Below are 72089 nucleotides of genomic sequence, written 5' to 3'. Positions count from 1 at the left end.
CACACATTATTCAGTCCGTGCTGACAGTTGTAAACTGAGAGTGAACCACTGCCATAACCATTACGCTACGAATTCATTCATGAACCCTTAAAAATTATATTTACGCACAATTAACATCAAATACTTCCAAAGGTATTAAACATAATATGGCTTTACTAATAGAACTGAATTCATTAGTTTGCTATTAACCTTATTACAGTTAATATGTCAAATGCATCACGAATTAATTTTAACTTAAATTGTACACGAAGCTAATATAATAAATATTCAAATGATGGCGATACCACAGTCTACTATATACAGTCACGAAGCTTGAGTTTTGAGGGTGCTAGAAACAATAGACTGTGACGGTACTATTTTGCATTGCCTGTAATGAGGCGATATTAGCGATCCTAGTGGTGAGCAACTATCTAATGTTTGCATATTTACTACGTATTGAGCTTCGCGACTGTATATACTAGACTGTGGCGATACTACACTCATTCACTATTAATTGTCTTACTTTACGTACTGTAGCCTATATTATATCGCTTCACTACACTACTCCCTTTAATATCCTGTTATTCTTATTCATGCAAGTACGTAATTTTGCCAAATTTTTATTAAAATATGTTTTATTTTACTTACAATGTAAAGTGCGGACATACGTGACATCATATAGGCCTATTACATCATCCAACTTCTTAATCGGGTAAACAGCAACTCTTCCTTGAATTCTACCTTTTAATGTAGGTCTACAGCAGTGGTTGCCAAACGCCACGAAATTGTGACGTAATAGAAATGCATCCCGCACACCACTATCGCAGGGAGAGGGGTGGAGTGGGTATCTCCTCAGGTAATGGAGTGAATAATAGTGCAGAGACGGACTGTGACCAGAAAACAAAAACAATATAATAATCTTCTACTTATTAACTGCACACACTTTCTCCGTGTTAGCTTTTTATCCTCCTAGTCATTATTTTTGTATTGTTAATAAAATAAAACATATTTTCTTATTTACCATAAAAAGAACGTGTACTTTACATCAGCAGATATTTGAAATTAGAAAAACATACTAGGCTGGTCACGAAGTTGTAAATTACACTACATATTTTTAAAAAAGTCGAAGTATTTTACCCCGATTAAGACAAAGAAGCTGATACTTTTTACTGTTCGTTTATTAATGAAATATTCAAATTACACTACATACGTCGAAAAAAGTCGAAGTATTCTACCCCGATTAAGACATAGATGCCGATACTTTTTATTGTTCGTTTATTAATGAAATATTCAAATTGCACTACATACGTCGAAAAAAGTCGAAGTATTTTACCCCGATTAAGACACAGAGGCCGATACTTTTTATTGTTCGTTTATTAATGAAATATTCAATTTACAGGTAAGGGTGTGTGTGGTAGTCGTTGTAACAAGAAGAATATGACAACGTACATTGTTCTTTTATACTTCATTAAAAATTTTACAACAAATTATCTCTTATTTTTGCCATCTGCACAAAAGAAATAGCCTACTTTTTCTCCCATGCTCCTTAAAATTAAGTTTTTAAAAATATTATCTGTTTTCTGTTTTGGAAAAGACATCGAACCATATTATCCTACACACTTGTAACATTACATGTGTACGTCCGCTGATGATAAATGTCTTTACTTATATCGAAGTGATGGCTATAAACAGAGGGTGGAAGTATGATACCATGGTCACGCTTGAGTGGAGGCAGGAGCATGTGTCGCGACACAGCTTTTGGCGATCACTGGTATACAGAAATACATACGAAGTGTTTAAAATCAATTAATTCTGTAAAATGTTGATAGATCTACATATTTAAATTACAGTATGTTTAATACAGGATGAATTTCTATATAAAAATAATAACTCTTCACAACAAGAAGATGTAGGTACTTTACCTAAGCAGGAGATGGACTTCTAAATTCTTCTCGAGTTGAGTTGAATTCGAGTTATTTATCGACACGCGATCAGTTGTACCAACCGATATTAGCGTCCGTATGTCTTACATGGATAATACTTATCCATGTAGAATATCTATATATTTCAGGGAAAAGAATTGTCGTCTAAAAGTCTGTAGTAGTGTATGTCTTATATTTTCATTTTATAACGTATTACGTGTTTCCTTAACTCTTTTGCTATAATCCATTCTTTCGAATGTAGTAGTGCTCGGGTATTCCAAGGACCCATGCCAATTTCGGTATATATTATTTTGAGAAATTTAGTAATCTGAGTTTTATTGCGTGCACAGCCTAAAATTGTACGATCTATGTCACCCTCTTCTCCACACGTACATAGGTTTGTTTGTGCTCTTATTCCATAGAGATACCACGGTGTAAGAGCTTGTTGAAATAAAATATTATGAAAAATAGCAATTTCCATTCCTGTGGCGTTATAATTTTTGGTAAACCATGGTTGGGTAATAGGAGCTTTTTTTTAGCATTATCAAAAGTTGTGTTTGTATATCCCCGTTGTGGTGTTCTTGTTTTCCAAAACTTTACTACATCTTGCAAAGGAACCATGAAGTTGTCCAAATTCTTCTTCTTCTTTCTCTTTCATGGCCTCGGTCACAAAAATCGTGTCAATGTAGCCAGCTCACCATTCTTTTACTATAATCTCTGAAATATCATTTTATCATCTGTGACTGTACAATATCTTCTTTGGTTTCATGAAAAATTAATATCCTTCATACTGTAATTTTACTCACTGCCTGCTGGATCACATATTGCTGCTTACACTGCCTGCCCAGTCAACGCTTATGTGCGAGTAGCCGCTAGGTGGCAGGTAGTGACTTTGCATATAAAAGTCAACGGCGTAAAATCTCTATTGATGGATTTTACTAAACGTTTTCCCAGGATTATAGACCAACTGAGTATTCAAAACCAAATAATACCTATTACCACATCAGTTAAATATCTTGGAGTACTTCTAGACAAACGTTTATCTTACAGGCATCACATTCAAAACATAAGAGACAAAGCATTTCAAAGGTACATGGCACTCTATTCACTTTTGAAAAGTCTGACTTCAAGGAAAGCAAAAGTCCTGCTGTATACATCAGGCATCCGATCGTGCATCCACTACTGCTGTGAGATATGGGGCTAAGCTCATCCTCGCCACCTGAAGAGTCTGGAAGGAATTCAAAGAGCTGCAGAACAATCACTGGTGCACACTACCTCAGAAACAATGTGAAACTCTACAATGAACTTCATATACCCTTCCTGGTTGCTCATATTTAAGATCTACAGACTACATACAGGAATAAGCTATTTCTTCATGCCAACCCTTTACTAAGAGACATAACATAAATTCAAACAAATACCTCAGTATTTGACGGTCTTATTAATCAATTTTCTTTAATATAACCTATTTATTTTTCAATTTGTATAATCATATTTTTGTAAAAGGCAAGGGTCCAAGAGATCTGGTACTTTTAATAAAAAAACATCTTAAAACTCAAACTGATAATGTTAATAGCAGTGGGCACTGCCTGCCACCTTGCGGAAAAATAACTTTGATTGAGCAGGCGGTTTACGCAGCTAAAGGATGCGATCAGGCAGGCAGTGATTTTGCTATGTCTAATGAACTTGATTAAAATGACTTCCAATTTGATAATGACTTTTCGTCTGCTAAATATGAGCCAGTAGTGCCAATGGAAACACGTATATAATACAGGTGAAGTTAACATGTATTTATATATGTATAGGTTTCTACACTTATTCAGTGAAAGTTCTCGCAACTTACGCATTCTCTTTTCTGACACTGAATAAACCATTCTTGGATTTCGATGTCAGAGACACATCGGCAACCAAGGCTCGTTTTCTATTTCGATTTCGAAAAAAAAAGACACACACACCACACTAAACTTTCAGTGGAGGAGATGCTGATGCTCATTTATTGTTTTATTACTGATAGAACCTATCAAACACAATGAATAAGTTTTCATCAGAAATCAGCATCTCTCGCACATCATAATCGCATAGTGGTTTAATGACACTCAGGATGTTTGCATTGTGTTTGAATGCTCGGTGTACAGATCAACGACAGTTGAGAAGACTGGAAAGTATTGCGGAAGTTGATGGGTGAAAGACAGACCAGAGAAAATATCAGTGTTATAAAGATTTTTGCTTCTAACCGTTGACAGTAATAAATTACCCAGTGTTCAATGCAGTATGGTCGCAAATAATTCTAAATCGAAATACATAACTTCAGAAATTACTTTCCAATACTTCACTTACTTATTACCAATCTTAGAGGTTCTCCTTAAATAAGAAACTAGGGCCTTCAAACAAAGAATTGAATTCTCCAATGTTAAAAGGAACTAAGTCAAAATAATGCATTTTTCACTTTCCTCCTGGAAACCGTGTGTGACTTCCACAACATATTATTCAGCACAGTCAGATTCATAATGCAATGTTAAAACGCAGCAAGTCATTGATTTGATTCCCTTTAACAAAGTAAATGTTTTAATATACTTATTATATTCATGATTGAATAATCAAGACTATTATATTAGTAGTCAACATGTATGTATATACCTATTAATTTAAGAAAAATTCGTTCCGGCACCGGGAATCGAACATGGGACCTCTCAGCTCTGCGCGCTGAGCGCTCTTTCCAACTGAGCTATGCCGGGACACTATCCACGGTTCCGGCCTAACTCTCCTCATTATATCGTCAATGGTCTACTACCTGCATTTCAGACGTGTAAGTCATATAATGTAGGAGCGCATATTTAAATGACTTTATGGCTATATTCAACAACAGTTTCTGAATACTGCTTGGGCTGATTATCTGGTTTGGTTTTTTCCGAGGTTTTCTCCAACCGTAATTGGAGATTTATCCTTCGAAGAGGTGGAAAAATTCAAATATCTTGGTGCAACAGTAACAAACTTAAATGACACTCGGGAGAAAATTAAACGCAGAATAAATATGGGAAATGCCTGTTATTATTCGGTTGAGAAGCTTTTATCATCCAGTCTGCTGTCAAAAAATCTGAAAGTTAGAATTTATAAAACAGTTCTGTTCTGGTTGTTCTGTACGGCTGTGGAACTTGGACTCTCACTTTGAGAGAGGAACAGAGATTAAGGTTGTTTGAGAATAAGGTTCTTAGGAAAATATTTGGGGCTAAAAGGGATGAAGTTACAGGAGAATGGAGAAAGTTGCACAACGCAGAACTGCACGCATTGTATTCTTCATCTGACATAATTAGGAACATTAAATCCAGACGTTTGAGGTGGACAGGACATGTAGCACGTATGGGCGAATCCAGAAATGCATATAGAGTGTTAGGTGGGAGGCCGGACGGAAAAAGACCTTTGGGTAGGCCGAGGCGTAGATGGGAAGATAATATTAAAATGGATTTGAGGGAGGTGGGATATGATGGTAGAGACTGGATTAATCTTGTTCAGGATAGGGACCGATGGCGGGCTTATGTGAGGGCGGCAATGAACCTCCGGGTTCCTTAAAAGCCAGTAAGTAAGTAAGTAAGTAAGTAAGTAAGTAAGTAAGTAAGTAAGTAAGTAAGTAAGTAAGTAAATAAGTAAGTTTCTCCAACCGTAAGGTGAATGCCAGGTAATCTATGGCGAATCCTCGGCCTCATCTCGCCAAATACCATCTCATTATCAGCAATTTCATCGACGCTAAATAACCTAGTAGTTGATACAGCGTCGTTAAATAACAAACTTAAAAAACTACATACATACACAGACGCATACATAGCGTACATATACACAAGTACACATATTGCATACGTACACACATTTTTAGACGCGTCTGCTGAACAATGCTCGTATTTGTACATTAAACAGGAATATAACCTTGCAAATGTGGACGACTATTTATTGATGTTATTTGTGTATTGTGCAGAAGGCATAATTGGAAAAATTATTGCTTGCGTTGTAATGAAATGCTAAGAAATTAAAGTACACGTTGGTCAGAGTCTACTTCAACATCACGCACAATTGGAACAGTTGCTTGCGTTGTAAAAAAAACGCTATGAAATAAAATTTCACTTTGGTCAGACAGTCTTCTTGAACATCACGTTACTGCGGTCCTGAATATTACTCTCATTTGTTGTACTACTATCGAACGCCATATTAATTCGCGTGAAAGATTCAGGTTTTTTCCGCAATATGCACCGCAGATGATATCAGGTATGCGGAGACTGGGGATCATTACAGCTATATTGTTGGTGTATGAAGCAGATTCAAACAAGGAACATTATTGTCGTGATTATTGCGAGGATGCGCGTTGTCCAGAAGTTACTCGCTGTCCTCCTGATCACAATATATTACCAACAGAATATCTGTGCAAGTGCTGCTATATATGTCTTCCAAGTTCAGGTAAGGAAACTAGAATTTTTCTACTTATCTGCTAGATAGTTTTACTCTATAGGGTTTTTCAAAAGCAACATGTAATTGCAATTAAAATTGAATGAGGGTATTTTGAGGAAAGTCAAATATGTCAAATTTTGTATTCAGAAATGAAATTGTTTTATGCAAACAAAATATTTTTTCGGCTGTTATTTTCCGAGTTACGACGCCATCGAGAATAATTTTTAAATTGAATCCTATATCAGTTTAATATAATCTGAAAAGTATATTTTTATACAATACTTAATTTGTTTTCTACAGAAGCACTATGATTATGATTACTACGGTAAAACTTTAATTTTATGGTAGAGTATTACTACAATCTAGTATATACAGTCACGAAGCTCAATATATAGGATATATGCATCCATAGATAGTTGCTAACCACGAGGATAGCTACTATCGCCCAATTACAGACAATGCTAAACAGTACCGGCACAGTCCATTGTTCCTAGTATCCTCAACAACTCAAGCTTCGTGACTATATATACTAGACTGTGGTATTACACTTTTACTGCGTCATACTGTTTTAGACCAATAAAACGGTGCGGAAGACGTGTTTCAACCAAACATGGCTGCTTATCCTACAATTTTTATCATCATTTTATCATAGAATTTGATTTTTATCACTCTCTAGCATTTGTTTCTTTGTTGCCAACGTTGTACTTTCAATAATTTTAGCTTTTAAAACTTAATTAATTAAAACTAATCCTTAATTAAAACTTTTCTATCATTTATCTTGTTTATATTATTTAGGTTATGTTATAGCTTCTGCTGTATGAGATTACGGACAGTCACGTATCAGAGATTGTTTAATATAATATTGATACTTGAAGTGGAATGCAACTGTTTTAATAAAAATGAAACTGAATCAGCAAAGCCTTCTTGACTAGTAATTGTCCATACTGTTCAATGAGCATTGTAAGTTGGCACAACTAGTAAGAAGAGAACACTGATCATAACATACTACTGCAATCTAGCGGAATATTTGTAATGATGAGTTGGTACAATAATACATTTTCAAAGACAGTTTTTGTAAGTCAATATTTTATTGTGTTAGAGCAGGCCTACTTTATTTCTTCTAATCTTTTTATACTTTCTTCTAATCGTGTAATAGTCAATTAAATCCCACTCGAGTTTTGATTTTCTCTAGATGAATCAAAACCGCTAGTGAGATTACTGTTGATAAATCTGTTAGTCCCTGTATTATGAAAGCTGTTTTATTGGTGAAAGTAACAAAAATCACGCTGTTCTTAACAGAAAATGAGAGATTTGAGGTCCTGTGATGCTAAGATTTGGTGGAATAGGACTTCCTTTTCTGTGTGTTTATAATAATTTATTATACGATAATAATAATAATAATAATAATAATAATAATAATAATAATAATAATAATACTTACTTACTGACTTTTAAGGAACCCGGAGGTTCATTGCCGCCCTCACATAAGCCCTCCATTGGCCCCTATCCTGAGCAAAATTAATCCATTCTCTATCATCATATCCCACCTCCCTCAAATCCATTTTAATATTACCTTCCTATCTACGTCTCGGCCTCCCTAAAGGTCTTTTTCCCTCCAGCCTCCCAACTAACACTCTATATGCATAATAATAATAATAATAATAATAATAATAATAATAATGCTTTATTTATTCTGGCAGAGTTAAGACCTTGAGGCCTTCTCTTCCAATCAACCAGAGGATAAAAAAGAAATTCATGATAATGAAAAGGAAATACATGATAATAAGCATATTACCAAGTAAATGTCTATTTCAATATTATGTTATCGATTCTTTTAAGTAGGTTAACGATGCTTTATCACCTACTAGGTTATTTAGTGTCATGGAATGTTGATATCGAGGTGGCGTTTGGCGAGATAAGACTGAAGAGATTACTTGACATTCACCTTACAGTTGCGGAAACCTTGGAAAAACCTAAGTAGGTAATCAATCCGAGCGGAATTCAAACTCCCGCATGAATGCTGTTCCGGATCAGCAGAGCAATGCGCTACAAACTTAGCCACGCCGAGTTCTCTGTGCTACCATTATGGATATAGCGGGACAACAAAATTTTCAAATTGCGTGGAAACCAAATAATCCTACCGGTCGGACTGGATTGAGAGATAACTAATTTGTCTTGACTTTATTGAAAAGTAAAGATCTGGTTTTGTAGAGTACCGGTTAGTCTAGATAATGTGGTATAACATTGTCCCACTTCTACTGCGTGCGCATATATGAGAGTAGTCTTAACGTGTAGAATAGCCTACCTCTTTTTCATGCCTCCCGTTGTCAGTGGATGTGAAAGAATGACATAATGCACAACGCAAGAACGAAAGCTCTATTTTGTCTGTTGCCACACTATTATACCCTCCTATCTACATCGCACTCCCTGCATGCCTCCGCTCACTATAATATAGTAGTACTTGGTTTCTGTGTACTTTGAAAAGTATGTTTTCCGGATATAAAAATAATGAAATAAATCTGAGGCGCGATAGCCCATGAAGGACCATGGTCGACCAGGCTGGCCTCACGTCCAGATGCCTCAGTAGAAGTGAACGATCATCCAACCAGAATGGCGGTATCTTGTGTTCAGTACGATGATTCCTCCAGCCGTTATAAATGTTCGCGGAACTGGATTTCGCTACCTATCTAAGATTACATTACCATAGCTACTTATTGGTGTTCTTATTTATAATTCTACCTTGTGGTTCAACAGGTAGCAAAATATCTCATCTCTGAATTCGCTGGTGGTTCACGGTATAAAAAAATGTCAAAATGGCAACCTTTCGAGATTTTATAGCGAGGTCTGATTCGGAATCGATACACATTTACCTCGACTACAAAAAATCAGCCGTTCTGCTGAGATGAACTTGTCGTAAATCTTAGAAGAAAATCTAACCCACTTCCTTGACGAAAACTTTACTATTGCACTGTACAGTTCGGTATAAGGTAGGCGAACAGTGCTGTAGGCCTGGCATTCACTGACATTTACTCGAATACAGTATGATTTTTATTATTGGCAAGACACGGGGAAATTTTAAGAGATGACAACATTAAATTAGCCACCGGCGTAGTTGAGTCGGCTGAGGTATTTGCCTGCCGATTCGGAGTTGCACAAAGGTGTGGGTTCGATTCCCGCTTGGGTTGATCATCTGGTTGCATTTTCCGAGGTTTTCCCCAAACGTAAGGCAAATGACAGGAAATACATGGCGATTCCTCGGCCTCATATTGTCAAATACCATTTCACTATCTCCAATACCATCGACGCTAAATAACCGAGTAGTTGATGCAGCATCGTTAAATAGCCAACTAAAGATTAAACTAAAAAGAATTAATATTGACTTTTATTTATTATCATATTTAATTAATGATCATTCCAAAAATGTTTACCATAGCATTTCTCAATATTGTAAAAAAAAAAAAAATAAATTATCAATAATATTACAAATAAAATTGAAATGACTTAATAATAAACTGGTTACTGTCTCGTTATAATTTTCAACAATATGATATCTATTATTGTCAAGATAAGAGAAAATTTTGTTATAACATAAAATAATTTAATAGTGAAGGAAAGCAATAAATTATTAATAAGAATACAAATAACTTGAAATTACTAATATTATATAGAAATTAATTAAAAATTTCCATAAATGGTATTAACTATAAGAGAAGAAATTAAAAACAGCTAGCTGTAAATCAAAGAATGAACTATTTCTTGTGAGAGATTCAACACACGGTTCCATTACGTGAATAACTTCTTCATCACCAATAACAGTCTTGGATTAGGCCTCCTGGTCTGTTCCGCTTTCAGAAGAAAGTTGGTCTTTCCATCTCTTCCTTGGTCTTCCGATGTCTCGTTTTCCATGAGGTGTATAGTCCAATAGTCTCTTGGTTAACCTATCGTAATACATGTTCATACCAGTTGTTGCGGTAAGATTCTATAGTAAATAACGTCTTCATGTTTTTGTTAAAATTGGTTATTTGAGTGAAATAAAACGAATATTCGAACATAATTTTTTCTGTTCTTTTCTATTCTATTTTAACTTATTTGTATTTACAAGATGTCCTTGTATATTTATACCCATTCATAAATCAAATCATTCATATCACAAAGTAATCTGATACATTTTACTGACTTGTAGATTCATATTGGATTGTGATGATGCTAAGGATTGGTCTATGATCGCCAAGTGCAGACCGATTATTTAGTCCTGAAAGCTCAGAGACACGAAAGAGGGGAAGTAATAGCAGGAGTGGGGAGAGTTCCGGAATAGAGATAGGGCGAGCGATAATCGTACTGTACGTAAGGTACGTTTGTGTAAGTGAGCCACCGGAGCAACCCGGCCATATCCTCATAAAATGTTTAATGTCAACACGAGCAAGTTTATTTCCTCGCATTTGAAAACACTTATCCATTACGGTGTGAAACAACAAACATATTATTTCCCTATTTGCGGTTGTTTAATGGCGGGAAACTATATCTGGCTACTCTTCTGATATCTCTCACTTGTAACTCTGCTAAATAAAGAAACAATAATTTTAAAATGACGGTGGTTGGAGGGATACGTATGCTAACAAAAACTCTATGGGAGAGTTACCCAGTAAAAAAATAAAAAAAAAGCAAATGCACAGAGAAATACACTGAGATTATGGAAAAAACTTAAAGGCTAACAATTTTGTTGTGATTCGGAATGGGCAAGAGGATAATTTGGAAAAGAAGTGTTCACTTAGGTTATGTAGCCCACACAATTATTAAAGCCATTGCCATTTAAACAAAGTATGAAATTATATTTATACGGTTTGTATTTGGAGTGCAAAACTATGACCATTGACTCCATCCTACTTTAATATTACAGTTTGGACAATTTAACGAATCCACATTGCGTGCAAATACCATAACAATGCATGATTGAGATCTTGTAGTTCTTGAAACTTACATTATCTACAAATTCCGATTTATTTTCTCCTTTCTATATTCTCTCGACATTATTTTGTATCTTTTAAGTCAGACATGGTAACTATGTCACGTAATAACACGTTTATCGTGAGCGTGCAATTGTTTTATTAGTGACTTCAATTTAGTTATTAAACTAAACTGAGGTGCCGTACATTGATTCTGACTGCAGCATTTTTCAAGGTCGTTAATTTTTATGTTTTTTTTTTTTACGCTGTATGTGTAGATGTATTTCTATTTGTTTTTTAGTAATAGGCGTGTAAATTTATAGTGTACCTCTTAGTTTTATCAGCCAAAGTGCATAAAACTTCAGTGAATACAATGAAACAAAGAGCACACTGTGAAAGTCCTTTATTTTGTAAATATAGTATTACGTGTATGTTTTATTGTTGACTCTTACCAGCATTGGGTGATCAGAATTTAAAGTTTTGGTTCTTGTGAAGGCTTCCGCGAGTTTCGTGACAAAAACTGCACTAGAGTTCCGCGAACTTACATGTTATTCACGTCAAAACAGACCATAAATCAAGCATCAGGTGTTCTGATTAAGAATTACTTGAAATAATAACTAATATAGTGATTATGCTCTGTAGTGGTGTGCATGTGACATTATTTTGTTGTTTGTTTGTCAACAGATAACAACATAGCCGATCATTGTTCCGAGCAGTGCCTGATATCGAAGTGTCCAAAATTTAAGCGCTGTCAACCTGATAAGACACTCGTGCATACTGATTACCCCTGTGCCTGCTGCAGCAGGTGTTATTCACCAGTAGGTAATGGTTTACTGCTTATCTCTTACGGAGAGCGATTCTGAACTATTACTAGACAGACAGACAGACAGGCAGGCAGACAGACAGACAGACAGGCATACATACATACATAAATACATACATACATACAGGTAGATAGATAGATAGATAGATAGATAGATAGATAGATAGATAGATAGATAGATAGATAGATAGATAGATAGATAGATAGATAGGTAGGTAGGTAGGTAGGTAGGTAGGTAGGTAGGTAGGTAGGTAGGTAGATAGGTAGATAGGTAGATAGATAGATAGATAGATAGATAGATAGATAGATAGATAGATAGATAGATAGATAGATAGATAGATAGATAGATAGATAGATAGATAGACAGACAGACAGACAGACAGACAGACAGACAGACAGACAGACAGACAGACAGACAGACAGACAGACAGACAGACAGACAGACAGATAGATAGATAGATAGATAGATAGATAGATAGATAGATAGATAGATAGATAGATAGATAGATAGATAGATAGGCAGGCAGGCAGGCAGGCAGGCAGGTAGGTAGGTAGGGAGACAGACGGACCGACAGACAGACAGACAGACAGACAGACAGACAGACAGACAGACAGACAGACAGATAGATAGATAGATAGATAGATAGATAGATAGATAGATAGATAGATAGATAGATAGATAGATAGATAGATAGATAGATAGATAGATAGATAGATAGATAGATAGATAGATAGACGGACGGACGGACAGACAGACAGATAGATAGATTTATTGAGCAATATTATACATACCCCCCTCACCCTTAGACCCAACCATTCTCTAAAAGAACACACAAATTGAAATGAAAATGGCATAAACAAAACAAATTATACAGTATAATATATCCTAACTTGAAACAGGCATAAAAGTGTATAATTGAGTAGTTACCATTATCCCTTCTTCTGTTCGCATCACAAACTTCCACAGTTGAAGTTCTAATCTGTTTCGCCTTCAAGAGGAAGAATCCAGTCTTTTGTTCGCATTCTCTATTCTCCATGAGGTCAAGACATGCAAGCGAACTCGTATTCTGACTTAGCATCGAAGATGGTAAATATTTTCTCCGTGTATGTTCCAATTCGACACTCTGCAATAAAATATGTCTCCAGGAGTCCTTTTCCCCGCACAGTAGACAAAGGCACTCTCCTTCGTTAACAATTTTATTACCCTTCCATGCCTCCAAACTTAGCCACGCTAAATTGTCTTTGTTACAGGAATTTATGTAGTCACACCTCCCCCAGTTAATCCTGAGATCTGATTGTAAATGTTGTGAGCTCAATCAATAATGTTGGAGCTCAATCTCTTGCCTCTCGATATCAATTAAACGCATCTACGTATTACGCCATACATTTCTTCTATTATTATATCCTTTTTCCCCACACCCATCCCATTTCTATATGATGCAATCCTCTCTGCAGTTTATAAATCCACCCTTTTTCTCACCCCTCTCTTTGTTGAACTTTGTAGTAAATCGACCGTAAAAGCTATTGATCCTCAAATATAATTTTTAACCAGTATAATCAATATCATCATATTAATATACTGTATGTAGGCTACATACAGCCATTTGCGAAAGATCATAAACTACACTTCAACCCTTCGAAGTCTGAAATATGCTTCTACACAACAAATAAAAGACTATATGGCATCATACCAGACATATATCTAAATAATGTAAAACTAGAATTCAACAAGCATCCAACATATTTAGGCTTCTTACTAGATCCTGAACTAACATATCACGACCACATAAAGAATATTGCGTACAAAGCTAGAAAAAAGTCTAGATATAATGAAATATAATATATCAGATACAACATGAGGAGCAAATGCTAGAACACTTAAAATTTGTGTTGTCGGATTTAAACGATTAATCTAATCGATTAATCGATCAATTTCTGTTGTAAGATTAATCGATCAAAAATATTTAATCGTATAATCGAGTCGATTAAAATTAATCGGTTGTATTTGATATTAATTATTATTTTGTTAATACAAACTCATACAAAAAAATTCCGATAATATTTCTCTCTTGGAAATTGCTTACTTAAGAGCACAACAGTACTGTTATTTTCTAACTGTAAACCACGTAGCGTAGGAAAAATCTTCGCAAAAACACTTCAGAAAGAGATGGGGATGTGAGGACAGAGACCTAGTCTATCTCTATTGAAAGTTGAAACACAATGCGAAACCCTTATTAAGTTTTATGATTTTCCAAGAAAATTTCCACCTTGTTGTCAGCTCATCTTCCTAGCATACATACCTTTTTGGGATTCGTCCCCCTCATTTCTTATAAAATAGTCATGTTTACACTGTGTATAAGTGAGAGCGTAACTATCGTCTTCTTTTTCTAAAATCTGGTAATTCGGATTACAATAGGGGCTAGTCTTCTGTTTCGACCGCTGTACTTTTGCAGGTGCTTGAAATTTCTGTACTGAGTTTGTATGACGGTTGTGTGTTTAATTTGATAAAGAAAAAAAAAACAGTTTTCTGCGGTCTGTGAAAAGTGTCAACTCCATTATGTCATATAAGAATTTGTGAGGTAAACTCGGTGAAACGTTTGGATTTAAATTGAACGATCGTGGAGAAGTGCTAGATAAAAAAAAAAGTTTTTCTTGTTTAGTGATGCAGGAAACATTGTTTACTAAACGTAGAGCGGCACTTAATTTGGAGTATGTGAATGCACTCACGTTTAAAATCATGGTATCAACTAGGTGAGTCTTCATACTTTTTGTTATTTATGTTTGTCTCAAAATTTCTCGTTGAAATTGACACGATAAATTATAAGTCTCTTAATAAATGTTAGTAAGTAATTGAAATAGTTGTTTTGTAAGATATAACGATACAATATATACATATATATATATATATATAATTTAATACTTATGCTTATCACCGAACACAAGTTAAATTTAACAATAATCGTGTATTACAATATATTATATAAATGCATGCCTGGAACTTATAGATATTCTGAAACAGCTGAAAGTAATTTTAAAAACTGCAAAACTTCACATATTTGTCTAAGAATATAGAAATCTTTCTTGATAACTTATAATCTATAATAGCTGTATGGTAGACTAATTATTTATTTATTTTAATTATACTATAATTGAATCGGTCATTGCAGAAAGGGGATAAGTCATAAAATCTTACTTTTGAGATAATCAATAAAAACTGTTTTCTTCTTCCAATACTGGAGTAATCATTATAAATATTTTTTCTTACTTTGTTTATGAATAGTGAAGTGTAATACATCATGTTAGACATCTGACATCTCAAACACTTTTGTTTAAAGTTGTTTAATCGAACCATGACTTATCCCCTTTCTGCAAGGAATTGTTAAATATAAAAGAAAAAATATATAATTTACAATTTTGGGCTAATGTAATATTTGATATCAAACTAAATGTTAATAATTACGATGATAACGATGTTTTTGTGTGTAATTACTACATTACTGTCACCATTTACATAATTATTTTTGCATTTTAATCATTATTCCTACTACAGAAATGTAGCAATATGTGATTTTATATCACAGTTTTAAATCAAAACTCTACTTTTAAACTAATACTTAAAAACTGCATATAGGACAGCACAATAAGAATACACTAAAGTACTACATTAAATCATTTGTTTCAATTGTTATAGAGTGTATTGTTAGACGTTGGAAGCCACGTCATTTGTAGATTCCTTGTCACAAGGTGGCCAGTTCAGGATCTCTTCGTAAAAGAAAGTGTGTTCCAATGGAATGCATTGCCTCACTTTCGATACGTCTCCAAGTTTTTTTCGTATTAATGGGAATTTTCTATTTGTATGCTTTTGTGTAGGAATTACTATGCGTCCAGAACCTGGTTTTTTCATACAGAATCTGTGTTTCCTCATTTCACTACCAATGAACAAACTAGCAGTCACACATCCTGGACCATCTTTAGAGTAAAAAAATTCACTGAATTGTGCTGAAGAAAACATATTCTTATCTTTCCCTTTCTTCCTCAGTGTGTCTAATGAGCAGGTGGTTTTCTTGTAATGTTCTGGCCACCAGTATTTAAAATTCAAAATATCATCAGTAGTAACTGATTCTACAGAAAATCTGTTGTTTGTGTTTGCCTGGTGGATCAAGGTATTGTATTGGTCTGGCACATATACCCTGTCTGTCTTCCTTAGTTTGCGCTTCACTACACCAAAGTTGCGGTAACAGGGAAGAAATGAATGGCCTAGTTGTGGAAAATAATGAATGATTTTGTTAAATCTCCCCATTTGGGTCAGTGTAAGCGGCAATCAAATTAAGGTATGATTTTTATTTTTCCCTCCACAGTTATCAGAGAAAATATACAATTCCTTGACTGAAGAAGGGACATTATTTTCAATGTAGTTCAGAAGGAACACACTTCATTTGAAGATTTGTGGCCTATACCTTCATGATAGGAATAGAAGTTCGCCGTATGGTCTTTGAAATTGTGAATGTTGAAAATTGATGACCCAAAATTGCGTCTAAACAAACAATGAGTAGTTTCTTACCCACATTGTTCCCCTGTCGTACGGGCTGCTGCAGAGTTCCCAATGGAATTGACGTTCCAATGCCTTCAGATTATTTTCTTATTTACATTTCTGCGGTAGTTAATTTCATTGCGTTTACGTTTACCACTAATAACACAGTTTTCTTCCCCTGGGTCACTTACTACTTCTAGCTTATCTGTCATTTTCCTTATCAGCTGATAGGCGCGTAACTTATTAGATCCGCGGCACTCTGTTGCGTCACGTCGTCAGTCAGTACAGAAAGAAGGTAAGTCGCTGACTTGTCCCCTTTCTGCAATGACTGCGCCGCTTATGGTACTCTGCTTTGCGTTGAGAATGAGCAAATTTGTCCCATTTCTGTATGGAAATGTGTGTCTAGGTCTGGAGAAAGCAATGGCACTCTTAACTCATTTTCGCGTTTTTCATGACTTATCCCCTTTCTGCAATGACCGATTCAATTCTAGATGAGGGACAATACTGCACTCCTTCAGATTACAACGGTACCTGGTTTTACCCACCCTGCATGGAGGGCCTATCGTGCATTTTATATCCCTTGAAGCCAGTACATGGGGAATGTTACAATCTGACAGCTTTGTTTGGCGAGTATGAATGACGTGGAATTAAAATACTCAATACGTAAATTTACAATGAAATCAAGAACTGGATAATTAGTTGGACAACCTGAAGGATTTAACAAAAATTAATTGATACCTACCTATTTAAATATCATAATCTTGTTGAAACTTGTATTTTATGTAAATAATATTATTGTATAGTAAGTTAGAGCACACAATTACTTTATGAAATACATTTTACTATTTAAGTAGACATTGCAATATTTATTATTTAAACTTGATTTCAGATACCGGTGAGCAAACTTATTTGGAGAGATATCCTTTGCCTATCCTATTTTCCCTGCCATCTTCTGTCAATAACTATCACTCTATGACCTGTATTAAAGTAGCAGGAAAGTTGCTGCACCTCTGATTATAAATATAATAGAATGGCCATCCCCATGTTAAAAATGTAACATGTGGAAAAGAACAACTACCAGGATCGCCACTGTTGATTGGTAACGACCGCTAGATGGAAGTACAGTTGCTCCATGCAATTAAAATGTAAGTTATAACGTAACTTGTTCTGGAGTCGTTAGATGGCATCATATTGAAATTGATAAAAGTTGCTGCTTTCAAAGCCCATAAGACTGATTAATCCATTATAATGTGATCTAGGATCATACCAACCTCCGTACGTTAATGAGATTCGTGTGGAAAATATACTACGGAAGAATATAGTCATAAAACTCTCTTCATTATCGTCGACTCTTGTGAGTAAGGCACTATATTGTTCCTAAAATCAATAATAATAATAATAATAATAATAATAATAATAATAATAATAATAATAATAATAATAATAAATCAGACATCGGAAGTTCATGCAAATGCATGTTTCTATTTGAACGTCATATCTGTCTACAATCGAGATGACACCCATTTTAAAGTTAAAGGGTTAAAATTGTAGTAAAATAAATATGCATATTTGCATATTTCACGATAATTTAGTATGTACAGTAGAGCTTCGATTATCCGAAACAATTGGGGAAGGGGGGTGTTCGAATAATTGATTTTTCGGATAACCGATCATATACGAAAACAAATTGTGCCGCTGATAGAAGCAGTATGAAACAAAGAAACACTGATATTAAACACAAAACTGTACATACAGTATACAGTATATTTTGTATCGCACGTTTTATAAAATAACACAGAAAACTGACTAGCTTAGTTTGACAAGTTCAAAACGGCCATTAAAGTAGGCCTACAGTTTAGGAAATGAAGTCCAAACTTTTTTATTTGCTTCATAGCTGAGACTTGTTGTTTTTTTTTTTTTTTTTTTTTTTGCCGCTAAATCTCCCAAACATCGCTAGTGAAACTTCTACATGGCGCGCGCGCAAATTCAAATTTTGCTACTGGAACTCTTTCGGTTAAATGATGTTTCGGTTAATCGGTATTCGGGTAATTGATGCTCTACTGTAATTCATTTCTGCATAATATGCGTGCATGGTTTTGCCTAAATTCTGCATACTTTGGCTTAGACTCTGCATAGAATACAATTTTTGTTTTCAATTACAAATGTACTCGTACCGGTTTCCTCATTGCTTCCCACCCACACGCATTCTGAAAGTCAGGCGAAGCTCACAAATTCTTAGTTACATAAGCGGCCGCGAGTGCATGCGGGTGGCACCTCCGGCGAACTCACCTCAGAGTCCGTGGATATCCAGAATACCGCAAACCTTTGCGCCGAAAATGCCGACATTTCACCCATTGTCATTCCAGCACGCGCTATTTGCCGTACACAGTTGCATAGGAAATAAGTGTAGCCTAAATCAGAGTCAGATATTTTTAAACATTCCTAACACCAGCGTGTTTAATGGAATAAAAATGGCTGCCGACGAGCTGATTGCGCTACTCTAGGTATCCACGGACTCTGACTCACCTCTCATTCTGCTTTGTTTCATTCACCGATAAGGTTAACTTTTGCCATTGTTGAGATGTCGAACAAATAATAGTTTTAATCTTTCAAACTCAAATAGTTTTAATCTTTCAAACTCAAACAGCTGGTGTCCCAGTTAAATAACAAGGTAGGCCTAAGCCAGGCGTCTCAAGGCCAATGCATAAAAGCTGTCACAGAGAGCAAGTGTAGATAATAGTCAGCTGAAGAGATAAGCGCAGTACCCGAAGATAGCCGATCGCTGATTAATGTCACAAGCATGAGCGAGCTAAGTGTAACTGTCGCGGGAGAAATGCCACAGAGCTGCACTTTTGAGTTGTACCGTCACAATAGACGGTTTTCTTAAGTAGTTTGCAGTACCGGTAACAATAATAATAATAATAATAATAATAATAATAATAATAATAATAATAATACATTTATTTTCTAATTATATACTATCAACGAGTAAAAAGAAGACATCTGAAGCATGAAGAACCATACATGTTACGTAATTATTTAAGCACAAGAAACTGGCCACCTTACTCCATTATTTCCTGGCCTAGTTGGCTCATAAGTGGTGCCTTGTTGGTATCATTTGTGAGGTTCAGACCTGTCTTCGGACAGTTGACCAAACAATAACAATATTTCATTTCTAGTAAAGGTTTTTGGTATCGCTCTTTTTCAAGTTTAAACTATATTTAATAAAATAAAATTCAATTAAATAATAATAAAATTACAATTAAACTTGTTGATTGTTAAAGTAAGTATTCTTACGTTACGCTAATATTAATATATTAATTACAATAATAGTTAAATAATATATTTCGTAATGTTTTCAATAATTAAAAATAACCTAAACATCTTAGAAATTCACAAGCAATTATTTTAAATTAGAACTATTCAAATCTTAAATCAGGCCTGGAGTTCTTTTCTCAAGTCCTTCAGTATTTCATTATATTTGTTACACTGGTCTTGATTCAAATCAGGTAACAATTTTAGATTAATAAAGTGGTAACAGTTACCCACTGACACTTGCGTCTCCCACAATTTCGCTTTCCCTATGAAAGCTTTTATTTCTTCATACATTTGCAGTAATAAGAACATTCTTTCCTCGGAGATGGACACAATGACTGACTGTTACATCGTAGCGGTTGCAGATGTCTATTCAAACGTCGCTGTCAATGACGTCATCCGGAGATACAAGAACTGCTCCTGCAACTTGTTCCACTCTTACATTGAATAAGAGAAAGAGGAGGAAGTGCTCTGAGAAGGCCCTATTGAACGTCTGGCCTAAGCATATATAACGAAAATGAATAGTTTTTTTCCTCTCTTAATCAACTGTTCCTAAGTTAAAACTGTTTATAAAATAAATCAATCTTCCTGACACTCACTGGAACATAGACGTCACTTTTAAATATTCATAAGTTTGTTGATGTTAGGTTCATATGTTGATAGGGAAAGACGGAGAAGACAAACAAAATGAAAATTATTTCAATTTATTTTGTAGTTAGTTTTCAATATTTTCAAATGGCTTTAATTTTTCGGGACAAATTTCTTTCGCTGCAACATTGAGATACTTCTTAATAAACTTGCACCTCAGACAACGGTTTCATTTGCTTCATTTCCGAGTTATGGCCTTCACAACATTGAAATTCACCGGAACGTTTTTCTTTCCGCAGGTCGTTGTCATTACAGAAGATGTTCAAAATGTCCACCTTCTGCTTGAATACAGACCTCACATCGATGTCTCATTGACCTGCGAACACGATCCCAAACTCCAGGAGTATTGCGTATGTCCTCACAACATGTCACAATTAGATTCCGAAGGGATTCCAAATCAGGCACCGGAGACGAATAAACCAATGATTTTAAATGGCCCCACAAGTAGAAATCGAGAGGGTTCAGATCAGGTGAGCGTGGAGGCCAAGCAATTGGGCCACCTCTACCTATCCATCGATCAGGAAACCTTCGATCCAAGTACCGGCGAGCCGTACGACTGAAGTTTGCAGGAGCGCCATCATGCAAGAAGTGAATGTGTTGACGATTGATCAGTGGAGTGTCTTCTAAAACATGAGGTATGGTGTTTTCCAGGAAGTTTGTGTACACCTGCCCCGTAAGTCTGTTTACAAGTACATGGGGTCCAACTAATCGATCACCAATGATAGGCTACCGGCCCACATGTTGAGGGAGAACCATACCTGGTGATGAGATGGAACAGTTGCACGTGGGTTTTCGTACGCCCATACATGCTGATTGTGGAAATTTGTTATGCCATCTGGTGTGAACTGTGCTTCATCTGTAAATAATACTAAGGCAGGAAAGTTCGGATTTACACCACACTGCTGCAAGAACCACTGACAGAACCTAACTCGTGCAGGGTAATCTGCTGGTGACAGGGCCTGTACACGTTGCAAATGATAAGGATACAATTGATACTCTTTCAACAGTCTCCAGACAGTCGTATGAGGAACATTGACTTGCAACGCTACCCTTCGTGTGCTGATAGAAGGAGTCATGTTCACAGCCTCCAGAATCTCCTCCTGTACTTCTGGAGTTGTAGATCTTGGTCGTCCCCTTCCCAAACCAGGAGAGTTAAATTTTCCATACTCGTACAGACGGTAATGGAGACGTACAAATGTCTTCCGATCTGGACATTGTCGCTGTGGGTACCTCTCCTGGTACAAACGACGAGCCAGCGCAGCATTGCCGTCCGCCTTACCGTACATGAAGTGTATCTCTGACAGCTCTTGATTTGAATAAATGTCGCACAGTCTAACGCCTACACAACACTGAATGTAACCTTCGCCTCGGAATGAACTGTCAGAGTGCCCTCTTAATGTCTCCTTTGACGGCAACGACCTGCGGAAAGAAAAACGTTCCGGTGAATTTCAATGTTGTGAAGGCCATAACTCGGAAATAAAGCATTTCCGGACACATGTTGTAATGAACTATTTTGATTGTCTACATGTGGGAAATACATACCTGAAATTATGCCCCGTATTTTTTAAACACCCTGTATAATATTCTTATTGAATTTGGTATTCCAAAGAAACTAGTTCGATTAATTAAAATGTGTCTTAGTGAAACTTACAGCAGAGTCCATATAGGCCAGTTTCTATCTGATGCTTTTCCAATTCACTGTGGGCTAAAGTAGGGAGATGCACTATCACCTTTACTTTTTAACTTCGCTCTAGAATATGCCATTAGGAAAGTTCAGGATAACACAGAGGGTTTGGAATTGAACGGGTTACATCAGCTTCTTGTCTATGTGGATGACGTGAATATGTTAGGAGAAAATCCACAAACGATTAGGGAAAACCCGGAAATTCTAGGTGAAGCAAGTAAAGCGATAGGGTTGGACGTAAATCCCGATAAGACTAAGTATATGATTACGTCTCGTGACCAGAATATTGTAGGAAATATAAATATGAAAATTGGAGATTTATCCTTCGAAGAGGTGGAAAAATTCACATATCATAGAGCAACAGTAACAAATATAAATGACACTCGGGAGGAAATTAAACGCAGAATCAATATGGGAAATGCCTGTTATTATTCGGTTGAGAAGCTTTTGTCATCTAGTCTGCAGGGAAAAAATCTGAAAGTTAGAATTTATAAAACAGTTATATTACCGGTTGTTCTGTATGGCTGTGAACCTTGGACTCTCACTTTGAGAGAGGAACAGAGATTAAGGGTGTTTGAGAATAAGGTTCTTAGGAGAATATTTGGGGCTAAGAGGGATGAAGTTACAGGAGAATGGAGAAAGTTACGCAACGCAGAGCTGCACGCATTGTTTTCTTCACCTGACATAATTAGGAACATTAAATCCAGACGTTTGAGATAAGCAGGACATGTAGCACGTATGGGCGAATCCAGAAATGCATATAGAGTGTTAGTTGGGAGGCCGGAGGGAAAAAACCTTTGGGTAGGCCGAGACGTAGATGGGAGGATAATATTAAAATGGATTTGAGGGAGGTGGGATATGATGATAGAGACTCGATTAATCTTGCACAGAATAGGGATCGATGGAGGGCTTATGTGAGGGCGGCAATGAACCTCCGGGTTTTTTAAAAGCCAGTAAGTATTATTATTATTATTATTATTATTATTATCATCATCGTATTATAAGTACATTTATAGCGATTATTAGCACCACAAAGTTATCAGTGTTCGATTTACGAAGTAACATTAACAATAGCAGTAATAAAATAACAGTATTCCGGAGTATACTGATTATTATCGTAGTAAACTGATAGATTACAATATTATTAATAACATTCATAGATAATGCATTACTACGGATAATATGACTACACTTACTAGACAAAAAGTGACTTCCATAATCACGATCATGCAGTCTAAAATTTATTTTAATATTGAAACTGAAGAACGAGTTAATTAATGCCTTACATATTAGGCATCTGAACCCATACACTCCTTCCTGCACACAAAAATATTGCACTTCCCACCTGTTATGGAAATTGTGCCGAGATCGTGTTGCCATGGTGAATGTTTATGATGTTCTACTGTTCGCTACAAACAACTGCACTGGCTGCACTGCGAAGGGGAAGGGGAAAAGGAGGGGTGGTGTTTGTGACTCAATCGAGTCAACAGTGAGCATCCCTGTTATAGACATTTACATATTCAGAAATGGCACATCAAGATTATGATACACTTCTTATCATGTAGGCCTTTGTGATAATTCACTTATTCATCCCCGCAGTTGTCCTGGTGTGAATAATTTGCAATGCTATCAAAAGTGTACTCAATACATAACAGCGTAACTCCTTGAAATATCTTCAGAGCAGGAAATCTGAAGGTCAGATATCTGATGATAAATGAGGAAAATATAAAGCATTTTCTGGTATAGGAGTACACAAGAATATTAAGATAAATACCTGTGTATAGTGTGTCATGTTTGTTAATGGTGAATTGGCTACTTGATATCCAGTAATAGAAATTAGTTATGGTGTTCGAAAAGAGAAGGTTGAATACAAGAGAGCGAAGATTTTCCGTCAGGTATGATGTTCCTCTTATGTGTAGGAGGAGAGCTCAAATGGACTGAATTACGGAATAATAGACCAAGCGCCAAAAACCTGTTTCGAGGTATTAGCCATTGAAATAAATATTTTTTTATTAAGCATTTTATTCAAGAATTATTATGACATTCATACTATTACAAAAAATAAAACAAATGATACCAAAAAAGGCCAACCAATTTTTAATAAGAGACCAGCAGTTTAATTAATATTTCAAAGCAAAATAAATAAATGAATTTTATCCAATAAATGAATTTTTGCTCATAAATAGCAACAACATTCAGATATTGCATTCTTGACTTTTTCCGAGTTAAATTAGCCTGCCATCAACAGATTTGTGCAAATATCTATTTTTTTTCAAATTGTCGGTTGGTCTGTTATTGCGAAACTCCGTTCAAATATAGTACCCTGTAATGGTAAATTAAGCATCCACGAGTAAAACTCAGGGTAGGAGAAGAAATTTAATGTCTGAAGGAAGTGACACAGAGAGAAAAGCACGGCAAGGATGCCCTTTATGACCTACCCTGCTTGGAGGATTTAGTGAAGAACTGTTTTCAGAACATGGAAGGTGTGATAGTAGGAGCAAGAAGAATAAAGTGCGTTAAGATTTTGCTGATGATATGGAGTTGTTAGCAGAAAAGGAGACGATATTAAGGGATATGCTACTGGAGCTAAATGACAGCTGTGACCAGTATGGAATAAAGATAAATGCAAACAAGACGAAGACCATGGTTATCGGAAGAAAAATATAGAAGGTAAACACACGAATACTAAATGAGACAGTAGAGCAAGTGAACAGCTTTAAATACTTGGGGTGTACTATAACAGCAACATGGGCTGATGCCAGGAAGTCAAAAGGAGGATAGCAATGACAAAAGAAGCTTTAATATAAAAGGACCGTCTTCTGCGGATCTCTGGAAAAAGAGCTAAGGAAGAGATTAGTGAAGTGCTCTGTGTGCAGTGTGACATTGTATGAGGCCGAAACATGGACATTACGATGAAATGAAGAAAGAGATTAGAAGCATCTGAAATGTGGATATGGAGAAGAATGGGGCATGTGAAATGAATCTGTGTTGGAAAGAGTGGGGAAGAAAGAATGATGCTGAAACTGATCAGAAAGAGAAAAAGGAATTGGTTGGGTCACTGTAAATTGCTCCCAATAAAATAAGTTTATAAACGTTTAAGTATTTTCTTACATCTATACTAATAATAAATCTGTAGCCGAAATTTGTCTGGTAATTTTCGATTTTCCAAAAACAATTGATCCTAACATATATAATTAACCACCCCGAAACCGAAAATCGCTTTTTTGACATATTTGTTTGTATGTCTGTCTGTCTGTCTGTCTGGATGTTTGTTACCTTTTCACGCGATAATGGATGAACCGATTTATATGAAAATTGGAATATAAATTAAGTTCGTTATAACTTAGATTTTGGGCTATATGACATTCAAAATACTTTATTTGAAAGGGGGGTTATAAGGGGGCCTGAATTAAATAAAACGAAATATCTCGCTTATTATTGATTTTTGTAAAAAATGTTACATAACAAAAGTTTCCTTAAAAATGATTTCCGATAAGTTTTACGCTTTGCAAAATTTAGATAGGAATGATATTTAATGAGATAAATGAGTTTTAAAATAAAAATAATGCCATCTAAGGCGGTGCAATGAAATAAGAAAAAATGACTTCGTCTATAAGAGGCCTTGGACAACAACAATCGAAAGATATTAAACATAGCCTACAGAGAATGATTCTGTGTTGTTGTATGAAGTAATATCGGATGCTAAATTAACCGATTGTATAATTAATTATTATTTCATCAATGGAAAGTGTAGGCCTAGTTTCTCTAGATGGACATAATGCTATAATGTTATTACAGTAACTTCTGAGCGAATCGAGGACAGGTAAGATTAAAATAATTTCTTAAGCACAGAAAACTTAATAGGCTATTTTGTACATTCATTAAACTATGGTAGCATGTAATGACAAATAAGAAACATGTTAAAGGAATTGTCATTGCACCAAATGAGTGCTCTCTGGACGAAAATGATCGCATTTTAATAATTTAAATACAATTTAAATTAAGTAACGTATTAAACGATTTATCCTTCTATCAAACACGAATGTTCCCTGGATCAAACGCCCTATTTTAATTATGAAATTACTTTATATTTCTTTCTAACAGGTGCAGCGGAGCGCACGGGTACGGCTAGTGTAGCAATAAAATTAGTAATCTTGTTTGAAGAAAATGCAGTCTGTATTTCATAGTCCCGTACAATTATAAATTTCTTTAACGAAACTAATAAAGATGTAACATTGACTGTAACCCTCATGCGAGCAATAAAATAATTTTAAGACCACGAGTATAATCAACAATTAAAGTTTATGATCTCTTAATTAAAAATGACACAAAAATTTATCTACCATCTCTTTATAAAGACTTCCAATCTCTCTCTTTTATCTGCTTTTTCAATGTGTAGGCCCCTCTACTTTTTCCGTGTGAATTTCAAAAGTGTGCTTCATTGTATTGTTCATAATAACATATTTTTCATAACAATTGTATTTCGAATTCCTTTCTTATGTCTGCAATATACTGCCAAGGAGTGATTTAATAATGTTATCAGTGATCTTTTCCGCTGCTCACTCATTCTCTTCCGCTCCCTTCAAGTCATCCTTCTCCTCTTCATCATTCTTCATGAATTTTAGATTTGTATTTCTTGCAAGAATGACTGTCTTTCCATATTTCTTCGTAGTTATGTTTACATTTTCTTCATGTATGAATTTATTTTATAACATTTTTCGCTTATAATTTGCTTATAACTTTCTATTTTTGGCCAGTAGAGTAACGGTTAGCACGTCTGATCGTAAGCAGCGGGACCGGATTCAAATCCTGGTTAGGGCAAATTGTCTGCTTAAGGTTTTTCCGGGGTTTTCTCTTAACCAATCGAAGAAAAATTGCTGGGCAACTTTCGGCCTTGGACCTTCACTTCGCTATCACAATTACAATTCTCGTCTTTCATCATCATTTTCGTTTCTTTCCTAGGTTTTAGGTTTACCCCGATTTGGAGTCGGTTGCAGGCCGGTGGATATGTGGTCATTCGATGTTGATGGTTGCGCTCTCCGCTGGGCTCATGGTAACTCGTGAGACGGGGTTGAGAGACCGAGGTAAGGTGTACATGTAAGGGTAGGGCTGTGGGTAAGTTCATAAGTCCGACATCGGTCCCTATCCTGACCAAGATTAATCCAGTCCTTACCATCATATCCCACCTCCCTCAAATCCATTTAATATTATCCTTCCATCTATGTCTCGGTCTCCCCAAACATCCCCAAAGGTCCTATTCCCTCCGGCCTCCCAACTAAAATTCTATATGCATTTCTGGATTCGCCCATACGTACTATATACCCTGTCCATCTCAAACGTCTGGATTTAATATTCCTAATTATGTCAAATGAAGAATAAAATGCATGCAGTTCTGCGTTGTGTAACTGCCTCATTTCTCCTGCAACTTCATCCCTCTTAGCCCCAAAAATTGTCCTAAGAACCTTATTCTCAAACACTCTTAATTTCTGTTCCTCTCTCAAAGTGAGATTCCAAGTTTCATAACCATACTGAAGAACCAATAATACAATTGTTTCATAAATTCTAACTTTCAGGTTTTTTGAGAACAGACTGGATGATAAAAGCTTCTCAACCGAATAATAACAGGCATTTCCCATATTTATTCTGTGTTTAATACCCTCCCGAGTGTCATTTATATTTGTTATTACTGCTAAAAGATATTTGAATTTTTCCACCTCTTCAAAAGGATAAACTTCCAATTTTTATATTTATATTTCTTACAATATTTTGGTCACGAGACATAATCGTATACTTTGTCTTTTCGGGATTTACTTCCAAATCTCTTTCCTTACTTCATGTAAAATTCCTGTGTTTTCCCTAATAGTTTGTGGATTTTCTCCTAACATAGTCACGTCATCCGCATAAACAATGAGCTGATATAACTCGTTCAATTCTACTCCTATCCTGGGCTTTCCTAATGGCGTATTCTAGAGCAAAGTTAAAAAGTAAAAGTGATAATGCATTTCCTGGTTTTTGCCCGCAGTGAATTGGAAAAGCATCCATTCCGAGGCTTATTTTGCGGTTTCGCAACAAGCTGTTTTTCACAGTGATGGGTAGTTAGTCCTTCGCTCAATTCCAAAGCTGGTGGACAACCGCTTATCGGCTGTCCGCGACTGCTTATTCAATATATTGGCAGCTACCCTTCATATCCTCCATGTAAGTACTACTTTTGAAAAATATGAGTTTCATTTTATTCAAAATCTACCTAAATATGGGCGACTGGTGACACTAACATCATAAATTGGATCTTCTATAATTATAAAGAAGTTGCCCACCTCTGCTCTAGAGTAAGCAATACTTTTAATAATTTATGTAATGGCTTTAATTTCCTGTTAATTATTTGTTATCTTAAGCACAAAATTGCACTTTCATAATGAGATTAATACATATTTATAAATGAAATACTCACCTTGAGAAGAAGCGAATAACGTTCCACAACAATTAAATTCGTTATGATTATATAATTAACAAGGTTTGAAGTAGCGTCTTGAAACTCTTGAAAAAAGGCTTCGTTTATGACATTGAGAATGCTATTAAATGGTTCTAATATAGGTTTATTATATTAATTGCAGATAAGCTAGAAGATTTTTTAAAAGAAATTACGACGTAATATCAGCCTATATATACAACTATATCTGCGGCCCTTTATTCGATCAGTAAGAGAAAATATCTGTCGTCTCGTCGAAATAGTCGTACCGCTCCCAACAGTAAGTACCATTAATTTTGTGCTGCTATTACTTAAGATTTTCGGGAAAACACAAAAATATTACTTGAAGCAAGTAAAGAGATAGGCTTTGAAGTAAATCCCGAAAAGACAAAGTATATGATTATGTTTCGTGACCAGAATATTGTACGAAATGGACACATAAAAATTGGAGATTTATCCTTCGAAGAGGTGGAAAAATTCAAATATCTTGGAGCAACAGTAACAAATATAAATGACACTCGGGAGGAAATTAAACGCAGAATCAATATGGGAAATGCCTGTTATTATTCGGTTGAGAAAGTTTTGTCATCTAGTCTACTGTCAAAAAATCTGAAAGTTAGAATTTATAAAACAATTATATTACCGTTTGTTCTGTATGGTTGTGAAACTTGGACTCTCACTTCGAGAGACAAACAGAGATTGAGGGTGTTTGAGAATAGGTTCTTAGGAAAATATTTCGGCTAAGAAAGATGAAGTTACAGGAGAATAGAGAAAATTACACAACACAGAACTGCACGCATTGTATTCTCCACCTGACATTATTAGGAACAATAAATCCAGACGTTTGAGATGAGCAGGACATGTAGCACGTATGGGCGACTCTAGAAATTCATATAGAGTGTTAGTTGGGAGACCGGAGGGAAAAAGACCTTTGGGGAGACCGAGACGTAGATGGGAGGATAATATTAAAATGGATTTGAGGGAGGTGGGATATGATGATAGAGACTGGATTAATCTTGCACAGAATAGGGATCGATGGCGGGCTTATGTGAGGGCGGCAATGAACATCCGGGTTCCTTAAAAACAATTTGTAAGTAAGTAAGTATTGCTTAAGAGTAGTAGATAATATAGCCTACAACATATTTATCCTGACTGGTTTTCGAGAAAATAAAAAATAAATAAATTTTCAAGGTAACTAACCGCTAAACAGTATCAGTTGAAAGTAATAATTGCACTCGCTGTTGGATTTTGACATATGATATGTATATTAAATGCCAATATTTTATTCAGAGACCTCTTAAACATTCTGAAACGGACCGTTTGTTTCTATACACTTAACGTAAGGTAATCAAGACTGAATAAACAATCTTTCTATAAGGTATTTATTCCAGTCAGGGATAACTTAGACCAAATTCTACAATATTTTGCTAATGTTTCTGATTGACAAAAGTTCGAAGGAGAAACGCTGGAACAGTTCTTCCTATCTCATATGGATTTTTTTTCTCCTCTCTATACCATTTATTGATTTTGAACTAGCATATTACTTCCCGTAAACACACTCATCGAACATGGCTTTGCAAACAATGTTGTATCGTCAGAAAAGTTTGTAATGATATGCGGTATAAACACATTTCAACATTATTCCATTTTGTAACACTGTTAAGCAAGATTACTTTTTAACATGTTACAACATAACAGCACTAATAGGTGTCTATCAATTATCTATTTTAAAAACGAATACAGTTAGCGGACATCGAAAGTGCCTTTAATTTCAAGTAACTTGCCTGCATGAAGGGGTTAGCACTTCTACAATGACGTAGTTTTGAAAGCAGGCTTTGGCGGACATGCATTCCCCATCTGAAACGTATCTAAATGCCCTTCCCTATAACTCCACAAAGCTTTTACAATTTTTTTTTTAAACGTCTGAATAATAATTATTATCATCTTATTAAGCTAAACAATTTTCCCCAGAACAATAGCATACAGAACAGAAAACACACTACAAAGACATCTCAACACACAAACAACACAAACAAATAAATACAACCACACAGGCGTATACAAGCTCACATGCAATAGTTGCGACAATTATTTCTACATTGGACAGACAGGCAGATCGTTCCAAACTCGATACAAAGAACACATTAAAGCAATAAGCAGAGGACATAATACATCTACATATGCCGAACACATAACTAAAGCCAACCACACATACAATAACATAAATACAAACATGGAAAACCTACACATAAAACCCAAAAACAAAAATCTCAACACACTAGAAAAATACACCCTAACACACCCTAACCAAACACTCAACACACAGATCAATTTCTGAACACACACACTATTTGACACAACTCTTCATCACACGAACGCACCCACACAACAGGCAGCGAAGTTGAGATGACGCCGAGACACAGAAGGCTCTGAGGATGGTGTCAAGTAGCACCGAAACAGCTGTAAGCCGCACACGCTTACATAATTAACACGAGTAAGATCGCCATTTAATCAATTATTAATAAAAAACAAACTGTGCGATCTGAAGATAAATATTTTCCTATAATTTTAATTTTGGTTCCATTAAACGCAGGCCTATGCCTTAAAATTTGTGGAAGCTTTATCGTGAAAGGCACTATTCGATCTAATATTGATAAGCATTATGTGGATTATGATTGTTTTAGCATGATTTTAATTTTTTATGGTATTCAGCTTGGTTCAAAATTTTTGGGATTTTTTACCTTGTTTTAAACACAATGCAAATACTCAAAAACCTCATAACATAATCATAGTTTATTCATCCAATTATTCAAAATTTTCTGTAGGCATCTGTATTACATTAAATCCTTCACTGACCATTCCATATAATTGTGCAAGTATTTATTGTACACTTTAGGTATAGTTTCATGAAATGAAGGAAAAGGGAATGAAACTAAAACCTTCAAAACAACTGACTAACATAATAAATATGATAATAATTTAGCATTATTATCCTTCTATGTATCAAAATCTTGATGATAAATGGTAATTTTATGTACAGTTTATCCGTTATTTGTTCACTTGTGTACTTATTAATTCGTTAATTTTTAGCGGCTATTTAGATTATGTATTCACGATTTAAACGTGTAGGGGAGACTGTTGTACATTTAGCATAGTGTACCTTTGAACATTTTTTGTTTTTTAATTTTTGCTGCTACCTAGAGGACTCAAACTGAAGTAGATTGTAGAGAAAATTGCTAAGTAGCTCTGGTCATAGTTTCAGTTTGATTTACTGCAAAGTGTGAGTTCTGTGGACATAAGAAGTTTTTTAGTACCAAAAGTAAAAATTTCGTTCCTTGATATATGTTTTCTAACACAAAACCAGATTGTATTTGTTAATACCTTTCAAGTACAGTGTGTTCCCTATCATCTGGTGAGTAATAACATTTTAATTTCCATGATTTATTCGAATCTCTAGGTTGGGAGCTATATTTGTTTAAAAGTGCACCCTCTTGTACCTTCGAACACAAAACATGTTTTACCATGGAACATATTCCAAAGAACAAGATACTATCGATTTTTGTTTTTCTTTTATTTTAAGATCATGTCACGAAGTAAGTCTGGGGTTAAGAGGTCCCCAATTGATCCGGATGCCTTGAAGAAAGCTGTTGAAGCAGTTATTGCTCCTCCAGGAAATAAAATCTCAATCAGAGAGGCCTGCTCTGTTTTATGATTGCAAATACATTTTAAATATGATTGTCACTATTTACAGCTTATATTCCCACCTATATTCCATGTGTTCCAATTTAAAAGAGAGTATGTTCCAAGGTACATGAACCTGTTGTACCTTTGAACATATTACATATCCCTTCATTTTATTTTTTTCCATCATTAATAGATCTGTAAAACAGGAAAATACATACAGGAAGTTGTAAAGGAATCTTCAATAATTATTTCAAACATTTTTTATTAAAAAAATTTCATTTCGCAAAATTAAAAAAAAATAATAATAAAATGTGAAAAGTGTTTAGAGGTACAACAGTCTCCCCTACAAATAACTATATAAACACTAATTTCTATTGCAGATGAAATTAGCTATCATTCTATTCGTCGCATACATTTGCATATTTCCTAGTGCAAATACCATAGAGTGTCTGAGGAACTATTGTGATGACATCATTTGTAAGAAAGTAGTCTGTGGCGCAGATCAAATACTGGTACAGCAAGGATCTTACTGTGGATGCTGTCCGGCTTGCTATACAATTCTCGGTAAGATCACATTTCATTTCTCTTCAGTTTATTTTCTTGCTCTCATTTTTTAAATTAAATTTTTTTAAACAAGCCGCCACGGGCAGGGCATGGTTGCGCCCCACGGTTAGGTAAGATGAAGCAGATAAAAAAGGGTCCCTGTTTTGTGGGCATAGTTGCGCCCCGTTCCCATCAGATAGAGAAAAGGCCCATGGCATAGTTGCGCCCCGATGAAATAGGTAGAGAAAAATACATTAGGGGAACTCGAGCCTTGTAATCAACCAACCTTATTTATTTCTTATTCGATTTAATATTCATTATCGATACCGTTAAAATGAACACCATGAAGTTGGCAGTACCTACTTTATAAACTGTTTTTCTACTGTTTATGCAGTGATTATCGATAGCCTACCGTAAAAATGAACACCATGAAGTTGGCAGTGCTATATTAACTGACATATTCAAATGAGTTTCATGAGTCTCTCAGAAATGTCTTCCGCAGCTTTTCTTTTAACACTGCTCGATACATTTTTCTATCAATGTGTACGTCTGCAGCGTGATTATGATCAATTGAAACGGTGAGATCAATAACCATGCAAGTCCACTTCTGTCAATTCATTTTTTGTAAATTTGAAATTAAATTTTGGATATTTCCACAAGAGTTACGACTTTAAAAGTTGTTATACTACTTTGTATTTATCTCTGAAACAACCAGAAATATCACGTGCAAAAAATAATGATTACATAAGAAATAAAAAAAAGTTTCCTGTATTTATCTCGAAACTTGTGTAAATGGACATGAATGGCTACTGATCTCACTGCTTCAATTTTGCTATTTAAAATAACACTCTTTGTCTATCACATAATAAATGAACTGCATTTTTTCTTTGTACACCGATACGACTATAATATTTTTAAGTAACTTATTTATTTTATGACAATCACTTCCATGTGTACTATGCTCTCTCCATTATGCTACCTGATTTCAATGCAGGAACTACTGCAATATTGTAACTTTTAATACAAAACAAGAATGTAACTTTTATTCAAAACAACAATAATCACTTTCTATAATTGAATGCAAACACTCCCGTCAACAATGGGATTTCCACTCCACACAGTAACACAGTATTCGTTATTGCACTCCACAGACGACAATGACAATTTACTTGGATTATTGAGAACAACAATGTACTGCTAATTTTAACTAATGTTCACAAAGCACTATTTACAAATCAGAACTGTCAGTTCTCAGTTCACAGTTCGTTTGCCTTGGCTAGTTCTTCAAGCTCAGTCACTCGAGTTCACAGTATCTCGAACCCCAGACCTTCAGAGACAGTCCACTGAGCTTTGAACTCAGGTCCCCCAACTGCGGTCCACTGCACTCGAACTCAGGTCTTCTGACACTCACACAGCTGCGGACACACTCAAGTCGAACTCCGGTATCGAAGCTGGCTTCACTGCTACACAAGACTGGCTGGCTTGCTGTCCAACGGCTACAACAACAACAACTGCCTCTCGCTCACTTGTCTCTCTTCTTTTATAACCAAACCATAGTTTCCAGAGAGTACGATACTGGAAATTTCTACGGATGTCCGGAAGATGGTACCTCTCGAATTCTCTGGATTTCTCCCCTCACTGCCGCGGTCGCCAACTCTCCTCTCCTCTCTACGCCACAGCACATGCCCCAGGAAGCAGATGCGCGCGCAACTTCCGCGCCGAACCATAGCCGACTTTGCCCTCCTTCTGCCGGTCGTGAGATCGTTTCCCGGCTGTCACAATATTTTTAAGTAATTTATTTATTTTATGACAATCATTTATGTGTGTACTATATCCACTGGGGCGCAACTATGCCATGTCTATTCAGCTACCTGATTTCTTCGGGGCGCAACTTTCCCATGTCCATTCTGTTACCTGATTTATTCGGGGCGCAACTGTGCCATGCTTAGGCCTCCCAATTGACCGCGGGGCGCAACTATGCCATACCGACTGCCACAACGGTCTAGTGGTTAGAGTGCTGGACTACTAATCCTGTGAAGCCTGGCTTGATCCAAGGCGTACCCTTAGATTTATAACTTGTGTTGGGGAAGCCCATGCATGGTCCAGTTGACGGGGATTTTCTCCGGAGGCTACGGTTCCCATGTGGCATTCCAGCAAGTCTCCATCATCTCATCTTCTTGCGTATGTAGCATACAGTAGACCATCCTCCTATGGCACACCCTGGGCAACGAATCTGTCGGTGAATTAGTCTATACAAATAGTTTCTTATGGGTGAATGACAGTAGTCAAGTACCCGACATTACCAAATTTACGTTTTAAAACAAGTTATTCACACATTGCACAATTTTTTTAAACATTTCTAGAAAAATGTGTCTCTATTGTATGTATTATTCAGTAAATTGTCTGTCATGTTGCTTGTCTCTACACCCTAGCCGTACCCGTGGGATCCGCTGCACTTGTTGGAAATAAATATAAAGTAATTACATAATTAAAACAGGACATTTGGTCCAGGGAACATCCGTGTTTGATAGAAGGATAAATCGTTTAATATGTTACGTAATTTAAATTGTATTTAAATAATTAAAATGCGATCATTTTGGTCCAGGACCACTCATTTGGTGCAATGATAATTCCTTTAACATGTTTCTTAATTGTTATTACATGCAAATAATTAAAATATGATCATTTGGTTCAGAGAACATCCGTTTTTGGTGCAAGGATAATTCGTTTAACATTTTTCTAAATTAGTCTTGAATGCATCCTTTAATAAATCACTCCAAATTAATAGAGTGGATTGTGTACGAAGATAATTTTTACGTTAACCTTACTGTGCATCTTTTTTTATTTTTGTTTGTTAAGATTATTTTATTCACGCCTTAACATCTGTGGTCATGTCGGGTGTTTAGAATGTGTGGGTATATCAGTAGGCCGTTTTCATTCTTGTTGAGTTCCTGTTTCTATTGTGTTGTAGATGGCTTGCGTTCATGTAACTGACTTTGACTAATGTTCTAGGTATTGGTAGCTGAGGTGGTGATGAATCACGGCATGTATCATTCCAATTCGGAATTTGCCTTTATGACTGAGGAAAATCATGAAAAACTCCAGTCAGATTGGTCGGACACGGGGTTTGAACCCGGGACCTCTCGAATGCTTGTCACAAACGCTACCGTCTGAGCCACCTCGCTCGGTTGTCTATCATTGTTTATGCAAATAAAAAAATTAGATACCCTACATAAATATTATTTTAAGAAACAGAGGAAACGAATATGGGTAAATTGTGAGCGCAGGAACCTTTTAAAATAACTCAGCTCCAGTGAGCTATATGGTAAAATGCTTATTTATTATGGAGTGTATTTTTGGTCCAGTAAAAATACTCATCTTTACGACAAAACTCTTAACTATCATATCATGTGAACAAAAAGAAACTTAAGTGTATAAAATTAGAGTAATTTATGTGGACCAAATAAAGTTGCAATAATCAAGTTGTATAATACACTCAGGGACAAAAAAAACCGGACACTTTAATATTTGCTGGTATTTTGCAAAACATTATCTTTTCATACAATATTATGGTAGCCATCTGTTGTTATGGAGACGTGTATACATTGTTGATTGTTTTTTGTTTTATAAACAAGCCATTACAACCAAATATTCCAATTTTGCTTTCGGAGTCTCAGCTATAACAATTTTGTCTCAACCATTTTGTGCTTCATTATCGTTATCATTCGTTATTTCTTTATTTTTACATTTTCTGAGTTTAAGTGGGGTTGTAACCTTTGTCTTAAAACAAGATGCGACCTGAAGATGTGGCTCGAGCTGTAGCCCTTTACGTTGATGGACGCAGTGTACGTTACATTGCAAATGTTATGAATATGGCTAGAAGCACAACCCATGATGCCATAAAACGGTATAGAAAGACCCTAGAATATCCCAGAAGACCAGGTTCGGGTCGTCCAAGAGCTACAAATCCAAATGAAGACAGGTATATGGTGTTGAGAGTTCTTAGGGAGCGCAACCTGCCAGCTACTAGTGTAGCCCAGCAATTTGTTAACATGCATGGACGCCCAATTTCGGCCAAAACAGTTAGAAGGAGGTTGAAAGAAGTGGACTGATATCAAGTAGACCTGCAACTGGTCCCAGACTTCTCAGGATGCATCGAGTTGAACGACTGCGTTTTGCAAATGATCACAGGGATTGGAGAAATGGACAGTGGAGCTGTGTTCTGTTCACCGATGAGTCCCGTTTCAATCTGTGCTCACGTGATGGACGTGAAAGAGTTTGGAGAAGGAGGGGAGAACGATTTTCACAGTGTTGCATTTCCGAAAATGTGCCGTATGGAGGTGGTGGAGTGATGGTTTGGGCAGGAGTGTGTACGGATGCTCGTACAGAATTGGTTTCTGTTGAAAATGGAAGACTAACAGCTGATAGGTATATAAGTGAATGTTTGGCTGATCATGTTGTGCCATTTGGCCAATTTGTAGGCGACAATTTTGTTTTAATGCATGATAATGCACGGCCGCATATTGCCCATGCGGTCGGAGATTATTTCCAAGAAGTGGGAATCCATGTTCTTCCATGGCCAGCAAGGAGTCCAGACATGAACCCAATTGAACACGTGTGGGACATGCTGGGACGACGTGTTAAGAATAGACACCGAGACCAGAATCGTTACAAGAGTTGAGGCGAGCACTTGGCGAAGAATGGGAACTTATTCCTCAAGAAGACATTGCTAACCAAATTGAGAGCATGCCAAGACGTATGGATGCAGTTATTCAAGCCAGAGGGGGTAATACCCGTTACTAAAAAGAGTTTTTAATGTTTAAGGCACCATAAAATGAAAAAACAGTTAGACCAAACGCTGCCATAGTTATACGCCCTTTTTAATTTTTTGTAAATTTTCTCAGCAGAGATTTTTATTTTTTTCAAATGTTGTCGTATAAGGTGCTAAATGGAACATTATTTTGTTTAAATGGGTTTTGTTTCATTTTGAAATAATTGGCAACAAAATACTAGCAAATATAGAAGTGTCCGGTTTTTTTTGTCCCTGAGTGTATTTCGACAGAATATCAAGTTTTCTGTGCGTAAAGATCTATTTTAATCTTACCTCAATCCTCACATGTAGCATTACATCCATCTAGAGAAACTACAAATTTCAAATAGTGAAGAAATTACCCATATCCGTTAAATTAGCTTCTGAGATTACTTCATACAAATACACAAACATTCTCTGTAAATTAATATTCATAAATATCAAGGCCGCCTTAAATAGACGGAGTCATTTGTTTTAATTTCATTATAGCCATCGTCGTTGTTCCAGCAATAACTACTATGTGACATATTTACCGATTTTCAAATGTTTGCTCTATTAAATAGTTTAAATAGTGATACAGCAAATAATAAAATCTCCAATGTGTAATTATATTTCTTTCTTTCGAAAATGTAAGAATTCACGATCTCCTATGTACCACTGCCATAGAATGAATAAATGTTTTTTTCTTCCTACTGAAAAATTTTATATTTTGCACATAGGATTTATTGCAGAAACAACGACGCTATAATCTGAGGCAGCGGTTAAAATGTATTGTATTGTTATGTTAAAAGCCCTGTATATCCTTAAATATCAGTTCTATCAAAATTTTGCTTAGAATAAAACTTATCGTAAATCATTTTTAAAGAAACTTTTGTTATGTAATATTTTTTACAAAAATCAATAATAAGCGAGATATTTCGATTTATTTAATTCACGCCCCCTTATAACACCTTTTTAAATAGAGTATTTTGAATGCCATATAGACTAAAATATAAGTTACAACGAACTTATATTCCAGTTTTCTTCGAAATCCGTTTAGCCATTATTGCGTGAATGCAACTACGTATAACCTGTCTGAAGAGTCATTGCAGACGGCAGGTAGAGTAAGCTTGGACATAAACATGCGATCGATACTGCATAATGTCACCCTGTTCTGACGTACTATGCACAGCGCTGCAGTAAAGAAATGCCTCAGTTCAGTTCGTTCAGTCTGCTGGTCGGTATTGGAAGTGTGTGTGTACACAAAAGCGAATGGAAACCCCGCCGAGACACTCGTCACGCGAAGTCTTACACTTGCAAAGTAGAAAGATTATATACAATGTACTTAAATTTTGTAAAGGAGAGAAAAAGAAAGGTCTGATCATTCTAATAACGAACGCTGTGAAAAGAACAGCAACGGCGGTGGGGAAGAGTGAAAGAACAAAACATACTATAGCTAAGGAGGTGAGGAAGCAAAGCGCATTGGAGGACAATTTTCAACTCCTGATGAAAGCCGCCCACATCCAAAGAAAATTGTGCTTGATGATTTTGAAAAAAATGTGTCATCCGCAGAACATTTTTGGAGTTTTATGGGAAGAGAAAAGAAATTCCGAACCTACGCAAGCTTCTGAATGCTGTTAAGAAAAAGATATAGTTTAATGACGGAAAAGATACATTCGGGAGGCTGTCAGTTTTGAAACAAATGACCGCACAATCAATAAACGAAATCAGTAAAGAAGTCTGGATAAAATGCTGCCAATCTGTTAAACTTATCGAGGACGAATATTGGCGTCGTGACGCGTTAATGGAAGAGGAAATAAAAAGGGTAGTAATAAACATAGGCATTGTGTATAGTGACGAAGAGTGTGTTGAAGATGAGATGGATTATGATATGCCAGGTGGCAGCACAGATACAGCAGTTCAACTGTTAGTGCAAATAAAATTGACACCTATGCCTCGGGCATAGAGCTACATCTGGAATAAAATACGTGTATATACCGTACATGACAGAAAAAGTAAATTCAACTATGGTATTGGTAATTGTATTTGATTACGTTCATAACAGCTGTTTATGTTTTTATTGTCAGACTGTACCAACATTTCTCCAGCTGACTCGCCACGCATCGAGACTGAGCGGATCGCATTCGCGACACACGAGCGCCCTCATCTGAAAATTGCAATGTTTCGTCAGGCGGGTTATACACTCCAAGTCGTTACAGAACTGGCAACTACCTCTGCGAAGGAAACAGCAGTAACTTATGTGGCCTTTTGCATTCAGCCCCCACCCCCTGGTTTTTCTCCGAGCTAAAATACAATAATTCTGATCTCATTCCATGTTCGGTTTTGCTTCTGTCGGTGTCAATTTTCAACAACAATTCTGTATTGTCTTTGCTTTCTATTAGGTATTCGTAATGCGTCCGCTGGATGAGATTAATTCTTCGGTTCGAATTTTACATCAAAATGGGAATGTATCATTTTCATTTTCGTTAGGTCATATTCCTTGACAGCATCTTCACTTTTATTACAATTAGACTCCACTGGACGTCGTGCGCAAAGCCTCTACAATGTTAATATTAATCCCATGATCATAGTTCGGCCGGAAGGATTAGATTAATGTACAGGGACATCATTTTATTTTTACTTCAATTTTTATTGTACCTGAGTTTTTGAATTACTTCACTCCCACCCCTTCTACTAATGAAGTTCTAACTGTCCTCCACACAGACTCAAGGCCGCATATAGTAAACAGCACTGAGTTAGTGAGCATAGTACGTTCCAGAAATATGTTCGCGTTTTCCAGTGACGAAAGAGCTTTCAATATTGAATCATATTTTCGCACGGGTACTGTCCGTTTGTCTACGTCGCATCCCGATTTCCCCCATCTGCTTCTGCTCACACCTCTGTAAAAGCTGGGCTGTTTTAGCTCTTTTCTGAAAACATTAATTTCTGTTAGAAATTGGACGTTTACGTAGTATTATACAACTGTTTAAATAACTTAAATAAAAGGGCCTCGTTAAGTAATTAACTGTCACGTGATTTCCCCCTTTCTACGATCCTGCGGCATAACCACTTGGACGGACAGTAGATAGATAGCATGTCTGAGTAATTTTATGTAGGCGGGTCGGGCAGAAGTGAAGATTGAATTTACAGTACGTAAGGTACTCTTTTATAGAGTAGGTACAGAATTATTTCAACATGAGTTACTAGTACGAAGGGCGAAACTGGCAATTGGAATTAGATGCAGTAGTCTATAGTGCGATAATATGCACAAAGGAAATGAAGCCTGTATCGAAATGAACGGCCACCATTTTAAAAAATGTGTTTAAATATTCATATTATGATTATTTTTCAATTTAACTTCTTTCTCTATATTTTACGCTAATGTGCTGTATACAGTATAATATACACTGCATAATGAATACGTTTGCATGGATAGATCAGTTCGTGAGTAAAAACACTTATTCTTAATACAGTACTGTATTTTGATTAAACAAAAACCTAATGAAAATTATCGAACTCAAAATCGCGATATTTCCACGTTTACGTAAATGGATGAACTACTTTTCTTCCCTCCTGTACCTAGTAGAGTGATTTGTTTGTGTTTTACGCCAGTATCATCGAACGACAGTCGATGAAGGGGGTAGCAAACTTTGTTTGCGGTTTTCTAAAGGTATAGCCAGGTTAATATTAAAAATGTTAGTAAAAATAAAATGATGTCCCTGTATAAAACTCATCACCTCATTGGAAATCGAACCAGTGACATTCCGTCTAGCAATGTGACATCTAAACCGCGGTCTACGGCGCTCCTAAATTCATTCATTCATTCATTCATTCATTCATTCATTCATTCATTCATTCATTCATTCATTCATTCATTCATTCATTCATTCATTCATTCATTCATTCATTCATTCATTCAGTTATTTATTTATCAATTTATTTATTTATTTGCTTATTTGAATGGCTGTCTAGAATAACGTTGTAAGCCAGTTTTTACAGATTGGCAGGAAATTAAAAATATGTTTATTCCATATTAACATTGTTAAATATTACAAAATATGACAGTGTGAGGTCTGCATTAATACTTCAGTAAGTATTTACATCATTTATATTATATGTATTGCCTTCACCTTCCAATTAACACAACTTTTTGAACATTTACAGTAGAAAAATGTATGTTAATGCAGAAGAACAACGTTGTAAAGCAAAGAAACTTAAATACTGTCCATATTTCCTGGTGAATTGTTATGATCACTACATTAGAGTACATTAAATAATAATAATAATAATAATAATAATAATAATAATAATAATAATAATAATAGTAATAATAGACAAATTTATATCATAAGAACTTAAAAGAAATTACACAACTTAGATTATTTGTTTAGGCGTACAATATCAATATTACACAGACAAAAATCTTTTTTTTTCTTTATTCTCTTATTAGGCCATGGTAGAAATCAGAGTAACCATGACCTTATTACCTTTAACTATTCTCCTTTAGCACTCTATAGGCCTGCATTGACTTACAACACTATTCTACTCACCAGTTCAGGTCGTTTCACACCTGGTTTAATGTCACCTTTCTTCGAAGTATATTCTTTCCCTTGATCCTTTAGTGTCTTACGTACATTGTCCTTCCATTGGATGATATTAATCTTACGTTTTCTTTTTCTATTTACGTTTTTTATGAGATCATGTGACACGCTACAAGTATGATTGTCCGCCATTTTATTTGCGTTACAACGTTATTCAGCTCAGCAACACAATCAGAAAACTACAGATCTCGAAATAGTGTGAATATCAGCAAGACGATGACAGCACATGAGGCAAGATTTGCGATACAACATTTTTCAGCCGAAAACTCAGTTTGGCCAAAAACGGACTTACAGCGTTATTCTAGGCAGCCATTCATTTATTGTTATACTTATTAATTAATTATTTTTACTAACTTAATTTCCAACCTAAATATTTAACAATCTGAACATGCTATTTCATTCGATTCGTCTTACTCTCTTTGCACATCACTTAATATATGTAGAAACAAGGCGATTATGCAAGTATACTGTAGTATTATAATTACAAAATGAATTTTTATTTGCAGGTGTAGGAGAACAATGCGAAATGACAAATCTCGATTTTCCAGTGTACTCCATATGTATTGCAGGCACCGAATGTCGGTATGATAACCACCACAGAGGTCCCTTCTGTCTTCAGAAACGATATAAGAAATAGTGTTGATGATATATATATCTATATATATATATATATATATATATATATATATATATATATATATATATATATATAATATGAAAGAATTTCCCCACAGTCGTTTGATCCACCAAACAAGTCACACATTTAACTACGATTAAGCTGCAAGCTATATACAGTACTTTAAAATAATAAGAAAGAGGTTGATGAAAATCTGTCGAATAAATATACCTACTTTATCGAATGCACAGGTTCCGGGAGAGAAACGGGAGATTATAAACCCATGTTTAACGACTCAAGAATTTATATTTTTAAAATGACATACACGAGATGATAAAGTACATCATTTGCCATTTATTTCTGGAAAAAGGACGTCCTTCAAGTGACCACTATTCATGTGCACACTCTCTTCACATCTCATCGTGCACAGAACGGTGCAGCATCTCACCCGGAACACTGGCGATTTCACGGCAGATTGTTGTCTTTAGCCGTTCAATAACTTGCGCACTGTGTTCAACAATTTATTTCAATCAGAATGAACTCAGAAACCTAATTCCTACAATACAAACTATTCCATCAAGAAATCTAGATGGTGAGTTAAATGTCAACAAAAGAAAACAAGAAAGAATTTGTATAGTAGACGAGGCAAGACCTATCCTGTGACCTTATCACACACCGTAGCTATAAAGCCTTGGTTTTTCTGAACTGACTCATCCAACGTGCGAGGTGCGAGGCCCGCCTCGCACAAATCCGGACTACACGAGAAATAGTGAGTGGTTTCTATAACTGCGAGATGCGAGGTCTGCGTACCTCGCAACTAAAGAAACCACTTACTATCTCTCGTGTAGTCCAGATTTGTGCGAGGCTGACCTCGCATCCCGCACATCGCATGCGTCGGATCAGGAAAATCAACGCTTAAGACCAGTGGGTACGGAGGGGCAAAGTAAGGTTCTAGCGTGAATTGAATTTTCGTGTCGGTAGATTCGTCTAATATTAACCAACACGAAACACTGGGTAGATCTCCCATTCTTTTCCCTATCGCGTAGCTCACATGTCAGGTCTGGCCTCTCGATCTATAAGTTTGTCAACCACGTTTCATAAGTTATACGCTTGGAAATTAATGTTTTCAAAAACATACTATATCACATGAGTATTACATAATGAAATTGTTGGAGGTATTTAAAACTGTACCTAATAGTGCATACATTATATTGTGTGTATTTAAGAGCAGTAGTTAAAAATGGAGTGCTTGGATTTAATTTAATACTAGTGTCAGTGGAAATATTAGCTAAACGTGCTGTCGGGATTTCATTAAAATGGTAAAAAGTAACATAGGATTATGGTGTGACCAGAGAATGTAGAGGTATACAATAACTTGTATTGATGTTGATGACAATAAATATTATCATACCATAGTGCATACATTATTAAATAAATGTTCATTTCTAGGCATACTGTAATAGTTGTAATTTTGCATGCCTCTGTGTAAATTACGTTTCCTTTCTGCAGAATGCAATAGTGACAATAATATTTCACTCGTCAGCTTCCATATATAGCTGACGAATTTATTATTGCTATTATTGTCATTGAAAATAACTGTAATGTGTGATGAAACATGGTTACATTGCATCTAAAGTAACCAGAGTTCAAAAGTAGAATGTGTAATAGAAGCATTCAACTTCACCTGTTAGAAAACAAATCAAATCTAAACCATCTGAGACAAAGATAATAATTATAAAGACTTTGTTTTAGGATATTAAATGACAATTTACAAATAAAATTAAGTGTTACTGCAAAGGCGTCGTAGAATGCAGATAAGATAAATTTTTCTCTTATTTCAGAATAACACTCGTCATTAGTATGCAAATATTACCATCGATTAAAATGGCCAACTAAGCTGGAAGATTCTGCCTAATCTCCATTACAGCCCAAATTTCGCACTACCAGATTTTCACGTGTTTAATCTCATTAGAAAATCTCTAAGGTCAGGCGAAAACCAAAATATAACACTAACTACGACCTCAGTGTAAAGATATATTTTATGCTTAAATTAAAAAGCTTGTAAATCGATGGAGATAATGTAGGCTACTTATATTACTTGTAGGTGGAAATATATTGAAAAGAAATTAATTTTATAGGATTTTATTCCAATTAGACTCAGTGACCTGGAATGCGTCTATGTTAGCTTGTAAATTAAAGATGAAAGATGAGTGGAACAAAGAAAAATTCTCTCCAGCACCCGGATTTGAACCCGGGTTTTCAGCTCTACGTGCTGACGCTCTATCCACTAAACTACACCGGATTCCCATCCCGATGTCGGATCGAATCCTCTCAGTTTAAGTTTCACCTCTTGGGTTCCCTCTAGAGGCCTACTCTCATGCCTTGCGTCATAGATGTATGACAGTGGCACAATGTCCATACATATGCAGAGGTGCACTCATGAGTGACTAAGTGGCCGGGATCCGACGGAATAATCGCCGTCTCGCATATCATATATTATCTTGATGTACCGAAGTACATATGATATTTCCGTGCAGATATTCTGCGTCATCATATGATGAAAGATGAGTGCAACATGATGACGCAGAATATCTGCACGAAAATATCATACCTATGTACTTCGGTACATCATAATAATATATTGTAAATTAAAGGTTAAACGAACGTTGAGGTAGTTTCTTTCCCACTTTGCTTCCACACCTTCAGCTGTCTCCTTTCCAATACCAATACAACCTTGGCGATACTACGAAAGTTTCACGCTAGTGTACACTAAGGCTATGCCCTGTAAATATGAATATCTGTGTCAGGTTAGGTTACTTTAGTTTAGCATTGTGTTATGTCTTGTATATACGAATCTGTGACAGTTTAGATTCGGTTAGTTTAGGATTTTCAAAGCCTGTCATTTTTGTTTAGTAATATTGTCAGCGTAACGGCCGACATTAAATGAAGTTACAATATAGGAATTTGGCGTCTATTTCATTTCTTTTTGTTGTGCTTCAGTCTATCGCAGTGGTTACTGAATTAATAGGCGAATATCAGTAAGTACTGCTTTCGTTCTTTCGAGAAAAATACGATCCAAAAAACCCCCGATTTTGCCCCAAAAAAGCGAATACAAGAAAAAATGAACTGTAAACATTAAGATTTGAAATAACTACAAAAATCCCAAATTTCGCAATTAAACTAAAAAAAATCGCAAAAACAAAACACTTTAAATACACACAACTTCAAAATTAGATTTCCATTTATGATAACGATGAACTTAACATTTCAAAGCTAATAATATTCTAACCTAACCTAACCTAACCTAACCTAACCTAACCTAACTTATTTCAACGACGAGAGAGTTCAGTAAATAGCAAACTACGATCACTTACTCAACATTAATGAAGACATGGATACACTTCTCCTACTTCCATGAAAAAACAATGCGTTCACGATGATCTGAATATGCCCTCTTGAACATCAACTCTGCTAAATATCCGACATCCATAAATACAACCTCCACACAAACCACCATCACGAGACGTAGAACTACACGCTCCTTCCATCACCAGAACTAATCTCAAAATGAAAGATGCGAAATAAATACAACCGAATATCGAATTAATGTGACGTCATCAAACATCGATTTATACACATGCGGTTCGCTACAGGATCTTGCGCGAACTTAGTTAATGAAAACCTAAACTAACCAAACCTAACCTTCGTATAGGACATGGTAGATGTGTAACCAGAGCACGAAGGGAACTGCTTGATTTGATTTGGACTGTACACGCGAAAATAAATTCACGTAAAGATCACGCCGGCACTGCACGAGAGGACAGCGCATGCTCCAGAGCCAAGCAGTTCCTGTCCTCTTATAACATCAAACACAAAATGGCTGCCCACCACTTTCAATCGGCCGATATCTGTAAGTACGTAAATATAATAAATCTAAAGTATGATTATTTTCCGCTAATTTTTTCTAAGTGTTTTCATATTAGGAATAATAATCAGAAGGTTTTAAAATATTAATTTCATAAGAAACCAAAACCAGTACTTCTAGATAATTACCAAGTTAATACAAGTTTTACGTTCTTCATATTACATCGTATCGTGTGTTCATTCATGTCTCTACGTTCCTTTCCTTGACTAGAAATCACAACATTTGCACTTCCATTACCACGCACCTCTCATTTGACACGTAATTTACTACATTCCGAACAATTTTCTTTTCTTGAAATATTTCCCTATTAAAGCCTTAACTTTTGAAATTCATCTCCGCAAGAAATCCCTTACAAATTCGACCATTTTCACTTCAAAAATCATCGGAACTACCTCAACGATCGTTTTTCCATGTTAAATAGACATTTGTATTCACAGAAATTCGGAATTTTGATTGAGAATGAGAAGTGGATAACTCTATTGTCATTTTTTGTTAACGATTCATTGGAGATTCAATTGATATTTATTTTAATGGTATAAATGTTAAAAAATATACAACATTTTTCAATGAATATTAAGACTTTTACTGAGTGATGAAAGAAAATGTTGAAGATAGTTTTTCTCTGTTATCTTAAAACTCCCATCTTAGTCTTAATCCACTTATCAGATGAAACACAATAATTCCACTGTAAATTACTTCTACGGATAAATAAATAAATATATTTTATTTATTTTGCTAATAATTGTAACATAAAATATAATTTATACAAAAAAAAACTTTAGCTCGCCCCTGAAAGTGTGTTCAGGGGTGTATTCCTGAATTTAAAGTAAGAAATATTATAATACAATAAATTAAAACCAATCTTCAATATTACAACACATACATTGCATTAAATTTATTCCACTCTATCTTATTCACAATCGTTATAAATAAGAACCATTTCCTTTAATATCTGTATGGTTGTGAAACTTGGACTCTCACTTTGAGAGAGGAACAGAGATTAAGGGTGTTTGAGAATAAGGTTCTTAGGAAAATATTTGGGGGCTCAGAGGGATGAAGTTACAGGAGAATGGAGAAAGTTACACAACGCAGAGCTGCACGCATTGTATACTTCACCTGACATAATTAGGAACATCAAATCCAGACGTTTGAGATGGGCATGGCATGTAGCACGTATGGGCGAATCCAGAAATGCATATAGAGTGTTAGTTGGGAGGCCGGAGGGAAAAAGACCTTTGGGGAGGCCGAGACGTAGATGGGAAAATAATATTAAAATGGATTTGAGGGATGTAGGATATGATGGTAGAGACTGGATTAATCTTTCTCAGGATAATGACCAATGGCGGGCTTATGTGAGGGCGGCAATGAATCTACGGGTTCCTTAAAAGCCAGTAAGTAAGTAAATATGTAAGTAAGTAAGTAAGTAAGTAAGTATATAAACATCACAATAATAACCAAGGGAGATTATAAATATGATTCACGCAATTACAGGAAACCTACGACCTCCTGTTACTTTTATTTCAAGTTCTAATGACTATGAAGTCCCGCGTAGTTTGCAGAGTGGGCGTATTGATTTATTGTACCCGTCTTGTTTCATAATTTGTAATACAAATGCCGAAATATTTGCATAGACATCTTTAACAAAACAAGTAGCAGCGTGAGAAAGAACAGGACGTGAATTGCATCTGTTGCACTTTCAGTAAATGACAGTGCAATGCCGCATTTGCAGTTTTAGGCGTCTTCGCTACTTTCTTTTGAAGGAATGAAGTCAATGAATTCTTGACTGTGTTCCAACCAGTGAACTTCAGGTCTATGAATAAGCTTTGTGATCACTAGTTCACTGAGGACGACTACATAATTTCAATATTTTGTAACCTCTTTCTTTATTATGTTTCAACATATTTCATTGTTTAGTCCTGTTTTCAATTTTATTACCGGTTTTAAAGAAACAAAATGCAAAAGTTGTCTTATCTGTTATAGATAATTAAGTACTTTCGATAGCACAAAGATAATAACAAAGTACACTGCACATATATAACTAGAAAGAGTCAGTTACGCCATACTCGTGAGAGAAGAAAAAACTTGGTAAGTGTGTCTGTGTCAGTTTTCCCAATAGGGGGAAAACATATGAAGAGTTCGCGGGAAAAACGATGAATGTCACAGTTTTGTTAAGGTTGATGTCATTCTCTAATTCAATGGATCACTAAGAAATTTAATGTTGTTCTTATGAAAAATGGTAAAAATTAAAATTATCACAACGCATACAGTAATCCTTTCCTTTATTTTCTATAGAAACAGCACTACACCTTGCAGTTACAGACTCAATTAGATCATTATCTAATCCTTAACAGAAATGTGACATTCATAGTTTTCCCGCGAACTCTTCATATGTTACGACTGAGAAGTAATATATTGTACTTCCAGCAAAATATTCTCGTAACTAAAAAAATTGTGATTTATAAAGACATGCTATTTCGTAGTAAAATACTGCTGTAAAATAGTTTAATAAACGGGTAACAAAATATTTGATAATTTACTATTTTATTATTAGAATTTCATACCTCCAGCCAGTAAAGCAGTGTTTGAAATTATGTACGAAAGTAATATGTGATTTTCGACATACGACAGTATTTCACGGGTGGGGGGGGGGGGTGCGATATGTGAACTAACTTATCACAAGAGAAACAAAATAATTATTTCGCTACTTCGGAATCATGTGACTGCTTTGAACTTTAACCTCTTTCCTACCAGTTTAAAAAAATACCTTTTGCTCAAATTTGGCCTGGCGCAGGAAACAACACACGTCTTATTTATCACCTTTTATGGCTTGGAACGTTGTGGAGGAATATGAGAGCTGGTTTCAATATTTGATTACGGAATAAAACAGAACTTCAGTCGAATGGAATGCAGCTTCAATAAGTGGAAACCTATGAGAATAGCCCCAGTCTACAAGATTATGAACTCTTGTCTACTTGGATACTGAGGAATTTATTTTGGTCATGAGTCTGATCTCAGGTGTCATGATAAATACACCGCAGTTACTAAAACGCTAAAGCCTTGGTTTTTTTGAACCGACGCATGCGACGTGCGAGGTGCGAGGCCCGCCTCGCACAAATCCGGACTACACGAGAGATAGTGAGAGGTTTCTATAGCTACGAGGTGCGCAGATCTCGCACCTCGAAGGACAAACAGTGCTCTCTTTGTGACCATCGTTTTGTGTGTGAAAAAATGAACACGAATGGTAAGTGCTGTTCTTCGCAACTTTTGTTATAATATTTAACACTTCTCAATATTCGTAATTTGGATAATGTCAATGTATATATCACTTAATCGAATATATTTTGCAAGCGCATGCATTGTACTCCATCTTAAAAGGGAATAAAGTAATTGTCCATTGCAGTTACCATTAAATAAATTGCATAAGACGTAATGGTCATACTTAGAGATGTCCCGCCTGTTTGTGGGGCAGACGCTCCATGTATTTAAGAGTGATATTGTCCTGGCTGCATATATTGGAATTTTATTGAATTATTATTGTTGTTTATTCAACTGTCCGAAGACAGGTTTTAACCTCATAAGTAACACCAATAAGGCATCACTCATGAGGCACCTAGGCCAGGAGTTAATGGGGTAGAATGGCCAGTTCTTTTCCCCCTCCAATGCATACATCGCCGATTAGCTGCATATTCCACTAATCAGACTTCAGATGCACGCAGACAATTGTTCTTCCTCTGACACATATCGTCAAGTGAGATGTATTGCCTGATAAAAAATAGGCCTGTACATATCAGCCAGTACCTTAATCAGAGGTATGAATTATTATATTAGAGTATAATAAAATTATTATATTTAGAGGTCCATCAAATTTTAAGCGGTGACCAAAATATGCTAGAGAGTGACATATTTTCGAAAGGTGTCCAAAGTTGAGCTCCATCAAAATTTTAAGGCATGAACAAATTTTGTTGCATAGGTGTCCAAAGTTGAGGGTCTTCAACATTTTACGGGTGAGCAAAATTTTGTTTAAGGTACACAATTTACGAACAGACGTTATTGAATGCAATCTCAGAGATTCCTTTAATTCCTGGTCACCCTTTGGGAAGATGGGAATTAACGAAAAATCACGCTGTTATGAATTCCTTCGAGAATAATCCATGAGCGAAAATCTAGTGGAGTCTTCAAGAAACATCAAACGGCTGAAATCGTTATAGAGCGAAACCCTCAGCTACCTGTCAGGCAGTCAGAAGCATCATCTGTCTGAAGAGATCAAGGTATGTCGAGACAAGAAATCAAGCAAAATGTTGATCTACTGGAAAAAAACCTTGCGTGAACGCATTTTGTAGGAAATCCATAGAACATTTAAAAATGGACAAGAGTGGCATCCAACTGAAAAATGTACCAGGAAAAGTGGTTGCAAAAAAGGGATCCAAAGATGTTCATGTCCTAACTTGAAGCCTGGGAAGGTGAAAGTGTCACGGTCATAACTCATAGGAAATTGTAATACAGAGGGAACATTTCTTCCACAGGCGACAATAATGAAAGATGTGACGGGAATACCGGAATTTTTCGACAGCTTACCAACAGGAACAAGTATAGCCTATATGAATCCAAAGTCGTCCTATATTTCTTCAGAATTGTTTATAAAGTAGTTGGGAGAACTTTTTATTCGAAAAAAAATATCCTCGAAAAACTGTTAGTTTTGGATGAACATATAACACACTTACAGTAGGTAACATAAAATACTAGAATATACTGAGGAGAATAAATCTAAATCCTTTGCCTCCCAAGCCATTCAACTCAGGCACTTCAATCTTTTGATCGACCATTTTTCAAGTCTCTCAAAGGTTGAGGAGAAGCACAGCAAGCGAAAGTTTATAACAAAGATAAAAAAATAACCCGCCTGCAATCCCGACAATTCAATGGGAAATCATGGGAAAATGCTGAGTTGGTAGCAACAGATAGGTGCGGTTGGATTACTAGCTACAAGTGTGTATCCTTTCAATCGAATATTATAATATAATTCCCAATGTGAATGCACGATTTCACCTCACTGCAATACCATCTCGCAATCACTAATTCCACCGACACCGCATCACCACATATTTTGACAGCGTTGACCGATAAGAAGGGGACCCATATGATACAGAGGAGTAAATCAGATAGCGGGGCTATACGGATAATGTTAACCCTTCAGTACTCGCGTGGATTACAATAGTAATCCACTGATATTTAATCCTGTATTACGTCACCGCCTGCAGCACTGCGTAGCTGAGCGTCAATGCAATTTCTCGTCACAGTCTAAGTGAGGCATTACTGGTGTTTAGACATATTTGTCGCAACGCTTTGGAAAGTTATACGGAGTTTTATCAAGTTATACGCAGTTTTTCCGAGTGGATTACCATTGTAATCCACGCGAGTACTGACGTCAGTTTCTTGCTCAGGTAAGTGAAATAGTTTTTATATGGTTATGAGTGATGCAATGCAGGAACTTTATGAAAAAAGTGTGTGATATCGTTCCATCCTCTTTGTAGTTGGCTCCAATGGGTACGGAAAATACAAGCAATATTTGCAAGTGGCTAGATGAAGATCTGGATGTTGGCATTGAAAATGAAAGTGATGATGAAAGCAACAAAGAAGATCTTTTGAATGAAGTTCACCATTCTAATTCAGAACAAGACAATGAGGAGGAGGATGATGATTATGGTGATGGTGATGAAAGACTAATGTCTATAAATGATGGAAACTGCTATACGGGAAGAGACAACACTACAATTTGGCAGGAAGAACCAGTATCTCTACGAGGGAGAAGAAGAGCACAAAATATAGTGATTCATTCACCGGGCCCTAAAAGAGCTGCAAAAAATGCGCGGACACACACAGAGTGTTTTGACTGCTTTATTGATCAGACAATAATCAATGTAATAGTAAGGTGTACTAATATTTATATTGAAAAAGTGAAGCGTAATTACGGACGTGACAGAGATTGCAAATTAACAAATGACGTTGAAATTCGAGCACTCTTAGGTATTTTGTATCTTGCTGGTGCTTTGAAATCGGGAAGACTGAACGTAAGAGAACTATGGGATAAAAATGGCACAGGTATAGAGTCAATTTACCTGACTATGACCTACAATAGATTCCAATTTTTGTTACGATGTCTACGCTTTGATAACATTCATGACAGGCAGGAAAGGAAAGAAATTGATAAACTGGCTGCTGTACGTGAAGTGTTCGAGTTATTTGTTCAGAATTCACAAAGGTGCTACATTCCAAGCGAATATGTAACTATAGACGAGCAGTTGGTTGCATTCAGAGGACGATGTCCCATGAAAGTGTATATACCTACTAAACCAGCAAAATATGGGATCAAAATTTTTGCTATGGTGGATGTGAAAACATATTACACTCATAAGTTGGAAATTTATGCTGGTATTCAACCAGATGGTCCATTTCACCAAAGTAACAGTGCACATGCAGTGGTGAAGAGGCTGGTTCATCACATCAAAAGAACAGGAAGAAATGTGACCACCGATAACTGGTTCACGAGCATACCTCTGTGTTTAGATCTTCTAGAAAATGACAAAATTACACTTGTAGGAACCTTGAAAAAAAACAAAAGAGAAATCCCTCCTCATTTCACAACTACTCAAGACAGGGAAGTTAACAGTACATTGTTTGGATTCAATGAAAACTGCACAATTATTTCGTACAGTATGTACCAAAGAAAAACAAAACAGTGTTAGCATTATGAACCATGCATTATGATAAGGCACTGGATGGGGAAACAGGAGGAAGCCAGAAGCCTGAAATAATATCTTTTTATAATAGAACTAAATGTGCTGTGGATGTCCTGGACCAGTTATGCTCAGCCTATGATGTAAGCAGAAATTCACGCCGCTGGCCTCTGACTATTTTCTTTGACTTACTGAACATAGCAGGTGTCAATGCTCTTGTTGTTTATTCTGCAAACAAACAAAAAATTCTACGGAAAAACTTCCTAAAAACCCTTGCTCTGGACCTAATGAAGCCACTAATTTCCGAGCGTATCACCCAACAGATAATTCCAAGAGAAATAAAGAGAAGAGGAGAGCAACTGTTAGGCATTCCACAAACAGGTCAAGAAGAAGGAATACGGCCAGAAGGTATTGGTAGGTGCTACATGTGTGGTAGAACAAGAAACAAGAGCACAAGACAATCTTGTTCCCAGTGCTTGAAGAGAATTTGTCCTACTCATTCAGATGTAATTTGTTTGAACTGTGTAGAAGAAATGCATAGGCCTACTCAGATAATTGAATCAGATGTAGATTAGACTCACGTGTGTAAAGTGTGAAATGCAAACATAAACATGAAAGTGCATCAATATCCTTCTTACAATACACAAAAACATCTGTAAAATATTACAAGTGAAGTGAGAATGATTGTTACATCCCTGAATTTTTTCATTGCTACACCCCTGAGTGAGGTATTCGGTTATCAAATATGACGTAAGTAAGGTCAGCAGTAGTGAACTTGCGTTTCCCGTGGGAGAGATTAAGAGAGATCAAGAGTTCAGATGACCTTCAAACATCGAGTGAGCAACAATGCTAGCTAACCTACATAATTATGATGATAGTGAACTAACTCATAACTATGATGCAACAATAAATTATGACTCAAAGACACGACCAGTGTTGAAATATTATGCAAACATGTCACTTGAATGCTATTTGTGTACTATCCATTTCATTATTAATATTTATAATTAATACGTTCCGTTATGCGTACCATATCTATTCTTATTACTGTAATAACTGAAAACAATATATTTCTTAACATTTAAATCTAATTCCAATGTTTAAACCTTGTCTATAAACAAAAACAAATGTGGATTACCATTGTAATCCAGGTGAGTACTGGCGTTACGGAATTTAACGCGAGTAACGAAGGGTTAAGGATTGTCGCATGCTCTGTTCTACCCACGACGCCATATTGTCGTTTTTAGCTTCATAGTGAATGAAAGAGTGTCGTTAACATTTGTGGTTAGTTTGGTGAGAATTCTACTATCCTGAGACAAGCAACACGAATTATTCTAACGGACGGTAAGTTACAAATATCTCTAGTATATGCAACATGTAATGTTGTGGTCAGTGAACGTAAGCTTAATTTGTCTTCAAATACTAAATATCATATAGCTTTTATCTGTGATGGTGTCCATGGTATGTAACAGTCCATCAGAGAGGTTGGTGACGCTATCCCTTGCATTGTCCAGTAAGTAGGTTCTTCTTGGTTATAGATAACCTGCGGGGCTATTTGGATACATTTTCGTGGGGCTATACGGATAATAAATATTTTTCTCGTGCATAATTACTAAAAGTTACTTTCCATTAACGAATGAATATTTGTGACATTTCTCCAGCACTTCCAGGTACATTGTGCACCAGGAAAAGTTCTTCTGATTGTAGATGGTCATTCATCCCATGCACCACTTTCTGCTCTTGAATACTGCCAGAACAATGACATGGAAATCCTTTGTCTTCCCTCACACACAACGCATATTTTGCAGCCCCTCAATCGTTGTATTTTCAAGACACTCAAAGCTAATTATCATTGTGAAGCAACATCACGGCTACACAGGAATCCACGATCTAATATAACTAAGATCCAATTCTATTCATTCTTTAGTGAAGCTTGGAAGGGAACTGCATCTGGCAATAAATGGGTTTTCCTATATAGGAATTTTCCGCTTCAGATCTCAAGCAATCCAGGACTTCCATTTTGCAATTTCTGAGACATATAGGCCTTCTATTACTGACACTACCGAAGACATGCAAAACGAAGAAATAGTTCTACCTGAAGAACAGCCTAGTACTTTGCAGCCTCCTGTGCAAATCGCTTCTGAAAATCATAGAGAGGTTAATAATAATAATAATAATAATAATAATAATAATAATAATAATAATAATAATAATGTTTTATTTTCGCTGGCAGAGTTAAGGCCATAAGGCCTTCTCTTCCACTCAACCAGTCTTAATCAATACAATACATAAATTTAAATTACAAATATTTTCACTACACTTAAAAGGTTCTCCAGCAATAATCTTCACTACACATTTATTTAAATTTAGATAAATCTATAAGGTAAAGTAGTAACTTAAATTATGAGCTAATTTAATTCAATGAATTATAATCAATTTAATATTTGAGATAGCTAGTAAAATGATGAAAATTAATTTAATATAAGCTTACTAGGACTATGTTACAGGGAGAATATATATATATATATATATATATATATATATATATATATATATATATATATTTCTATTTCTATAATGAGAATATTAATGTAATTGCCATTAGAGGTTTTGTAAATCTATTTAGAGAAATTAAAGATAATAATAATAAGAATGGACAGATGTTAGTTTCATTATAAGTAACAAATATTAATCAGCAATTCATCTGTTAAGTAAGAATTTATGTAATTTTGACCTAAATGAAGCTATTGTCCAACAACCCCTTATATCACTCGGAAGCGAGTTCCAATTTCTAGCAACTGAAACTGTATAGGATGAAGAATATAAAGATGTCTTGTGGTAGGGTATAATGAGTAAATTGTTATAATGAGATCTTGTACTTAGCTGATGATATGCGGATAAATTTTGAAAACGAGAAGCCAAATATATTGGGGTAGCGGTGCGCAGAATTTTAAATAAGAGAACAAGAGAATGCAGGGCTCGTCGATCGCTTAGCCTTAGCCAAGACAGAGTTTGGAAAGACGGGGAAATATGATCATACTTACGAATATTACAAATATAACGGACGCACGCATTATGCACACGTTGTAGCCTGCTGCTCAAATTTGCATTTAGGTTACTTAATATAATATCGCAGTAGTCAAAGTGTGGCATCACGAGTGTTTGTACAAGGATTAATTTTAATTTATCAGGAAGAAAGTGCTTCAGTCGCTTTAATGAGTGAATAATGGAAAATATTTTTTTGGAAGTGTGATTCACTTGTTCATTCCATTCCAGGTTGACAATCCATATAAATACCAAGGTTCTTCACAGTCGTACTGTATGGAATAGTAGTATTATTTACAATTATCGGTGGCAAATTTTGTTTGTCACACTTCGATCTTTGATGTTCTATTAAGATTGCCTGCGATTTACTTGCATTTAAATTAAGTCCGTGTGTTTTCGACCATATAGATATAGAATTCAAGTCATCATTAACTTTAGTTATGGCGTCATTTATGTAGTTAGGTCGAGTATGCAGATAGATGTGTATGTCGTCAGCATAAATATGGTGTCGGCAGGATGTTAGATTAGAAGAAATATCATTAATATAAGTAGAAAATAGTAAAGGTCCTAGGACAGAGCCTTGTGATACGCCAGTCTTCGTGGTACGCCAAGTGGAATAACGATTATTAATAGACACGCACTGTTGGCGTTCACGAAGATAGGAGTCCATCCACGCTAACGCATTATCAGAAAAATGCAGTACTCTTAATTTTGCAATTAGTAAGTCAACATCTACAGTGTCGAAGGCTTTGGAGTAGTCTAAAAGTGTTAGTATTGTGATCTGTCCTTTGTCTAAAGCTTCACGTATATCCTCAGTCACTTTAAGCAGTGCAGTCGATGTGCTGTGTCCCGTTCTGAAGCCTGATTGGTAAGGGTCAAGAATATTGTGAGCATTGAGGTAATCTGTCAGTTGTTTGTGCACAATTCTTTCCAAAGCTTTTGAGAGAACAGGAAGAATACTAATAGGTCTATAGTCATTAGGTGTTACAGGTAACTTAATTTTAGGAAGGGGACGAACAATAGCCTTTTTCCATATGTCTGGGTAATGTGAAGTCATTATGGATGCATTGAATATATGGGTTAGTGTCGGAAGAATTATGTCCATAATTTTGTTCAGAAGTTCTATATTTATATTGTCTACTCCTTGTGATTTTGACTTGATGCGCTTTAGTGCTGATTTTACGTCAGAAGGTGTTATGTAGGAAAAGAAGAACTTGTCTCATGCTGGGGCGGGTGTAGAGATTAATTCATTAATAGTCTGTTGTTTCGTTGCGGCGTCAGGTGCGTGGGTAGTGGTGGATGTGAAGTAATTGTTTAAATCATCTAGACAAATAGTATTGTCAATTTGTGATTTAGATTGTCCCAGTCCCATTGACCTAACATTTCTCCACATATCGAATGCTCTAATTTCAGGTTCAATGAGGCTGTAAGCATGTCTAAGCTTAGCATTTCTAATCGTCTGTGTGGTCATATTTCTTAGTCGCTTGTACCGCAAGAAATCTATGTCACTTTTTAGTCCCTTGAATTTCCGAAAAGCTTCGTCTCTGTCTCTCATCAATGATCGGATTTCTGTAGTCATCCAGGGAGCTGGAGGTCTCGTAATGCGTCTAGTTTTTATTGGGGCATGTTTGTCATATAACGTAATAACAAGGTTGTTAAAAGCTTGTACTTTTTCGTCTACTGTACGGAGAGTCCAAACATCACGCCATGGCAGTAATAACGCGTCAGAAATTAAAGAGGCGTCGTTGATATGTCGCAGATCCCTATACTGAATGCGTTTTGGTGTTGCCTTAGGACACTGCAATGAATACTCTACAAATATAATATCATGTGCAGAAATCCCAGGCGCCGGTAGTTGTCCGTGCGTTATTATTTTGTGGGGATATGTAGTTGCTATGATGTCTAGTAGTGTTTCTGCAGTCTCTGTGTGATGAGTGGCTTGGAGCGGTAGAATTGTCATATTGCAGGCCGCAAACATGTTTGAGAGCCGTACACTGGAAGGGGACGTTACTAGAAGATTGTTGTTACAGTCACCCATTACTACAACGTGTTCATAAAGCGGCAAAATGTCTAAAAGTGAATTTTCTACGTCAGTTAAATGATTTATCTTCGGTGGTATATAGACAACGCACAGAAGACACTTTTGTAGACTTGCAAAAATTTCAATAAATAAATATTCAGGCCGTGCACTGTACTCTGAGGGAGAATGAAGAATAACTTTAGGTCGAAGATCAGATCTAATGTAAGCTGCTACACCGCCGCCCCCTTTGCCTGTTCTGTCATTTCGACACAGTACATAACCATTAATATCTACAAGAGAAGAGGACAGTGTAGGTTTCAACCAGCTTTCGGAAATTAGAATTGCATGCATATCATTTGGAGCGAATATGGAATAGAATTCATTGAAATGACAAATAACGCTTTGAGTGTTGACGTGTGCTACCTTAAGGTTAGTGGGGTGGGAAGTGAAAGATTGTTTAAGGAGGTCAGCTGTAGTCGGTGTAGAAAGAGAAAGTGGAGGATCGGTGACATTCCTAGACAGGCTTGGCTCTATTGTTAAAAGAGGGTGAGTTACAGCCAGAGGTGACTCGCTAGGGGTTGTTGGTAGGTTTACACTTGTCGGAATTTCAATGGTGCCAACTTACGAACTATTGAAACTAACAACTGTACTTACCACTTAGCGCAGCTATTCTATAGGTTAATTGGTTAGCTTACTTAAAACTAGCACAAGAGAAAAAACACTCAACACTCAATGTCTGCTGCGGATGTAATACGTCTCTTTCCATTTTCGGTGCTCACCATAATTGCGCCATCAACAGTCCTAGCCCTCCAAAGAAAAGAACGCAAAAATCTTCTCGAGCTAAACAGCCTGTCACAGCACATCACCAGAGAATATAGGAGCTGTTAAGGCAAAGAAAGAGGTTCAAATAAAGGGCAAACAAACTCGACTTCAATTCAGTGATAGGCTTTAGGAGAATGTCAAAGAAAGTGGAAGAAAAAATAAAAAAGCTAAAAAAGGCAGGTGAAGAGAATAATGACTATGAATGTGTGTTTTGCATGATCAGTTACTACTTCAAGTCATCAACTCTGAAAAGTGAATGGATTCGCTCCCAGAAATGTAAGGTATGGTTTCACGAGAAGTGCGTAGGAGCATAAGGAAGAAAACAATTCATTTGTGGTAAATGCTTATAAAATAACTATGTAATTAATAAATTAGTTTCAGTACATAAAAATACCAACATTACATAGCTTTTTCACTGCTATCCATATTACCCCTCATCAGTATCCAATTAGCCCCTCTTAATTTCATTTCCAATTTGTCGGGTAATTCGGATAGCTTAATTTCAGTGTCAATAGTAATTTCTTTTTAGTGAGATTAATTTCACAGTACGACAAAATAATGTACTATTTGTATGTCTACTTGTTTTCTCTATACAAGATCAAGTTTTTTCTGAATTAAAAAATTTTTGTTAACCTATCTGAATTACCCCTCTATACCCTATATTGTATTTTAAAACCATTTAACGAACACTGTTCCAGCTTGAGAGACAACCTGCAACAAAATGAAGTTCCCGATGTTCCTGTTCGCTCTGTTTTTGGCTGCGATGCTGTGCGACTGTGGGAAAAAGAGACCAGTTTTTCTGGGTCTGGAACTTGTCCAGTGGGGTGGAACTTACACGTGTGTGGAGAACGCGTGCAGAGTAAGCTGTTTCAGTGCAATACCCAGACCGCGGAAGTGGAGAGGTCCGTGCGAAGAAACTCTGGAGGATGGTAGTAGCCAACAAGTAGCCTGCAAATCAAAAGACGGCTGTAGCAAATGCAAGGATATTTGTGAACAATTCCATAAAGGAAATTAAACTCAATATACAAAATAGTTTAGTGTATTATTATATCATTATTATTTTTATTAATACTATTACTTTCATCTTCATTATCATTATCATATTCATCATGTACTTCCCAGCGACAGCAATAAAATGGTACCATTTCCTATAGCAAATGCAATTGTGTGCCCAATCCAATTCTTAGAAGAGATGTGGAATTGCGATATGGAATTTGTATAGTATGCTTAGGGAATACTGTTGTACCTTTAGTATAGTGTACCTTTGATCATTTTTAGTTTTTTATTTTTTGTTACTAACTAGAGGACTCAAACTGAAGTAGATTGTAGAGAAAGACGCTAAGTAGCTCTGGTCGTACTTTCGGTTTGATTTATTGCAAAGTGTGAGTTCTGTGAACAAAATAACCTTTTTTAGTACCAAAGGCAAACATTTCGTTTATTGATATATGTTTTCTAACATAAAACCCGATTGTATTTGTTAGTATCCATCAATTACAATGTATTCCATATCATCTGGTGAGTAATAACATATTTAAATTTCCATGCTTTATTCGAATCTCTAGTTTTGGGAGCCACATTTGTTTAAACGTGCACCGTCTTGTACCTTTGAACACAGAACATCTTGTACCATGGAACATGTTCCAAGGTACATAATAGTATTGGTTTTGTCTTTCTCTTATTTTAAAATCATGTCACGAAGTAAGTCTGAATTTAGAGGGCCCACCCCCCTTGATCCGGAAGCCTTGAAGAAAGCCGTTGAAGCACTTCTTGGTCCTCCAGGAAATAAAATCTAAATCAGAGAAGCCTGCTATGGTTTATGATTGGAAATACATTTTAAATATGATTGTCAGTTCTTACAACTATATTCCCACCTATATTTCATGTATTCCAACTTACAAGAGGGTATGTTCTAAAGTACATGAACCTGTTGTACGTAAGAACATATTACATTTCATTTTTTCCATCCTTCATAGATGTGTAGAAGAGGAAAATATATACAGGAAGTTGTAAAGAAATCTTTAATAATTATTTAAAGCATTTTTTAATTAAAAAAAATGTCATTTCCCAAAATTGACAAAAATAAAATGTGAAAAATATTTGAAGGTACAACAGTCTCCCTTACAGTGTTTTTATTTTTTCTCCTTCGTCATCTTAGTAGGTAATGCGAGACAGGATCTGTAAAATTTTTAATATCTACATTTTTACACCTGTTAATCCGGAAATTTTCGAACATATTATAATATAATATAAAGACATACAATACAGAAATTTTGAATTTTATATCGCAAATAATTTACATATACAGTAATCGTTTCTTAATTTGCAAAGTTTACATAACCCTTCTTTGAATTTATACTTAATCTCTTCCTAATAAATGTTGGTCTATGGAAATGTGGCACGTGTTTTTAATGCTTTCTGGTACTTTTTAAAAATAATATTTACCTTTTATTTGCTAATTTCTTACATTTTTAAAAATGATTACTACATCTTCAGCATATGGTGTAGTCAATACATCAACAGAAGAACAAGGATGTGTCACTTTATTTCACATGCATTTATGGACTTCTATACGAAGCTCGAATGAGTTTGGAGAACAATTCCATTCACTACAGATTTTGAATGTTACAAAGTGCTCAAAATGAGTGTTAAATATAAAATACATATAAAAGTAATTCTTCACCCTGAAATTCCCACCTGCATAAATTGAAATGTCTTCTGTTCTTCTGAAGATATTTTCCTCAGTCCGAGTCGCTTACGTGCTGACCTATGTGCTGCTTTCATGGAGAACTGAATCCGACGTCTGTTCCTTGTCATTATGGGAGAATCATGAGGCATGTCATTTTCACATTTTACACAATTCACAATAATTTTGTTTCTTTACCATTCTCGAAATGTTACGAATGTTTATTATGCATTTCCTTGAATTACTGATCAAATATTATTATACAGTTAATATGCCACAAAATAAAATAATTAACTTTTGAAAATGCAAATTATCGACAGAATGTAGAAACAATTTTATATAATAATATACAGTAGATCACGGCGTAGTACAGTAGTGCAAGGCGTAGTACAGAAGTGCACGGCGTAGTACGGTAGTGCACGACGTAGTACAGTAGAGTACGGTGTAAGTAGAGATGTGCACGGCGTAGTACAGTGTGCACGCAGTAGAACAGTAGTGCACGGCGTAGTACAGTAGTGCACGAAGTAGTACAGTAGAGTACAGTGTAAGAAGAGTAGCATACGGCGCAACAGTACTGCACGGTGTAATACAGTAGTGCATGGTGTAAGTACGTACTACGCGGCGTAGTAGAGTTGTGCACGTGTAAGTACAGCACTGCACGGTGTAATACAGTAGTGCATGGTGTAAGTACGTACTGCGCTGCGTAGTAGAGTTGTGCACGTGTAAGTACAGTACTGCACGGTGTAATACAGTAGTGCATGGTGTAAGTACGTACTGCGCGGCGTAGTAGAGTTGTGCACGTGTAAGTACAGTACTGCACGGTGTAATACAGTAGTGCATGGTGTAAGTACGTACTGCGCTGCGTAGTAGAGTTGTGCACGTGTAAGTACAGTACTGCACGGTGTAATACAGTAGTGCATGGTGTAAGTACGTACTGTGCGGCGTAGTAGAGTTGTGCACGTGTAAGTACAGTACTGCACGGTGTAATACAGTAGTGCATGGTGTAAGTACGTACTGTGCGGCGTAGTAGAGATGTGCATGGTGTAAGTACAGTACTGCACGGTGTAATACAGTAGTGCATGGTGTAAGTACGTACTGCGCGGCGTAGTAGAGTTGTGCACGGTGTAAGTACAGTACTGCACGGTGTAATACAGTAGTGCATGGTGTAAGTACGTACTGCGCGGCGCAGTAGAGTTGTGCACGGTGTAATACAGTAGTGCATGGTGTAAGTACGTACTACCCGGCGTAGTAGAGTTGTGCGCGGTGTAAGTACAGTACTGCACGGTGTAATACAGTAGTGCATGGTGTAAGTAAGTACTGCGCGGAGTAGTAGAGTTGTGCAAGTGTAAGTACAGTACTGCACGGTTTAATACAGTAGTGCATGGTGTAAGTACGTACTGCGCGGCGTAGTAGAGTTGAGCACGTCTAAGTACAGTACTGCACGGTGTAATACAGTAGTGCATGGTTAAAGTACGTACTGCGCGGCGTAGTAGAGTTGTGCACGTGTAAGTACAGTACTGCACGGTGTAATACAGTAGTGCATGGTGTAAGTACGTACTACGCGGCGTAGTAGTGTTGTGCACATGTAAGTACACTACTGCACGGTGTAATACAGTAGTGCATGGTGTAAGTACGTACTGCGCGGCGTAGTAGATTTGTGCACGTGTAAGTACAGTACTGCACGGTGTAATACAGTAGTGCATGGTGTAAGTACGTACTACCCGGCGTAGTAGAGTTGTGCACGGTGTAAGTAGAGTACTGCACGGTGTAATACAGTAGTGCATGGTGTAAGTACGTACTGCGCGGCGTAGTAGAGTTGTGCACGTGTAAGTACAGTACTGCACGGTGTAATACAGTAGTGCATGGTGTAAGTACGTACTGTGCGGCGTAGTAGAGATGTGCACGGTGTAAGTACAGTACTGCACGGTGTAATACAGTAGTGCATGGTGTAAGTACGTACTGCGCGGCGTAGTAGAGTTGTGCACGGTGTAAGTACAGTACTGCAGGGTGTAATATAGTAGTGCATGGTGTAAGTACGTACTGCGCGGCGTAGTAGAGTTGTGCACGGTGTAAGTACAGTACTGTACGATGTAATACAGTAGTGCATGGTGTAAGTACGTACTGCGCGGCGTAGTAGAGTTGTGCACGTGTAAGTACAGTACTGCACGGTGTAATACAGTAGAGCATGATGTAAGTACAGTACTGCAAGGTGTAATACAGTAGTGCATGGTGTAAGTACGTACTGCGCGGCGTAGCAGAGTTGTGCACGTGTAAGTACAGTACTGCACGGTGTAATACAGTAGTGCATGGTGTAAGTACGTACTGCGCGGCGTAGTAGAGTTGTGCACGTGTAAGTACAGTACTGCACGGTGTAATACAGTAGTGCAAGGTGTAAGTACGTACTACGCGGAGTAGTAGAGTTGTGCACGTGTAAGTACAGTACTGCACGATATAATAGAGTAGTGCATGGTGTAAGTACGTACTGCGCGGCGTAGTGGAGTTGTGCACGGTGTAAGGACAGTACTGCACGGTGTAATACAGGAGTGCATGGTGTAAGTACGTACTGCGCGGCGTAGTAGAGTTGTGCACGTATAAGTACAGTACTGCACGGTGTAATACAGTAGTGCATGGTGTAAGTACGTACTGCGCGGCGTAGTAGAGTGGTGCACGGTGTAAGGACAGTACTGCACGGTGTAATACAGTAGTGCATGGTGTAAGTACGTACTGCGCGGCGTAGTAGAGTTGTGCACGTGTAAGTACAGTACTGCACGGTGTAATACAGTAGTGCATGGTGTAAGTACGTACTACGCGGCGTAGTAGAGTTGTGCACGTGTAAGTACAGCACTGCACGGCGTAATACAGTAGTGCATGGTGTAAGTACGTACTGCGCTGCGTAGTAGAGTTGTGCACGTGTAAGTACAGTACTGCACGGTGTAATACAGTAGTGCATGGTGTAAGTACGTACTGTGCGGCGTAGTAGAGTTGTGCACGTGTAAGTACAGTACTGCACGGCGTAATACAGTAGTGCATGGTGTAAGTACGTACTGCGCTGCATAGTAGAGTTGTGCACGTGTAAGTACAGTACTGCACGGTGTAATGCAGTAGTGCATAGTGTAAGTATGTACTGTGCGGCGTAGTAGAGATGTGCATGGTGTAAGTACAGTACTGCACGGTGTAATACAGTAGTGCATGGTGTAAGTACGTACTGCGCGGCGTAGTAGAGTTGTGCACGGTGTAAGTACAGTACTGCACTGTTTAATACAGTAGTGCATGGTGTAAGTACGTACTGCGCGGCGCAGTAGAGTTGTGCACGGTGTAATACAATAGTGCATGGTGTAAGTACGTACTACCCGGCGTAGTAGAGTTGTGCGCGGTGTAAGTACAGTACTGCACGGTGTAATACAGTAGTGCATGGTGTAAGTACGTACTGCGCGGAGTAGTAGAGTTGTGCAAGTGTAAGTACAGTACTGCACGGTTTAATACAGTAGTGCATGGTGTAAGTACGTACTGCGCGGCGTAGTAGAGTTGAGCACGTCTAAGTACAGTACTGCACGGTGTAATACAGTAGTGCATGGTTAAAGTACGTACTGCGCGGCGTAGTAGAGTTGTGCACGTGTAAGTACAGTACTGCACGGTGTAATACAGTGGTGTGTGGTGTAAGTACGAACTACGCGACATAATAGTGTTGTGCACGTGTAAGTACACTACTGCACGGTGTAATACAGTAGTGCATGGTGTAAGTACGTACTGCGCGGCGTAGTAGATTTGTGCACGTGTAAGTACTGTACTGCACGGTGTAATACAGTAGTGCATGGTGTAAGTACGTACAACCCGGCGTAGTAGAGTTGTGCACGGTGTAAGTACAGTACTGCACGGTGTAATACAGTAGTGCATGGTGTAAGTACGTACTGCGCGGCGTAGTAGAGTTGTGCACGTGTAAGTACAGTACTGCACGGTGTAATACAGTAGTGCATGGTGTAAGTACGTACTGTGCGGCGTAGTAGAGTTGTGCACGGTGAAAGTACAGTACTGTACGGTGTAATACAGTAGTGCATGGTGTAAGTACGTACTGCGCGGCGTAGTAGATTTGTGCACGTGTAAGTACAGTACTGCACGGTGTAATACAGTAGTGCATGGTGTAAGTACGTACTACCCGGCGTAGTAGAGTTGTGCACGGTGTAAGTAGAGTACTGCACGGTGTAATACAGTAGTGCATGGTGTAAGTACGTACTGCGCGGCGTAGTAGAGTTGTGCACGTGTAAGTACAGTACTGCACGGTGTAATACAGTAGTGCATGGTGTAAGTACGTACTGTGCGGCGTAGTAGAGATGTGCACGGTGTAAGTACAGTACTGCACGGTGTAATACAGTAGTGCATGGTGTAAGTACGTACTGCGCGGCGTAGTAGAGTTGTGCACGGTGTAAGTACAGTACTGCACGGTGTAATATAGTAGTGCATGGTGTAAGTACGTACTGCGCGGCGTAGTAGAGTTGTGCACGGTGTAAGTACAGTACTGTACGGTGTAATACAGTAGTGCATGGTGTAAGTACGTACTGCGCGGCGTAGTAGAGTTGTGCACGTGTAAGTACAGTACTGCACGGTGTAATACAGTAGAGCATGATGTAAGTACAGTACTGCAAGGTGTAATACAGTAGTGCATGGTGTAAGTACGTACTGCGCGGCGTAGCAGAGTTGTGCACGTGTAAGTACAGTACTGCACGGTGTAATACAGTAGTGCATGGTGTAAGTACGTACTGCGCGGCGTAGTAGAGTTGTGCACGTGTAAGTACAGTACTGCACGGTGTAATACAGTAGTGCAAGGTGTAAGTACGTACTACGCGGAGTAGTAGAGTTGTGCACGTGTAAGTACAGTACTGCACGGTATAATAGAGTAGTGCATGGTGTAAGTACGTACTGCGCGGCGTAGTGGAGTTGTGCACGGTGTAAGGACAGTACTGCACGGTGTAATACAGTAGTGCATGGTGTAAGTACGTACTGCGCGGCGTAGTAGAGTTGTGCACGTATAAGTACAGTACTGCACGGTGTAATACAGTAGTGCATGGTGTAAGTACGTACTGCGCGGCGTAGTAGAGTGGTGCACGGTGTAAGGACAGTACTGCACGGTGTAATACAGTAGTGCATGGTGTAAGTACGTACTGCGCGGCGTAGTAGAGTTGTGCACGTGTAAGTACAGTACTGCACGGTGTAATACAGTAGTGCATGGTGTAAGTACGTACTACGCGGCGTAGTAGAGTTGTGCACGTGTAAGTACAGCACTGCACGGCGTAATACAGTAGTGCATGGTGTAAGTACGTACTGCGCTGCGTAGAGAGTTGTGCACGTGTAAGTACAGTACTGCACGGTGTAATACAGTAGTGCATGGTGTAAGTACGTACTGTGCGGCGTAGTAGAGTTGTGCACGTGTAAGTACAGTACTGCACGGCGTAATACAGTAGTGCATGGTGTAAGTACGTACTGCGCTGCATAGTAGATTTGTGCACGTGTAAGTACAGTACTGCACGGTGTAATGCAGTAGTGCATGGTGTAAGTACGTACTGTGCGGCGTAGTAGAGATGTGCATGGTGTAAGTACAGTACTGCACGGTGTAATACAGTAGTGCATGGTGTAAGTACGTACTGCGCGGCGTAGTAGAGTTGTGCACGGTGTAAGTACAGTACTGCGCGGTGTAATACAGTAGTGCATGGTGTAAGTACGTACTGCGCGGCGCAGTAGAGTTGTGCACGGTGTAATACAATAGTGCATGGTGTAAGTACGTACTACCCGGCGTAGTAGAGTTGTGCGCGGTGTAAGTACAGTACTGCACGGTGAAATACAGTAGTGCATGGTGTAAGTACGTACTGCGCGGAGTAGTAGAGTTGTGCAAGTGTAAGTACAGTACTGCACGGTGTAATACAGTAGTGCATGGTGTAAGTACGTACTGCGCGGCGTAGTAGAGTTGTGCACGTGTAAGTACAGTACTGCAAGGTGTAATACAGTAGTGCATGGTGTAAGTACGTACTGTGCGGCGTAGTAGAGTTGTGCACGGTGTAAGTACAGTACTGCACGGTGTAATACAGTAGTGCATGGTGTAAGTACGTACTGCGCGGCGTAGTAGAGTTGTGCACGGTGTAATATAGTAGTGCATGGTGTAAGTACGTACTGCGCGGCGTAGTAGAGTTGTGCACGGTGTAAGTACTGTACTGTACGGTGTAATATAGTAGTGCATGTTGTAAGTACGTACTGCGCGGCGTAGTAGAGTTGTGCACGTGTAAGTACAGTACTGCACGGTGTAATACAGTAGTGCATGATGTAAGTACAGTACTGCACGGTGTAATACAGTAGTGCATGGTGTAAGTACGTACTGCGCTGCGTAGCAGAGTTGTGCACGTGTAAGTACAGTACTGCACGGTGTAATACAGTAGTGCATGGTGTAAGTACGTACTGCGCGGCGTAGTAGAGTTGTGCACGTGTTAGTACAGTACTGCACGGTGTAATACAGTAGTGCAAGGTGTAAGTACGTAATACGCGGAGTAGTAGAGTTGTGCACGTGTAAGTACAGTACTGCACGGTGTAATACAGCAGTGCATGGTGTAAGTACGTACTGCGCGGCGTAGTGGAGTTGTGCACGGTGTAAGGACAGTACTGCACGGTGTAATACAGTAGTGCATGGTGTAAGTACGTACTGCGCGGCGTAGTAGAGTTGTGCACGTATAAGTATAGTACTGCACGGTGTAATACAGTAGTGCATGGTGTAAGTACGTACTGCGCGGCGTAGTAGAGTTGTGCACTGTGTAAGGACAGTACTGCACGGTGTAATACAGTAGTGCATGGTGTAAGTACGTACTGCGCGGCGTAGTAGAGTTGTGCACGCGTAAGTACAGTACTGCACGGTGTAATACAGTAGTGCATGGTGTAAGTACGTACTGCGCGGCGTAGTAGAGATGTGCACGTGTAAGTACAGTACTGCACGGTGTAATACAGTTGCGCATGGTGTAAGTACGTACTGCGCGGCGTAGTAGAGTTGTGCACGGTGTAAGTACAGTACTGCACGGTGTAATACAGTAGTGCATGGTGTAAGTACGTACTGCGCGGCGTAGTAGAGTTGTGCATTTGAAAGTACAGTACTGCACGGTGTAATACAGTAGTGCATGGTGTAAGTACGTACTGTGCGGCGTAGTAGAGTTGTACACGGTGTAAGTACAGTACTGCACGGTGTAATACAGTAGTGCATGGTGTAAGTACGTACTGCGGGCCGTAGTAGAGTTGTGCACGTGTAAGTACAGTACTGCACGGTGTAATACAGTAGTGCATGGTGTAAGTACGTACTGTGCGGCGTAGTAGAGTTGTGCACGGTGTAAGTACAGTACTGCACGGTGTAATACAGTAGTGCATGGTGTAAGTACGTACTGCGCGGCGTAGTATAGTTGTGCACGGTGTAAGTACAGTACTGCACGGTGTAATATTGTAGTGCATGGTGTAAGTACGTACTGCGCGGCGTAGTAGAGTTGTGCACGGTGTAAGTACAGTACTGTACGGTGTAATACAGTAGTGCAAGGTGTAAGTACGTACTGCGCGGCGTAGTAGAGTTGTGCACGTGTAAGTACAGTACTGCACGGTGTAATACAGTAGTGCATGATGTAAGTACAGTACTGCACGGTGTAATACAGTAGTGCATGGGGTAAGTACGTACTGCGCGGCGTAGCAGAGTTGTGCACGTGTAAGTACAGTACTGCACGGTGTAATACAGTAGTGCATGTTGTAAGTACGTACTGCGCGGCGTAGTAGAGTTGTGCACGGTGTAAGTACAGTACTGCACGGTGTAATACAGTAGTGCATGGTGTAAGTACGTACTGCGGGGCGCAGTAGAGTTGTGCACGGTGTAATACAGTAGTGTATGGTGTAAGTACGTACTACCCGGCGTAGTAGATTTGTGCGCGGTGTGAGTACAGTACTGCACGGTGTAATACAGTAGTGCATGGTGTAAGTACGTACTGCGCGGAATAGTAGAGTTGTGCAAGTGTAAGTACAGTACTTCACGGTTTAATACAGTAGTGCATGGTGTAAGTGCGTACTGCGCGGAGTAGTAGAGTTGAGCACGTCTAAGTACAGTACTGCACGGTGTAATACAGTAGTGCAAGGTTAAAGTACGTACTGCGCGGCGTAGTAGAGTTGTGCACGTGTAAGTACAGTACTGCACGGTGTAATACAGTAGTGCATGGTGTAACTACGTACTACGCGACGTAGTAGATTTGTGCACGTGTAAGTACACTACTGCACGGTGTAATACAGTAGTGCATGGTGTAAGTACGTACTGCGCGGCGTAGTAGATTTGTGCACGTGTAAGTACAGTACTGCACGGTGTAATACAGTAGTGCATGGTGTAAGTACGTACTGTGCGGCGTAGTAGAGTTGTGCACAGTGTAAGTACAGTACTGCACGGTGTAATAAAGTAGTGCATGGTGTAAGTACGTACTGCGCGGCGTAGTAGAGTTGTGCACGGTGTAAGTACAGTACTGCACGGTGTAATACAGTAGTGCTTGGTGTAAGTACGTACTGCGCGGCGTAGTGGAGTTGTGCACGGTGTAAGGACAGTACTGCACGGTGTAATACAGTAGTGCATGGTGTAAGTACGTACTGCGCGGCGTAGTAGAGTTGTGCACGTATAAGTATAGTACTGCACGGTGTAATACAGTAGTGCATGGTGTAAGTACGTACTGCGCGGCGTAGTAGTGTTGTGCACGGTGTAATACAGTAGTGCATGGTGTAAGTACGTACTGCGCGGCGTAGTAGAGATGTGCACGTGTAAGTACAGTACTGCACGGTGTAATACAGTTGTGCATGGTGTAAGTACGTACTGCGCGGCGTAGTAGAGTTGTGCACGGTGTAAGTACAGTACTGCACGGTGTAATACAGTAGTGCATGGTGTAAGTACGTACTGCGCGGCGTAGTAGATTTGTGCATGGTGTAAGTACAGTACTGCACGGTGTAATACAATAGTGCATGGTGTAAGTACGTACTACCAGGCGTAGTAGAGTTGTGCACGGTACGTACAGTACTGCACGGTGTAATACAGTAGTGCATGGTGTAAGTACGTACTGCGCAGCGTAGTAGTTTTGTGCACGTGTAAGTACAGTACTGCACGGTGTAATACAGTAATGCATGGTGTAAGTACGTAGTACCCGGCGTAGTAGAGTTGTGCACGGTGTAAGTACAGTACTGCACGGTGTAATACAGTAGTGCATGGTGTAAGTACGTACTGCGCGGCGTAATAGAGTTGTGCACGGTGTAAGTACAGTACTGCACGGTGTAATATTGTAGTGCAGGGTGTAAGTACGTACTGCGCGGCGTAGTAGAGTTGTGCACGGTGTAAGTACAGTACTGTACGGTGTAATACAGTAGTGCATGGTGTAAGTACGTACTGCGCGGCGTAGTAGAGTTGTGCACGTGTAAGTACAGTACTGCACGGTGTAATACAGTAGTGCAAGGTGTAAGTACGTACTACGCGGAGTAGTAGATTTGTGCACGTGTAATTACAGTACTGCACGGTGTAATACAGTAGTGCATGGTGTAAGTACGTACTGCGCGGCGTAGTGGAGTTGTGCACTGTGTAAGGACAGTACTGCACGGTGTAATATAGTAGTGCATGGTGTAAGTACGTACTGCGCGGCGTAGTAGAGTTGTGCACGTGTAAGTACAGTACTGCACGGTGTAATACAGTAGTGCATGGTGTAAGTACGTACTGCGCGGCGTAGTAGAGTTGTGCACGTGTAAGTACAGTACTTCACGGTGTAATACAGTAGTGCATGATGTAAGTACAGTACTGCACGGTGTAATACAGTAGTGCATGTTGTAAGTACGTACTGCGCGGCGTAGCAGAGTTGTGCA

At 37.4% G+C, this 72089-nt stretch overlaps 1 long non-coding RNA gene across 1 annotated transcript; it reads left to right on the top strand.

The window, feature by feature from the left end:
• The first annotated feature begins 28314 nt into the window (after nt 1-28314).
• Nucleotides 28315-43038, top strand: LOC138701933 (uncharacterized). The gene is made up of 4 exons (XR_011332726.1): nt 28315-28474; nt 28891-29025; nt 32810-32993; nt 42869-43038. It is a non-coding gene; the product is annotated as an uncharacterized lncRNA (long non-coding RNA).
• Nucleotides 43039-72089: the final 29051 nt, after the last annotated feature.

This window comes from Periplaneta americana, chromosome 1 (genome assembly GCF_040183065.1).
Source record: "Periplaneta americana isolate PAMFEO1 chromosome 1, P.americana_PAMFEO1_priV1, whole genome shotgun sequence".
Classification (NCBI taxonomy): Eukaryota; Metazoa; Arthropoda; class Insecta; order Blattodea; family Blattidae; genus Periplaneta; species Periplaneta americana.
Note: the sequence above shows the minus strand (reverse complement) of the source record. Positions and strands in the feature narration are given on the sequence as shown.